The 72,089-nt window shown below is 39.9% G+C and overlaps 1 protein-coding gene and 1 non-coding gene across 2 annotated transcripts; both read left to right on the forward strand.

Moving 5' to 3' along the window:
* Positions 1–2,235: 2,235 nt before the first annotated feature.
* Positions 2,236–2,307, forward strand: TRNAG-UCC (transfer RNA glycine (anticodon UCC)). The gene has a single exon. It is a non-coding gene; the product is annotated as a tRNA-Gly (tRNA).
* A 12,136-nt stretch (positions 2,308–14,443) lies between these two features.
* On the forward strand, positions 14,444–59,975 carry LOC128687109 (epidermal retinol dehydrogenase 2). The gene is made up of 8 exons (XM_053774458.2): positions 14,444–14,584; positions 51,372–51,869; positions 53,326–53,450; positions 53,588–53,698; positions 55,079–55,240; positions 55,691–55,773; positions 55,983–56,099; positions 59,523–59,975. Exons 2-8 carry the CDS (start codon positions 51,629–51,631, stop codon positions 59,614–59,616), a joined length of 933 nt encoding a protein of 310 aa, XP_053630433.1. The 5' UTR covers positions 14,444–14,584; positions 51,372–51,628; the 3' UTR covers positions 59,617–59,975.
* Positions 59,976–72,089: the final 12,114 nt, after the last annotated feature.

The following is a 72,089-nucleotide window of genomic DNA, read 5'->3' on the forward strand; positions in this document are numbered from 1 at the left end:
AAAACAATGCAGTACCCGGTATGAGGATTATTGTTAACTTTGTCTTAGTATATAAAGTTGTAAAGTAAACCTATTATAAGTAAGTAATAAAGTTAAACCAAATAACAATAAACATCAAAAACTAATATACAGTATTAGAAAAGAAGAAATATATAGCTAAGTGTGTGGAAACCCAAAAGTATTTTGACAAGTATGCTTCAGGACAAAAGTCACTCAGTAGCCCAGATCGACCTGTCCAGTACGCGTCACTCAGTTCCTGAGGCTGCCTCTATTTCACACTGTCAGTTTATCTGTGAGCATCAGCCGAGGTAGACATAAGCTGGTATGTATGTGTACTGCCCTGTGCAGTATATAGTTAGTATTTACCCACTGTTACTGTGAATTTGTAGCTATTATTAATTTTATATATAATGTATGTGTGGTTCTTACGTTTTCAATGGTTTTGCTAGGATTAGCAGAGTATGCGAGGCTGTATACGTTCACGTTTAGCCATATATCTCAATAATAACAACATTTTGTGAAAGGGGTAACATGCTTTATGTGGCATGTTAAATTGGGTAACAAACTGAAAAAGTTTGGGAACCACTGACTTACACACTAAATACACAAATCAGTACTTACCGACATTGTAGAGGGTGATATGGTAGAGCATATAGGGAGCACTCAACGAAAAACACGAGTTTTTGCGCCGCCAAGCTAGGAGTATTTACATTCTGCTCTCTCGACCAATGGGAAGCGAGGAGACACCACACAGCTGGAGCGACTCAGGGAAGGCTTGTGATTGGTCAGAAATAGAGAATGGGAACCTAGATGTGCAGGGGGAGTAGGAGGACATGCGCAAAAACCATGCTCTCAGGACCGAGTACACTCGGTCCTGAGTGTACGTGAGTGTTAACCGACTGGTGTGGACCGCATCCTGGGGGACAAAATTAACCTAATTTGCCCGAAATGCTCTGCATAACCAGGGGCTTTCTATTTATTTTTATTTTATTTTATTTTTATTTGGACATAATACATAGTTGTACAAGGAATTATAGTACTAGTTGGGCGTACATGCCAAAAGCCCCTCGTATGCAAAGCATTATGGGCAGGCTTAAACTTAAAGTTAACAAGCAATGAACAATATTAAGTACAACTGAGTATTTGAATTATTATAATCAAGGGGAAGCGCTAAACCCGTAGGATTATACAGCGCCTGGGAGGGATGTGGAAGGCATTCAGGCTTAATTCGGGGACTGGAGCACAGATCCAATTCCCTAAATCAAGAGCCCCTCACCAACATCAAGGAACCTTCCTTGAGAGGTGAGTATTTGAAACAATGAAATTTGAACATTACGATATTGAAGCATTATAGTTTTACAAATTTGTCGCATTACAATGTACAACAAACAAGATGATCAGTTTACTATATGTTGTCTCGAACTTTTAAGATTTAAGTAATTGGGAGAATTATTGGTAATGTTAGATATTGAATGTTGATTATTTAGTCCTGGGCGAGTAAGTGGTTTTTTAGAAGTCTTAAACTGATTTTCAGGCCTGGTTACTTTAATGTGTTCTGGTAATGAATTCCAGACGTCAGCTGTGTACTGTATATCGTGTACTTGTAGAAATAAAGATTATTATATTTTCTGTGCTACCGTTCATGGGATAAGCTTGAGGTGCCCCAGCATCTCAGGTGGTACAATAACACTTCCTACTATACTGTCCAAGGTTTTACTTGGACCATACTAGACTGTACCAGGATTTAGCTCAGTAAGAGATTACAGTCCTCAACGGCTCTGGTGTCGACCTGGACATTCGCATTCATATAAGTGCTACATATTTCCTTCCTCGGTTCCTTGGGCAGTATCTAAGCTGTCTCTCAGTGTTTAAACACCAGATTTCTAGGAGCAGCCTAAGCTGGCATGGCTCTTTAAACATAGCATTGACAATCCTCTCTGGGAGATTTCAGTTTTTGATGACAAATTTTCCTCATTGTTGCGTTGATCTTAATTAGCTAGGACTTGCTATCCTCATTAATGTTCATGGTCACTGCTGAGGACACCATATCTTTCGTTGAGGGCAAGATAACATTTAATCTGTGAATCACCACAGACTCACTTCCATCTTTCTCATTATCCAGAAAGATAAGGACGTGATTAACTTGATTCTGGTTAAGTACATATATTATACACATCTACAGCGGGGTGCAATAAACACGGTTTTTATATCCATTCATACAAAGTAAACTACCCGGCGATGGTGGTATAGTGGTGAGCATAGCTGCCTTCCAAGCAGTTGACCCGGGTTCGATTCCCGGCCATCGCAATTCGAGTTTTTAAGGGGATTACCAATAGACCCTTGGTTGTCTTTTAAGAAGTTGTACAGACACCTGAAGTCAGTACCTGACCAGCCAGGCTGGGGTTCGTACGTCGGTTCACTTGCGACCAGTAGTAACAGCCTGGTTGATCGGGTTTTGATCCACCACGAGGCCTGGTCATGGACCGGGCCGCTGAAGTGTTGACCCCCGAAACACGTTCCAGGTAGTAAATTATGCGGATTTGACTTATTTAGATATTCCCCCAAGAGTCACTGAAACTTACTTCCACTAATGTATTATTTCCACTGCAAATACATGTGCAAAAGTGATCAAATTTAATAATAATAATAATAATAATAATAATAATAATAATAATAATAAGAAGAAGAAGAAGAAGAAGAAGAAGAAGAATAGTACTTTATTTCAACATGATACAATGTTTGTACAATTGTGAATGACATTTAGGTGTACATGCAGAAAATCCGTTAATATGCAGAGCATTTCGTGCGAACTTAAGATTAATAAGGCAATTTAAGATTAATAAGGCAATGACAATGTGAGTAATTTTATACAGTCTCTTAGGTTTAGTGTAAGTATAAATTTAGGAGTTACAATGAATACAAGAAAATTGAATATCCAATTAGTTCACGCTATATATTTTTTTTATCAAGTTTAATGGTTTAAGGAATTACAGGTTTGATTATAGGTGATGGGGATACTAATACATTAACATAAAGGGGAAACAATCAATGTTTTAATATCTGGGAGGATTACAAATATTGAGAATAAGATTATATCGTTTTACAAATGTTCGTGACATGTATAAAGTTGCTAGAAAACTTAAACACACCAGACGTACACGCTGGGAAGAGACGAATAAACAAAGAGGGTATAAATAAGGCGCTGAAAATACCTAACAAAGAGAAAACTCGCGACAATGGAGTCATATTTAGAAATAATAGAGGAACGTATTGGCTTGGTAACAGAATTATGAGTGGAACAGCCAAGCAGCGTCAGTGAAGTAAATAATTTAGGTAAGGAAATGAGGACTGGGTGTAATTAGTTAAATATTTTTATTATGCCGTAATTAAAAGACTGATTACAGAGGTATGTACATAATGGGTCCAGGGACTGGACCACAAAGTTTTAATATCTAAACAAGTTACAGTGGTAACGAACTATTTATATGTTTATGACTCGTTGCAATCGTTATGAGTTATTTATGCAGACATGAATTAAGTCGCAAAAATATTACCTTCTATTATATAAAATTAGTTCCAATCACGCAATAGAGCGAAAAACTAATGTGAAGGACCTGGGAGTGATAATGTCAGAGAATCTCAAAACAATGTCTCGACCACATCTGCTAGGAAAATGATAGGATGGATAATGAGAACCTTCAAAACTAGGGTGGAGCTTTGCTGTACACTAACAGCCCTTTTCAATGAAGAGAGGTAAAACTGTAGACCTAGAGAATATACAGAAGAGTCCCTTGACCTGTTCTCCTCGAAGCGCAGGCAAGAAAGATACATGATAATATACAATGGAAAATCTTAAGAGGGACTAGTCCCAGATCTGCACACGGGAATCACGTCACTCCCTACGAAATCAAAAGACTCGGTAGGCGATGCAACATTTTTCCCAATGAAAAGCAGGGGTGCCATGAGTACGCTAAGAGACAACACAGTAAGTCAGGGGGCCCAAGATTGCTCAATTGCCTCCCAATATACACAACGGGGATTACCAATAAACCCCTGGCTGTCTTCAAGAGGAAGCTGGATAGGCACCTAATATTAGGCAGTTCCTGACCAGCCGGGCTGTGGCTCGTACATCGGTTCATATGCGGCCAGCACTAACAGCCTGGTTGATCAGGCCCTGATCCACCGCAAGGCCTGGTCATGGATCTGTCAGTAGTGTTACTGTATACTTGTGTAGTATACTTAGATAATTTCAGCTACTTTATAGATAGGCTCCCTTGCTAGCTATGACGTCACGAGATCCTCACACGTAAGTGGTAAGCCTGGGGCCCAGCTCTATCACGGAGTTCCACACTACGCATAGATTAGATTCGACAGGCAGGCCTAGGCTATCCTCAAGAATCTTAATTATACTCCTCCAAGACATCCAACGTGTGTATTTCTTACTCCAACATCTCCTGACGAACCCCCACGACATCTGGCCGCGGGAGCGTTGGCCCCCTAAACACCCTCCAGGTAATATATTTTAGCAAGGTATGCTTCTAGAAAAGTTTAGTAGTTATGCGATATTTATAGTGGACAAAGTCAGGATATTTTTCCAGAATGGATGGTAATATACCACTGTGGATAAAATACTTTGACATTTTTGAATGAGTTTTCCCTAAATTCATTAATTTTATCGCCTGGTCTGCACTCTACATCTGGAGGTGGAGACTAAACCTCCCACATATCCAACGGTTTCACTCGTGTAGTGTCGTCCACCAGTCCCTGGACACAGTACGTGTCTTGGTAATATTTTGACTACTGTCCACAGGATGGATATGTGGTACATAAAACTGTTAAACCTAACTTAACTAGATAAATAAGACACGTGCATCAGTTAGTTACCTTCATCTCGAAACTGTTCGCCTACACAGCAGGCTTCATCAGCTGAATACAGGGAGGGCAAATATGGAGGCAGGAGATGCAATGAAGATGATGTGATTAACTACCATTAGGACCCCAAAACAGTAATTATTATATTTTTGGAGAAGCGCTAAGCTCACAGGGGTCATACAGTGCCGGGGGGGGGGGGGTGAGAGGTTAATGGTTCGCCTTGTGCACCTAATAAGCTAGAGCATATACAGTGTGGAAAATTACATTTACCTGGATGAATCTCATTACATACATACAAGTAAATGGTAACGAAGATAATTATTATTTATCAAAATTACAGAGACAAGTAGGAATTTTTAGGACACCTAGGTCGATACCTACCATCTATCTCTCCACAAGTTGCTCTAGACTTATATTAATTGCAATTGAAATGTACATACACACCAGTACTTCTGGTAAAATTATTATAATTTTTGTGGACTGTATATTAAAATTAATAAATGATTACATATACACATTTATATAACAGAAAGAGAATTTATAATCATAACACTCACCAATTAGTCTGGAGATTACTGTGTATCATACTCAAAAACCCCCCTGTAATCAAATTTATGATGATAATACTGGCCAGAATTACAAACATAATTTAGATTGCTTATCTGAGGTTCCTGGAGCTGTCCTGTACATCGATTTAATGCTCAAATTATGCAGAAATGCACATCCAACAATTTCGGCTCCTATTTGAGAGGTGTAAGCCCAATATAACCTCTAGAGCAATGAAAATTATACACCTTATTTTCACTAACGTTTTCTTGGCTCATTTAAAACATGGCGACTCTCCCTGCTCGACCGCACAGGCACCGAGCTTCCCATTTTTTATAATATAATTTTTATTAAATACAATATATTTTATTAATTTACATATAAATACACTATTTTCGGAAAATATACTATATATTTTCCACATACAGCATATACCCAGAGCAGTGTATACCTTACGGTACATACATATACATTTAGATTATTATTATTATTATTATTATTATTATTATTATAAAAAAGAAGCGCTAAACCACAAGGGCTATACAGCGCTGCAGGGCAGGAAGGAAGCGAGGGTATCAGGTGGCAAAAAGGAGATGGATGAGTAATAGGCTACGGAGAACAGCGGGGCAGTGGATGGTGCAAGGGTAGAGGGCAACAAGAGATTGAGGTAGAAAGGGCTGAGACGAGCGCAAAAGGTATCATCATCAGAGTTTGTGGAGTAAATCAGTCGTTGTCAAGAAGTCAATGAGAGAGTCAGGATTAAAGGAGGGTCCATCAGCAAGAAGGGAAGGTAAAGAGAGAGTAATAGAGCGGAGACCACGTTGGAGGTAAATTCTGTGTGCTCGTTGATAGAGTGGGCAGTCTAATAGAATGTGGCTAATCGATACTGGAACTTGACACTGCTCACAGAGAGGAACAGGGTGCCTCTCCATGAGATACCCATGAGTAAGATGAGTGTAGCCAATGCCAAGGCGGGAGAGAGTAGTCTCCCAACCTCGGCACTGATGACAAGAAGACGGCCAGTAATCTTGCAATCTCATTTTTTAAGCACCAGTTTTACAGGCTAAGAGCTATTATCTTACCTCAGATCATTTCAAAGCCCAACCCTATCATAGTTCTACGTTTCCACCCATGCTGGGGATTGAACCACGGGCACTCAGTTTGTAAGTTGATCCTATTGCTAACCGAGTCACGGGGCAGCTATTATATTATTGTTAGTAATTAATTTGATCTTTTCTTTTAATTATAACTATTAGATACATCACATTGTTTACCTGGAGAGGGTTTCAGGGGTCAACGCCCCCGCGGCTCGGTCTGAGACCATGCCTAATGGTGGATCAGGGTCTGGTCAACCAGGCTGTTACTGCTGGCCGCACACAAGCTGATGTATGAACCCCAGCCCGGTTGGTCAGGTACTGACTTTAAGTGCCTGTCCAGTGCCTTCTTAAAGACAGTCAGAGGTCTACTGGTAATCCCCCTTATGTATGCTGGGAGGCAGTTGAACAGTCTTGGGCCCTGGACACTTATTGTGTTGTCTCTCAATGTACTCGTGGCACCCCTGCTTTTCATCGGGGGAATGTTTCATCTCTTGCCGAGTCTTTGACTTTCATAGGCAGTGATTTCTGTGTGCAGGTTTGGTACCAATCCCTCCAGATGTATATTATCATGTATCTCTTTCGCCTGCGTTCCAAGAAATACAGATCAAGTCTCAGTATTAGTACCAGTTCCTAGTAACCAGTTACCAGTAACCAGTGTACCAGTAGAAGACTCACTACCAACCGTCTCTGCGTGAATCACTGACTGTATTCATATTGCTGCTGACCATAGCAGGATTTCAAACACCCCCTCACATAGGCACTGTGGGTCAGTTAGTCTTACGATAGAGAGCAGAGAGGCAGGACGGCGGTTGGCGCCTTCACACACCTTCCGTTATATTATACGTACTACCAGCCTACGTGAGTATTTTTACCCTATCCACGTTTTCGAAACCCACATGACAAATCTTTAGCAAGTCTGATAAGACTTTCCTCTGAAGGAGGACCTTCAACTAGAGCATTAGCACGAGAACGAATGGCAGTAAACCATGCTTCAAGACTATGTACATGGCCATTGAATAAAGGTAACGCATCAAGGGAATCACGAGTATAACTATAGTATCTCAGTGTCTGGGTCGGTCTGTCAGTCGCTAAGGAACTGTGAGGACTGATGACAGCAGCAGCAGTAGCCTGAGAGGTCTGAGTGTCGACATTCACTAAAGTATCACTTGACAGTATGTGAGACATAATGGCAAAGAAGTTGCACGAGAACAAATAAGGCAAAAAATTAATGAACAATAAAAATGATACAAAAGGCTAAAATTGAAATAAAAGAGATGCAACTATTTCTGCAGAAGTAATAAAAAAATGTCTAAGATACACTGCAAGAGGAAGGACAAATCAATGTAAAGGACTGCTGGCCAAGATAAAAATTACATTGAAATTTACAAGTAAAAATATTACTGGAGACTGAATTAAAAGCAAAATGAGCTGTCTTTACTCTTGCTAATAAAGGAATTAACTAATAAAATTTTAAATCAATATAAAAAGTATAAAATAAAATGACTAAATTGTATGCAACGAGAGATAACTGGAAAATTTAAATATTTTCTAAGAATGCATAAACAAAATTAAAATATAATGCAAAGACAACATGACAAAAAAATAATAAAATGAAAAACAAGATGCAAACAATAATGAACTGAGAATAATAATGCATAAAAATATCAATAAAAGAAAATAATTCACTGCAGAACAAGTGCAACAAAATGAGGTGTAGAAATAATCACTGCAGCAATAAAAGTTACACTGGGAAAATGTAGGTTAAATAATAAAAATAAAAATATGAAGAAAAACCGATTGAACACTTTAACTCTTAATTGTAAATTAGACAAAACAATTTACTCAGAGTAAAGAAAACACTTTACGTTAAAAAGAAAATTACACTAAGAGTGAATTTGTTCAAAGAAATATGAACAATATGAATAAAAATAAAACAAGAAACAAAACTGGAAGTGTAACACTTACAAGTGGTGGGGCACACAACACTTACAAGTGGCGGGGCACACAACACTTATTCACGTATTCATTATTTTAGTATATTCTTACAACAAAATCTTGCTGTGACTGATACGACAAAAATTTGCTGGCAAAAATAATGGTACACAAGTCTGCGAAAAAATTAGAGGAATGAGACACTGCTGGCATACGAAAAAAAAGGTACACATAGAAATAAATGGATAATTTGGTATACTGGGGTGAATATCACTGCATGAACTACAATGACAAATACTGGAGAATACAATGCTGAAAGAATACAAAAAAAAATGAATGAATTACTTCACACAGAGTGACTGACTGGTACACTACACAATAATACTTACTACAGACAGAGAGTAGCATAAAAAAACACAGATGAAAAAATATGAGATGAGCGATAACACTGAAAAATATTGCAAAAATAACGAGTCAAAGAAACAGAGTCTACACTGAAAACACAAGGCTTAGAGTACACAAGAAATTCACTATAAATGTCTCACACACGCAAATGTCTTTAAATGCAGAAAAATGTCTCTAAACATAAAATTATCACTGGAGTCTGGAGTAGTAGATGGAGTAACTGGTGATGAGGGGAAGGTTGTCGAAGGTTGTCCTGCGCAGTGATGACTGACGCCTCCTACACTCACTGTTGTCGGAAGAAATGCGCTTTCTAGGTGAACTCACATAACTGGCTTTATCGTTGGCGCTCAGCTACAATCTCTTGACCAATTATGTGAGCCAAAACAGTATTAGGACCCGGTACAAGGGTGAAAACAGCCACAGGTAGGTGAGTGAAGAGTGTGTGGCGGGTGGGTGAAGGGAGCGTGACTCTCGCTGGCGCTCTGGTGCACACTCCACTCACTACCCACGAAGGTGGCTTGATAAGCCACTCTATGCCACAGGGATGGTGAAGACCACTCTTAGCATCATCCAAGCACAAGCGATATATGAGACAATACTTCAGAGGAACTTGCGTGGCTTACTTCTCTCTCTCAGCTGGGTTAGAAGCTGGGTTGGCTGACTGGCTTAACCCACGAGAATGGCTGACTGGAAGACGTGTAACGATGCACACAGCATGAAGGAGCAGGTGGATGACAAGAGACAGGCTGGATGATAGGCTGACTGGCATTCACTTCCACAGTCTGGCTTACTGACTGGCTTAATTGCAAAATCCGGGTCAACCCCTTGGAGATTGAAGCAATTAGCACACAAACTAAGCCAGGAAGCTTGAAAAACGGCTGTAACAGGCATGCAGGCTGGAGTACACAGGGTGGTGGTGAGTGAGGGTAAGCGGCTAGCTACGGTTCACCTTTGACCTGCCGGCTCCCCACAAACAGTCTTCTAACATCTTGAAATACCCTTAAATCCACGCTCCCACCGCTGCCACCATTTGTCATGTGGGTTTCGAAAACGTGGATAGGGTAAAAATACTCACGTAGGCTGGTAGTACGTATAATATAACTGGAAGGTGTGTGAAGGCGCCAACCGCCGTCCTGCCTCTCTGCTCTCTATCGTAAGACTAACTGACCCACAGTGCCTATGTGAGGGGGTGTTTGAAATCCTTCTATGGTCAGCAGCAATATGAATACAGTCAGTGATTCACGCAGAGACGGTTGGTAGTGAGTCATCTACTGGTACACTGGTTACTGGTAACTGGTTACTAGGAACTGGAACTACTACTGAGACAAGGACCTTCAACTGTTCCCAGAAATTTAGGTGCCTTATCGTACTTATGTGTGCCGTGAAAGTTCTTTGTACACTCTCCAGGTCTACACTGTCACCAACCTTGAAGGGGGCCGTTAGTGTACAGCAGTATTCCAGCCTAGAGAGCACAAGCGATTTGAAGAGAATCATCATGGGCTTGACGTCCCTAGTTTTGAAGGTTCTCATTATCCATCCTATCATTTTCCTAGCAGATGAGGTAGATACATTGTTGTGGGCTTTGAAGGCGAGGTCCTCTGACATTATCACTCCCAGGTCCTTCACATTACTTTTCCTCTCTATTGTATAGTTAGAATTTGTCGTAGACACTGATATATTTTTAATTTCCTCAAGTTTCCCATATCTGAGTAGTTGAAATTTCTCCTCATTGAACTTCATATTGTTTTGAGTGGCCCATTTGATGATTTGGTTGATGTCCGCTTGGAGTCTCGCGGTGTCTTCGATGGAGGTCACTGCCATGGTGATCCGGGTGTCATCCGCAAAGGAAGGCATGGAGCTGTAGTGTACATCTCTATCTACATCAGAAATGAGGATGAGGAATAGAATGGGAGGGAGCACTGTGCCTTGCAGAACAGAGATTTTCACTGTAGCCTCCTCAGACTTTACTCTGTTCACTACTACTCTTTGTGTTCTATTTGTCAGGAAATTATAGATTCATCTACCAGCTTTTCCTGGTATTCCTTTAGCACGCATTTTGTGTGCTATTACACCATGGTCACATTTGTCGAAAGCTTTTGCAAAGTCTGTGTATACCACATCTGTATTTTGTTTATCCTCTACAGCATCCAGGACCTTGTCAGTGACCCAGTAGCTGGGACAGGCAGGAGCGACCTGCTCTAAACCCGTGTTGCCCTGGGTTATGTAATTGATGGGTATCTAGGTGGTTGGCGATCTTGCTTCTTAGAACCCTCTCAAAGATTTTAATGATATGGGATGTTAGTGCGGATATATTTTAAATACGTCTTGTAGGACTATAGTTTCTTACACATTGGCACTGCCTAATTTATCCCTCAGGATTTCATCCACCATTGCTGAATATCGAGGTACCTATTTACTGCTAGGTGAGCAGGGCACTTGATGGTCGTTGATGAAGCAAGTGGTTACAATCTCAAGATTTCAGATATCTTATCATTACAAATGAACTCGTGTCATTTTGCCTGCCTGCTTTTTTTTTTTACTCTTCCTACAAGGGTTTCGTATATAACTTGAGAACACCTCATCCAATCAGCTCATAATTTGCAACGCTGGTATACTGTCACTAGAGGAGGAGTCGTGCAATATTGACACTTGCAGGCATCCCCTGATAAATAGTATATAGAACAATCCTGATTTTGGTTCCCACGCACTTCATGTTGTGAGAACGATGACATACTGTAAGTTTAGGTTTTGTAGGTATAAATTTACCACTATTAGCACAGTCAAAGAAATCTGAAATCTAATTCTCTGCGACAGTTGGAAAATTTTGGATTTTTCTAAATTCAGCATGTGTAATCTTGAATAATACAATAATTGTGTAATAAAATATGATGCTGATTTGACCCTTTCGAGAAATTTCGAGTGAGGGGGGTGTAGAACAGCTGCTGAATGATGCTGGGGGGGAGGGAGAAGCCGTTTGTAATTTGTGGCCACTGGTTGTCATGGAAAATTCAGCTAATAATCCAGTGTCTTCTTGGCCAAATTGTTTTTTTTTTCGTCCTAAATTTGTAATAGGAGCCCGTGTTAATGTTCCCTGAAGAATTGGGACAGGAAATTTGCGGGACCTCAAGAATTACGTGTGGATGGCAGAAAATAAGGGATATGACCATCATTCACAGGGAAGTGTGCCATTAGTTCTTTCATTTAGATCTCTAACTGGCCAGTGTAGGGTCTAGGTGTCAGGCAGGTGGTGGTGTGATCCATCTATAGTAATTAAATGGTAAGTGGTAATACGAATTTCTTTTGTGTACTCAGGAAGCCTAATCATATACAGTTCACAACTTTAATTTACCAGAGTAGCTGGTGTTAATATTGTAATTATTAATTTAATGTTAGGTTTAGCTTTTTCTGTAAGAGTGGTAAAGAAGTGGGCATCGAGGGAGTTACAGTTCGGCTACCTACTGTGACTTAAGTCCAGGTAAACTCCAGGTAAACTTATCTCACTCAGATTACTTTCACGTAATAATTCAGGTAATACCCTGTAAACCTTATGCAGGTAATTTGCTCATATAATAATAATAATAATAATAATAATAATAATAATAATAATAATAATAATAATAATAATAATAATAATAATTAAAATAACCTAAGATTCTAGGGTGTTGCCCTTCTTTCCACACATTGTATATCATGTGATTAAGATCTCCATACAAGCTGAAATGCTAAATGCACTTATAGACTAGAAATAGTCTAACAGTAAGATCTTGTAGTCTATTGATCTCATTATATAAACAAAGAAAGCCTAGGGGTTATGCTTCATACATTTTATTATTACCACTGCCTATAATAATAATAATAATACATACATACATACATACCGTGTATAAATTTAAACCAACAGCCTGTAAAAAAATTGGTAAATTTTAACACCCATTTCGCAAGTTATAAGAAATTTGTCCAAAATTGTGTTCCGTCAGAGACTCTTGGATGTCAGTCACTATTGCCGGACTCGGGCTGGGCCGGAGGATGCTCACCACTGAACGAGTCATAATCTGATAAGACACGTATAATGATAATAACATATGATACAACTTACACAGACCTAGCTGACATCAATTAAGCAGAGCATTTAGGGCAAATTAGGTTAATTTTGTCCCCAGGATACGACCTACACCAGTCCCAGATAGGTGAACAGGGACAGCAGGTGTCTTAAGGAAACACGCCCCCAGTGTTTCCACTCGTACCGGGGATGGAGAAACGGATCAGGAGTATAAGTAAGTTTATTCAGGTATATACAACTACAGTTACATAGATTATCATACATAGCAGCATGTGTGTAGAGAACCTAGGATAGCCCAAAAAAGTCAGACAGTGACTTATTTTCATTGGGGTCCTAAGTTTATTATTTAGGCCTCATACATAATTTTGAAAATCTCACAAATATTTTTTTAGTAAATTATGTGTAATTTAACTTAGGATAACCCAGTAAAGTCAAAGAATGTGACTATTTCTATAGTTCTGTCTCCTGACGATTAGAGATTTTTTTAGAGATTTTGCCACCAAAGTGGCTAGTTTATTGTGCACCCCATATCCATCCTGTGGACGGTAGCGCGAGAGCATATGGATACACAAAAGGCCTAGGAACTAGGCCCCAAAGGGTTAACAGGAATACATATGGATTTATATCTACATATCTATAGTTCACTTATCTGTTACAAGCAAATTTAGGAAATTTGCTTAGTATATCTGGTATCTTATTTTCATTAATAAGATATCTTGACATGTCACATAGGTTATTATACTGTCTATCTCTGTATTCCTCAATAAGTGGACAATTAAGCACATAGTGTTCAAGAGAGTGACCATATGCCTGATCACATAATTTACATTTAGTTTGATCATCATCTGTGTGTCTCCCAAACTGCCAGAAGTACTTGTAACCAAGCCTAAGCCTGGCCACTACAACATCAGTCAGTCTGTTCACATTGCAAGTTGCTCCATAAACATACTTATCTACGTTCATGTTATCATAGTGGGTTATAGATCTACTCAGGCTTCTAACTGCATTCCTATAACAATCATTTTCATTATTTACTTCTCTCCTAATATTATTCCTAATGCTAGACACAGTTATACCAAAGTTATATTCTACATTCTCCTTCTCGATACTCTTCTTGGCTAACATATCAACTTTATCATGAAGGAGTAATCCAATGTGTGATGGGATCCATAGCAATTGTACATTAATTCCTTTGTCCCTAATTTTTGAGTATCTATACCTGGCTTCCCCAATGAGCATGTTGTTGGAGTCATTATATGACGAGTGAACCACTACTTTGTATTTTAAAGAGTCGTTTAGACTGAAACTCAAAAGTACATTATATAATGGAAGTTACCCACGTACAGGCTGGGGTCAAGGACAGTAATGCCAAATGAGGTGTTGCTAGGCACTGGGAAAGTGTGGATAAATAAAGAACTTCCACCATCATCTTCAGTGAGGTACCTTTAGCCAAGAGCTATGCTGTATCCCCTCACTTACCCATCTAGTTTTAAATCAAGCCCAAATGTAGTGATGCCGCCTTGCGGTATGGCACTGTTGCATGTGGTGGGCATGATGGAGTGTGTGTTGGGGTGGGGGTAGAGGGAGGCTGCAGGCAGTAACAGTACAAAGCCTCAGTGTGTGAAAAGCTTCCCTACGCCCACCGTCACCGCTCGTCTCCCCTCAACCTCAGGTCAGTATTTCCAACACTACACTACTCCAGCAATATTCCCAGATACCTGTCTTAATATATCTCGTTATTATGCCCAGTGATAGAAGTGTGACATCAGAACCTCGTTTTAAGGCTTATTTGCTACCCCTTTCTCCTACCCTACCTTAGTCTCTGGGACTTACTTCACAGCGAGTCTCCGTCAGTATGTTCTTGTTTTATTCTCCACTCTTGTATCGAGCGGAGCAAAAGTTGAGAATTAACAAGGAATGAAATTGGTTAATGGGGTTTAAAGCCTCTCGACTATACGAGGGTCACTGAGGCTACGTCATTTATTCACCACAAGCCAAGAATACTGTTATCCTTAATAGCTCCTGGAAATAACTCAGTTTACCTTATTCCTAGTATATCTCCTTATTACTGTTAAAATAATAAGGTATTACAAGGACCCCAATGGAAATGTCACTTTGACTTTCTTGGGTTATCCTAGGTAATCTACACACATGCTGCTATGTATGAAAATTTATGTAACTTTATTTATGTGTACATGTACCCGAATAAACTTACTAAAATAGTGATTAAAGTCAATTCAGTGCGTATATGCTGCGACATACACATACAGGTTTATATATTCTCTTACGTGAGTAAAGTATTTTGCTTTTTGGGATTATCCTAGTTTAAAATATTTATACGTTATCAATACAGTATGTCTGTAACAATTAGATGTATTTCTGACGGTGCTCGTTCCAAGGCATCCCCTTCATTGCATAATCCTGGTCCTCTGTGCCTCAGTGCTCGCTATTGTAATAGCGCAGAGTGTGGCATAAGTTTGTTATGTAGTTAAATATTGGTACTGAAGATTTGAAGCGAATCAGAGGAGGTATACTCAAGTCATCATATGGATATTAATATCCCAGTTCCTTCGATAAAAATGGCATATTAGAACATACACAGCCCAACTCTAATTCAAACCTTCAATTAACACCAATATTTGTCAGGAAACAGGACAGGTATTTCCTGACACGGGTCTTAGTCATATGATGACCCGCAGCTGGAGCTTTTGGTCATCTGACCGAGGCCTTCCGCTGGCTTACCGGTCCATCTCTTTAAAAATAATGGTTATGATTATAACCATTACAAGTACTTATATTCTCAACTGAAGAGCCATTCTCGCCATTTTTTTATATATATTTTTAGTTTTTTCATATATATTATTTTTCAAATTTTCTGCAGTCCTACACGAAAAGATATTTAGATTTTTATTTTGTAAGACAGTCCAATTTGACAAAGTTGCTTACAGATTATTAAATTAGCAACCACACCAATTACAGAATTCTTCTAATTAAGATATACTAACATTTAGGGTTTGAAGCCGATCAGAAGCATCATTTAGTTATTACGTGGGAGGCAAATTGTGATGAATGGTTTGAAAAACCGACAAGTTGAAGATTGAGACACTTATGCAGCATATGGAAATCTTTATTCAGGAAACGTTTCGCCACACAGTGGCTTCATCAGTCCAATACAAAGAGGAAGGCGTAAGGAGAGGAGGAGTATGAGGTAATCAGTCCCTCAGCCTGGAGTCGATGTGTTCAGTCCATCAATCTTGTAGAATTTACAGCATAGGGCCGTAGACGTGGCTTATATACTGTAGTGAGGTGACTTGAAGCAGACGGAGGCGGGATCATAGTGGTACCATCCACTAGTCGAAGTAGGTCTTTGTCCAAAGGTTGGACAAGTGTTGAAGAATTCTTTGTAAGAAGATCCCATGATGCTGCAGTGTCTGACAGTTGTGATGAATGGTTTGAAAAACCGACAAGTAGAAGATTGAGACACTTATGCAGCAAATTGAAATTTAAGCAGCTCAAAATGAGCACTAAGCTGTTTTTTTTTTTTTTTTTTTTAATAAGGCCCATTGGGTACACTGCAAATTTCCAAGCGGGCGTTAACCAAGTCTTCAAATTGGCCTCAGAAAGCATTATGAAGTTCATTAAAGACAAATTTCAATTACACCGCTATGAAAATTCGAGGAAATAAAAACTGGATTGGAGTATAAAGCAAATCCCAATCACACAATAGAGAGAAAATCTAATGTGAATGACCTGGGATTGTCAGAGAATCTCACTTTCCAAGATCACAACAATGTCTCTACCTTAGCTAGGAGAAATGGCAGGATGAATAATGAGAACCTTCAAAACTAGGGATGCCAAGCCAATGATGATTCAGATCTCTTGTTCTCTCTAGACCGGAATATTGCTGTGACGAATGATTTTGAAAACCGACAAGTTGAATTGAGACACTTATGCAACATATGGGAATCTTTATTGAAGAAATGTTTCGCCACACAGTGGCTTCATCAGTCCAATACAAAGCAGAAAGGTGTAAGGAGAGGAGGAGTTTGAAGTAATCAGTCCCTCAGCCTGGAGTCGATGTGTTCAGTCCATCAGTCTTGTAGAATGTGCAGCATAGGGCCGTAGACGTGGCTTATGTACTGTAGTCAGGTGAGGCGAAGCAGGAGGAGGCGGGGTCATATTTTACACACAAAATGATTAAACCTGCACCTACACACCTGAATTTCACTCTCCGTCGTCACGGAATTAGGAGGTTAGGTTAGGTAATGTTCGTCAGGAAACAGGACAAGTGTTTCTTGACGCTGCTCTTAGATGATGAATCGCCGTTGGAGCTTTTGGTTTTCTGACCGAGGCCTTCCGCTGGCTTTCCGGTTTACCCCTTTAATTAAAAAATATAGTCAGTAATAACGATGCTATAGTAGTAATTAGGAGGTACCTTTCTTGAACATGTGAAGCTATGCCACTGAGGATTTTTGAAGTTCTTGTAGATATTGTAAGATGTCGGGAATAGGTTCAACTACTATGGTCATAGAGCATGTACAGATGCCAGTTACTCCAAGAATTTGGCCCTAGTTACCCTCTACAAGCGTTGAAAAATTGAAGCCGATCCGGTGAATCTTAGGTTAGGTTAGGTCAGGTTTCTCAGGAAACAGGACAAATTCCAACGAGTCTTGAGTTATGAGCGAAAGGAAAACGAGTAGTTTAAATGCTGAAAATAAAAAGAACAAGGAAAAATTCTGACAACCACTAAGTCCACCTTCGGGGATACCTACCTGGAGTCTACCTGGAGGGCATTACGGGGATCAACGCCCCCGCGGCCCGGTCCACGACCTGGCCTCCCGGTGGATCAGGACCTGATCAACGAGGCTGTTACTGCTGGCCGCACGCAATCCAACGTATGAACCACAGCCCTGCTGATCCGGCACCGTCTTTAGGTATCTGTCCAGCTCCCTCTTGAAGACAACCAGGGCTTTTCCCGTAATGCCCCTTATTGCTGGTAGAAGGCTGTTGAACAGTCTTGGGCCCCGGACACTTATTGTTTTCTCTTAGTGTACCAGTGACGCCCCTACTTTTCACTGGGGGTATGTTGCATCGCCTGCCAAGTCTTTTGCTTTCGTATGGAGTGATTGCTGTGTGCATATTAGGGACCAGTCCCTCCAGAATCTTCCAGGTGTAGATTATGATATATCTCTCTCGCCTGCGCTCTAGTGAGTACAAGTCAAGTGCTTCCAGGCACTCCCAGTAGTTAAGGTGTTTGATGGAACTTATACGTGCAGTAAAGGTTCTCTGTACATTCTCTAGCTCTGCAATTTCACCTGCCTTGAATGGGGATGTTAATGTACAGCAGTATTCCAGCCTAGAAAGAATAAGTGATTTAAAAAGGATCATCATTGGCATGGCATCTCTTGTCTTGAATGTTCTCAGTATCCATCCTATCAGTTTCCTAGAAGATGTGATAGTGGCATTGTTGTAGTCCTTGAAGGTGAGGTCTTCGGACATTACCACACCCAGGTCCTTCACATTACTTTTCCGCTCTATTGTGTGACTGGAGTTTGTAGTATACTCTGTCCTAGTTATTATTTCCTCCAGTTTTCCATAACGGAGTAGTTGGAATTTGTCTTCATTGAACATCATATTGTTCTCTGTTGCCCATTGGAAAACTTGGTTTATATCTCAATGGATGACACTCTCATGCAGATCCTAGTATCGTCTGCAAAAGATGATACAGTGCCTAATTAATACAAACTGTGCAGAAACCTTTTAAGTATGTGAAACAGTTTTTAAATATAATCCGATTAAAGCTTCCTTTAATATGAACTCTGAAGATGCATTTTAAGATAAATGAAAATAAGAAGGACGCCAATGGTATTTAAGTCCTTTGCGAATTGTATGAATAAACTAAGTTAAGTTATAAAATATCAAATTAATTTTAAATTGTAATTTAATGTTTTTCACTAAATACTTAATTTAATTTTTTTTGTTACAATATTATGTAATTTTTAATATTTAATGCGTGACACATTTATATGCATATGTCCAATATATTTTTATTATGTTTCACCGCTCATAGGATATACCCAGAGAGATGTATTTCTCTCGGTGTATATATATTGAGAGTTTAATCCTGTTTTAAGGAATAAAGTATTTATGTCTGGTGGTGAGGTTACCAAACAGTCCTGGTGATGCTCGTACAGTCGCTAGGCTTTAAATCTCATTAACCAACCAAGCATTACACCGCCCGATGTAACTCCCAAAATCGCATTAGTACTATTAATTACCATTTATTATTATTATTATTATTATTATTATTATTATTGTTGTTGTTGTATTTAAGGGAAGCATTAAGCTCGTGGGGATCACACATTATTATTTATTATTATTATAATCAAGGGGGAAGCGCTAAACCCGGAGGATTATACAGCGCCTGGGGGGGGGATGTGGAGGCATTCAGGCTTATTTCGGGGAACTGGAGCACAGATCCAATTCCCTAAATCAAGAGCCCCTCACCAACATCAAGGAACCTTCCTTGAGGGGTGGGGATCACACAACACCTGAGAAATTGGAAGCAATTAGGTTCAATTCCAGGAAGAGAAAAAGTCCGATTCCTTGGATCAAGATCCCACATCATAAGATCAAATTTGAGTTTATCATTGACTCATTTCCTGCTCGAGCCGCTTCAAGATGTTCTTCACTTCCGCTCACTGACTGTATAACACAAGAATTTGCTTTTTTCTAAATATAATAATAAAAAACTTCCTTCTGCTGAGAGACCTGTCGGTATTTCCTCAGTCATTCGTTTATTCTCTGTAGTCTCACTTCCCACATCCTGCAACTGGGAGTATAGATGCCTATTGCCAATAATTTTTAAAGTGGTGGACCAGTAAGCCAGTGGAAGGCCTCGGTCAGGTGACCAAAGCTCCAGCTGCGGGTCATCATGAGAGAAAGACCCGCGTCAGGAAACACTTGTCCAGTTTCTGACAAACCTTATACCTACCGCTCATAGGATGTATACCCTGAGAGATGTATTTCTCTCAGCGTATACATACTGAGAGTTTAATTCCTATTTTAAGAAATAAAGTATTCTTGTATGGTGGAGAAGAGGTTACCATACAGCCTTAGTGACCCTCGTACTGGAAATACAAATGCGTATTGTCGATAATGTTGAAGAAGATACTGGTACAAAACAAGCTTTTATCGTGACAATATTTCTGTGTAGAACTTTAGCAACTCATTGACTTAATAAAGCTCTACATAAAGGGACACATTGTCATAATAAAACTTGGTGTACACTTAGGTGTTTTTCTCATTCATCTGTGAAGATTTATACTGAGATGTATCAAGACACCAATGTCAGTAGATGCCTCTTACAAGTTCACGTTACAGTCTTGTATATTCTTTAGCACAGTTTATTTTTAACAGGAAGGTGGAGGTGTACTGGTGTATATTCACGGGGAAGCACTAAACCGTAGGGGCCATACAGCGACTGAGAAATGGGAGGTAAACAGGTTTTATCCAAGGAAGGAGATGATAACTAATTTGTTGGGTGAAGAGCCCTTCACCGGTATCAGGGCTGTTCCAAGAAGAATTTTTTTTTTCTTGAAGGCATTTTATCTTCTAATCCGAGGCTTTGGCTGCATCTTTCATTCTCTCTCTCTCGCTCTGTTTACAGCGTTACATAGTCTAAATACAGGTTTGCTATGCATATAGAATCTTTCTACCATACTTACTGACAAGTCTTGCTTCTCAAATGTTATATTCATGGGGAAAACTAAACCTGTAGGGGCCATACAGCGCCTGGGGAATGACAAGCTATCAGGCCTTATCCAAGATATTGGAGGACAGGTTATTCCTTGGATCAAGAGTCCTCCCTTGAGAAGTTACGGCCTTTTATACTCTTCTCTTCAATCAAGTCACTAGAGATTAGCTGCACTCTGATGGGATGATTCTGATCACCCGGAGGGTACATAGATAAGATCAAATTACTACAAGAATCTGTTTCTTGAAGAATGGTGGTTAGTAAGTTTATTTAGGCACACGTACACTTAAGTACAATTATCATGCATAGTGTAAATTACCTAGGATAACCCCCCCCCCACAAAAAAAAGTCAGTTGTGGTTGTGGTGACTGGTGGTGGTAGGTGTTCGGTAGTGACGGTTATCACCATGAGTAAGCTTTACCATAAACACAGAACTCTGGCACTTGCCGACCTTGACGAAAAAATATTAAGTACCTGTCAGACTTCCATGTTTCTACAAAGTATACTTTTGCTAGTAGCGACATGCAAGTCTGCGTAGCCATCACAGTCTGACTAATTTGGCACTTGTAAAAGGTAATGGCTCATTAGGTTAGGTAAGGTTTGTCAGGAAACAGGACAAATGTTTCCTGATACGGGTCTTAGTCATATGATTACCCGCAACTGGAGCTTTTGGTCATCCGACCGAGGCCTTCCGCTGGCTAAACGGTTCACACCTTTAAAAAATACAGTTATGATTGTAACCATAGGAGAGATTGCTCTAATGGCTCATAGGTTAGGTTAGGTAAGGTTCGTCAGGAAACAGGATAAGTGTTTCTTGGCGCGGGTTTTAGTAAGACGATGACCCGCCATTGGAGCTTTTGGTCATCTGATCGAGGCCTTTCACTGGCTTACCGGCCCACCCCTTTAAAAAATATGGTTGATGGCTCATTTTCTTCTCAAGAGACTAATTTTCAAAACTGAAAGCATCAGTTGCATGAGGTTCCATAATAGACGGTTCGACTGACAGGCAAAAGAACCTGAATTCAATCTCGGGTCTGGGTGAGACCTAAGTCACCTATCATCTACTACTCCTGTTTACCAACAAACAAATAGGTCGGCTGTTGTGGCTAACATCCTAGGAAAGGACCTCAGAACCCAACGGAAATAAGCCACATAACTTGGCTTTCTTCTGTTATCAGGGGTTAGGGGGTTGATAATCTGAATGAGGTTCTTATAAATGCACGATAAGCTACATTTAGCCTAATAATAGATATATCATAAGTGGAGCCTTATCTCGCGCTGAAGATAAAATTCTAGACCTTGACGCGAGGGAACAATTAATCTGTATAAACAGCACCAGTAACTGTAATTATGCTTCAGGCTTCACTGATGCTCATGGCATGGTTGCTGAATAATATTTAGATCGTTATAAGAAATTATTTATTATTATTAAATATTCGCCGGTATTCTCCCGGCCCGGGCCTTTTCCAAGTGGTGGCCCGGCCTTGGCTCCCTCTTTAGGGAGTGTCTGAGACCTAAGTCTCCCATGGGAGGAGGCACAAGTACCTCCTCATCTTTGGGACCAACTGTCCCCAGGCCTAGCCACAAGCTAGGCCTCTCTGGTCTGCCATCCCCGCCACAAGGGGGCAAATGGGAATGACAGTCTTATGAGCTAAAGGCTCGGGCTCAGGCACCTACCCTACCCTAGAAGGGTTAGGCATGGCGTCGATCGTTATAAGAAAGTTTGAGTATAAACTTTTTCGACAAAAGTATATTTTATTATTTTTGCAGGTTTAGTTTATACTATATATATATATATATATATATATATATATATATATATATATATATATATATATATATATATATATATATATATATATATATATATATATATATATATATATATATATATATATATATATATATATATATATATATATATATATATATATATATATATATATATATATGTGTCGTGCCGAATTTGTAAAACTGGTCAATTAGCAAGAACTCATTTAAAATTAAGTCCTTTCTGAAATTTTCTCTTACACGTTCAAAGATATATTTTTTTCATTAATGATGATGTAAAAATTTATAATTTTGCACCAAAAGGAACTTAGAAAACTTACCTAACCTTATTATAACAAGAACAATTTATTTTAGCCTAACCTAACTAAATATATTTTAGATTTGTTTACAATAATTTAATACTAAACAAACACAGTGAAATATATTTTTTTTCGTTAGGTTCAGAATGATTTTGGCGAAATTATTGCATACACAAATTTTCACTTGTCCTATATGGCAAGATGAGCGTTGCTATTTAAGCCAAGATCGCAAGTTCTGCCTATTCGACACGACATATATATATATATATATATATATATATATATATATATATATATATATATATATATAATATGCTAAAAATAACATTGTTATTTTGTCAATGGTTAGGGAGCTAGTAATTTTGTGTTCGAGTGTTAATTTTTTTTTTTTTATATTTTATTAATAAAATCCATACAACAAATATAAATCAAAATGAGAAAGCGTTACCAGGACTGCTATCCAACAAACAATATTACATACACACATCAGTATTCTGTGTAAAAGCAAAACCCCTTCCCAATTCCTAGGATACAGACCAAGACGTATAATATCAACAAAACATAATGGAGCTACCCTGCAAAACAAAGCTATACCGTGGTTACACACAAAAAAAATATCCACGATATGTAAAAATCTGTGTCTGCATAATACACTGGAAATAATCGTACTGCTTACAATAATGCATGGCATAAACAATAGAATTACAACTGACGTAATACACAGAAACTTTTACTATGGTTATCCTACGCAGTCGTCCATCAACCCCCCCTCCCCCCCCGGCAGGATCCCACTTCACCCCACCAATTTATTCCCTACTACCAAATGTGCTTTCTACCGATCCATACCTTGTAACAAAAGTGGAATAGTCAATATCATCAGTAAGATATCGAGAGGCATGTAATATACAGTACTTGGCACAATAATGGACCACTCAAGAAGACCGCATCATATAAATTATAGCACAACATAGGAAAGAAGTGTTTTTTGAAACAAACATATTAAGACTATTACCCACTTAAAACTTCTTCCAATAATTAAAACACAAATCTTCCAGCACACACTTTACGACTCGCAGGTCGCATTACATACATTGCTGTGATTCTTATGTACTTAGTAAAACCAGTACTAACAGGTGCACACAGAATACATCTCAAAAACAATTGCATTACAAAACTCCAAATAATTCACGCTATATGCAACTAACACCAACCTGGGAAATTAGAAATTTTTGTAAAACATAAACATTAAACACGGCGTAGCCTCTGTTGGTGACTTAGTGGTTTAGCATGACTCAGCATAAGAAAACCATACCGTGGTTCTGAGTACCACTCCACCCCCCTTTCTCAGACTATGATACTCAATCACGCCAGCAAGACACTATACCCCAGACCACACAAGGTTCCCTTCCTTCACCCTACATTACACCCAGATTCACCATACACACCAAATAAAACATACAGTCCAGACGCCAAAAAAACTAACTCTTTTCTCCCCCCCCCCGGGAGACCAACCCCTAGGCTCCACCAAGGGATTATACCTACCCCCACCTCATTACTCCCGTAACGTTTCCATCGTTAGATTCCTATACCCCAACGAAAAAGCTCCCTCCCAGCATTGCCCATATACCTCTCTATTCCTACATTTCGTCCTATAAACATGACACATCAGCGCCTTGACACGCATCGCACCCCTAAGCCCCTGCATACCCCATGACACATAAATAGTCAAGTACCAAATATGACACAGAACTTCGTACAGCATCCGAGCAATCTCCCATTTCAAGACTCAAAATTCTAAGCATCAACAAACCCCCCCCTCCCACTCGTCAGAGAACACCCTTGAACCAATCCCTAACCTTATGTAAACTGTCACAAAAGTATACGACATGAAACGCCGTTTCCGGCCACCCACACCATGCACAGGTCTGATCCTGGGTCATTCCCATAATGTACAATTGTGCCTTGGACGCCAAAATCCCGTGGAGGAATCGGTAACCAGTTTCCCTAACCCGTGGTTGTAAGCGCAATTTCTTGAACCCCTGCCATATAGTCTTCCAATGATATCCTGGGAAAACCTCAGCACCGATGACTTCTGCCGATGTTATACCTATATTATCTTGTTTACCTGCCTTAACTCTCACAGGGTTTTGCACCATCAATAAGTGCCGTAACATTGCTTCGCACCTTGTGAGGTCCTTCCCCACCCACCATCGTCGAACCTCCCTCATCACTGCATCAACTCAAGCTCCCCTGACCCCACCCCTTGTTAGGAATTCCTGTCGTACATATATGCCCATTAGACGACTGTGTAGTGGTATTAGCCCCAAACCTCCCCGAGTTACGTGCGTCATAACTATGTCTTTCCCTAACCAATGCCTACGGTAACCCCATATGAAATCCAAAGCCTTCCTCTGTAACCGCAACACATCGTCCATCATCAATGGATAGACCGCTGAAACAAACCATAATTTACTATACACCAGTACATTGACAACTATTACTCTTTGGTGTAATGTTACATCACCTGGTCTCCATCCCGCCATCCTACGAATTGCAGCTGTAACTACAATGGATGAATTAAATGCACGCGCCGCCTGTTCGTCATTGCAAAAATGCACACCACAGATCTTTATCCACTCAACGGTTCTCCACCCATACTCCGTACCTAACGTCCCGCCCACCCAGGACCCCACCTCCAAAAGTTTGGATTTTTCTCTATTAATGCGCATGGAAGACGCATCGCTAAAAAACCTTATAACCTTATTTATGAACGCTAAACCATTCCTACTATGCACCAAGATGGTGGTATCGTCCACATAACCTAAAATTTCTACTGCTTCTTCCTGTGCACAATCCTCCCCCCCTACCCCACCCATTACCAATCTATAAAAGGGGTCCTGCAAACAGGCAAACAAAAGCTGCGAGAGGGGACACCCCTGCCGCAGCCCCCACCCCATGCCTATCGCGGACCCCACCCTCCCATTGACCTGGACTCGTACCTGTGCCTCCGTATATAACATACGTACCCACGCTATTTCTTCCCCGAAACCCTGCTTCAATAATATAGCTAATAATGTTTCCCTATCCACATTGTCAAAAGCCTTTTCCCAATCCAATCCTACGACTCCGCCTCCACTACAATCTTTCACGAAACTTTTGAGGCGTCGATGACCATTTCTCATAGATCGGCCAGGAATCCCGTATTGCCTTCCCATATTACCTTGTCCAAAACTCGTTTCATCCGGTTTGCCAAAATACGCGCAAAAATCTTATAATCCGCCCCCATCAATATGATGGGCCTATATGCCTCCAAAGATTCACAGACCTCAGCCTTTGGTACCAATACTACAACACCCAGCCCCGCTTCACCGCCCATGCTACCTCTAGTTTTCATTGAATTGTAAAGTCGAACCAACATGTGTTTTAACAGTTCCCAATGAACTACATAAAAATCACCTGGTATCCCATCCCAACCAGGTGATTTCCTCAGTGCCTGTCCCTGAACAGCCTTGGAAACCTCCTTCTCCGATATACAGCCCTCCATGTCCTCTCGATCCACGTCTCTCAAATTTGCCACTATGCCACGCAGTAAAGCTTCCCTCGCCTCTCGATTCCCCTCTCTACCCTTCCATTTTCTCTCAAACCATTGGTCTGCATAGGTCCCTATGCTCTCAGTAGTAACTAGCCTTTGTCCTTTATGATAACCACCCAAGTCATCACCGACCACTACTGACAAAACTGTCGTCGCCATACGTCGCATTCTGAAACTACCCAGAACCCGAACAGAGGGTTTATCCCCCCAAAGCACCTCCTCAATCCCCAGCTCGCACCCTCAAAGCCTGAAATTTATCATTCTGAATTTCCCGTAATTGACTATGTAGACACTCTATTTCCGCTAGGTCATACCTCCCGCCTGTACCATAACAATCCCGCAGCTGTCCCTCTAAATACTTTTGCTTCCCATATCTATAACACGCCTCCTCCTTCCCTAACCGTCTATAAAAACCCTGTATTGCATGTTTCGCCTTTGAATGCCACCACTCTACAACATCCTCTATCCCATTCCCGTTATTCCAGAAGTCAACCCACCATAACCTGAAAGCTTCCACAGCATCGACTCCTTGCAACAAGCTGACATTTAATTTCCAATAACTAGTAAATACACGGATAGCGCCCTCCCACTCGAGTGTTACCAGAACACTACGGTGATCTGAGAAACCCAGATCAACACAATCGACCCTGCCACTACGGATTAAGTTGGTGATATAAACCCTGTCCAACCGTGCAGCGTAACCCCTTCTACAAAACGTATGTTCCACATTCCACCCGTCGCTACCCACAACATCCACTACACCAATCGCCTGCAATACCTCACATAAAACCCTTAAATTACACCCCCCACCACGCGGTTCGACATCTTTTTCCCGGATCACACAATTCCAATCACCTGCCATGACAGAAACTAAGGGTAGACTTCTGAGAAAATAAACCAAAACATCACGTACAAAATCCTCTTTTACTCGTCGATTTGTTGTCGCTGGCATATATACTCCCACGAAACCCACCTGAATGTTCCCCCACGAACCCACCACACGCACAACCCGGCCCCCTCCGCCCCACTCCCATGCTACAAGCTTAAAAGGGCTGGTCTCCCTTATGCCTATCACAACCCCACCTTTGAGATTATCCGAATTTCCCGCATAGCACTTATACCCTTGCACACGTAATTCACTACCACACCGAAAATTGTGTTCCTGTATAAAAAAAACGTCAACATTCATACGTCTGAGCGATACCTCTACCCAACGTCTCTTGACCTCTGCTCTGAGGCCATTGACATTCATTGTTATACACTTGAACTCTCTGGTTAAGTTTTCTCATTTCGTTTTCCCATCACCTTTATACCTGACTTGGACTTGCCACTGCTGCACCTGCCTGTTTTCCCCACACTCCCACTTAACTTCTCTAAGGGGGGTCCCTTAACTCCCTTGGCTACATCAGCCCACACCATTTTACCAGACCTTTGACCCGGTGTTAAGACATTGTCCTCCACATGTGTACTGGGCCTCTTACGTGACACTCCCTCATAGTCCATAAGCCCATCGCTGTCTGTTCTATGTACCTCGACATCCGTCACCACCACAGATGTAAAAGTCGTGCGCCTTTCCTCACTGCCCACACGTCCCGCTAGACCATGGTCAACCACAGGCGACACCGCTAATGTAGGCGGTAAACCCTCTGTCGCCGGGCTATCGAGGATCCTCTGTAAGTCTTCAAAACTGGGAAATATCAATGGCATTTGTGCCTCCTCTTCCACCGGAGGTGACGCACTGTCCACGCACCCAATCGCCTCGATCTCCGACGCTGGTGGTAGCGTCGAGACGATCCCCTCTGCAGCATCCACTGCTTCACTCCACTTTACATCCTCTGGTAAAACCTGCAGCACGTCGTCCACCATTGTGGGCTTCTGATGGCCCAGCTCATCCTCCTCCATCGTATCTTTGGATGCAGTGTCTGTCAGGTCCGACTGTTGTTTCCCTCGTCGGTGCTCACAAGACGCCGCCATATGACCCGTTGCACCACACAGGCAGCACGTCTGAACCTGGCCCGGGTAGGTTACGCAGACCTGCGTCTGAAAATCCTCCAACATGACAAACGAGAGAATTGGATGTCTCAATGTTATTTTCATAGAAAAAGAACCTGCGAGCATACCAGCATAAAAACCCTGGGACCAACGCCCAATTTGGACAGCTTGTACGGTGCCATAGCGCCCAAAAGTCCGACGGATGTCCACCTCGTCTGCCTCAAATGGGATATTACGTAGACGAACCCACGTATAACTTGCCAATACATCACGCAGGCGCACCTCCAGATTAGCGTTGATGACAATCCGTTTTTCTTGAAAGGCATCCACAACACTCACATACGCAGCAGACGACACAAATTTCACAAAAATTCTCGCGTTGCCGTTCAAAGAAATCCCATATAAATCCTCACGTGGGATTCCATATGTATCTCTTATCACAAGAGGCAGAATGACGTCAGCGGTGTCCTGGTATATTGCACCTTTCAACAATTCCACACAGACAGTGTTGACTCTTTTTCTGCGCTCCGCCATCTTGAGAAAACAAAACTTCTCAATATAGACACCAGAGGGCACCAGCCGCACGCTCTGCGTCCGCCCTCACCAACAGCTGGGTGAGAACTGCTGAGTGTTAATTATATAAAATTTTGTAGGTTAGGATTTAAGGAATTTAGCAGATTGCCGGATGTCACCAGATCATCACAGCTATTTATTATTATTATTATTATTATGAGGAAGTGCTAACCCATAACCATCATACAGCGCCTAGGGAATGGGAGGCATTCAGATTCGATCCATTGAACAAAAGGACAAATCCAATTCCCTAGCTCAAGAGCTCCTCACCAGCATCAAGTAATTCCCTTGATGGGTTACCCTCCATCCTAGAGTCTAGGCATCCTAGGCGGGATGCACTAACTTGAACTCCTGGCGACTGTAACTTCATCACTGGTGACTGTGGTCACTAGTAGTTCATATCTTGAAGGGTCACTATTAGTTCATTTCTTGCATGGGTTCTCATGTTTTCTCCTTTTTTTTTATGACCTGTGGCAGAAGTACTATGGTGCCAGCTAGAATGTCATTATCCAGGGACCAGGTGATATACTTGCTGAACAGTCCCTTTGTAACTTCCGTAATTAATGCATAGGTATAAAATATGAGGGACAAATTCTTGAGCACATCATTTCTTAAATTTAAAGCATGAGTAAAGTTGTTTATTCAACTTTATGGACCGTGAGGCTAGCACTATATGTACATGTCCGGGTTGCTGCTTCACACATTGCTGTACCCCCAAAATCCAGTTGAATTGGTGTCAGCATGGTAGTTGCATAGCGGCCCAATATTCTGCCTTGACAACAAGATAGCAGAGGGAGTTGCCAACACAGTGGGTCTGACTGCTACAGTAATTACCATTATCTTCACAATGACGCAGCGATACCTTTGCTGTGGACTGGTGTGAAATAATTACTTCGTGGTACTTCAGGATATGTGTAAGACAATAAGTTAGAAACTCAGCACCTATAAACACGCGGCATGGGGCAGAGACTGCCTGGACCTTCCCGTGGAGCCGGCTCCATGGGAAAGTCCAGGCCGTCCGCTTCCTTGTGGGTATTCATAGGTTCTAATCTATAGCCTTACACATACAATAAAACTGACAGTGACCTGGATTATCTTAAGTTCATTACATTTCCCTGAGGTACGTTTATTGTCTTCTCTGAGGATGAGGGTCCCCAGTCCAGCTATAGAGGTGGTACTTCCCTATATTTTTCATGCACTTGCCAGGGAGGTATACCATCTTTTAGGGGTGAAGGAGAACAGGATGTGAGTGTGGGGGAGGTGCGTGAGGCATTACGTAGAATGAAAGTGGGTAAAGCAGCTGGAACTGATGGGATCATGACAGAAATGGTAAAAGCAGGGGGAAGGGGGTATAGTGTTGGAATGGTTGGTATTTTTGTTTAATAAATGTATGAAAGAGGGGAAGGTACCTAGGGATTGGCGGAGAGCATGTATAGTCCCTTTGTATAAAGGGAAGGGGGACAAAAGAGATTGTAAAAATTATAGAGGAATAAGTGTACTGAGTATACCAGGAAAAGTGTATGGTAGGGTTATAATTGAAAGAATTAGAGGTAAGATAGAATGTAGGATTGCGGATGAGCAAGGAGGTTTTAGAGTGGGTAGGGGATGTGTAGATCAAGTGTTTACATTGAAGCATATATGTGAGCAGTATTTAGACAAAGGTAGGGAAGTTTTTATTGCATTTATGGATTTAGAAAAGGCATATGATAGAGTGGATAGGGAAGCAATGTGGCAGATGTTGCAAGTACGTATATGGAATAGGTGGTAAGTTACTAAATGCTGTAAAGAGTTTTTATGAGGATAGTGAGGCTCAGGTTATGGTGTGTAGAAGAGAGGGAGGCTACTTCCCGGTAAAAGTAGTTCTTAGATGTGTAATGTCACCATGGTTGTTTAATATATTTATAGATGGGGTTGTAAAAGAAGTAAATGCTAGGGTGTTCGGGAGAGGGGTGGGATTAAATTATGGGGAATCAAATACAAAATGGGAATTGACACAGTTGCTTTTTGCTGATGATACTGTGCTTATGGGAGATTCTATAGAAAAATTGCAAAGGTTAGTGGATGAGTTTGGGAGTGTGTGTAAAGGTAGAAAGTTGAAAGTGAACATAGAAAAGAGTAAGGTGATGAGGGTAACAAATGATTTAGATGAAGAAATATTAGATATCAAATTGGGGAGGAGGAGTATGAAAGAAGTGAATGTTTTCAGATACTTGGGAGTTCACGTGTCGGCGGATGGATTTATGAAGGATGAGGTTAATCATAGAACTGATGAGGGAAAAAAGGTGAATGGTGCATTGAGGTATATGAGGAGACTAAAAACGTTATCTATGGAGGCAAAGAAGGGAATCTAAGAAATTATAGTTGTACCAGCACTCTTATGTGGGTGTGAAGCTTGGGTTGTGAATGCAGCAGCGAGGAGGCGGTTGGAAGTCTTGTCTAAGGGCAATGTGTGGTGTAAATATTATGCAGAAAATTCGGAGTGTGGAAATTAGGAGAAGGTGTGGAGTTAATAAAAGTATTAGTCAGAGGGCTGAAGAGGGGTTGTTGAGGTGGTTTGGTCATTTAGAGAGAATGGATCAATGTAGAATGACATGGAGAGCATTTAAATCTGTAGGGGAAGGAAGCCGGGGTAGGGGTCGTCCTCGAAAAGGTTGGAAGGAAGGGGTAAGGGAGGTTTTGTGGGCGAGGGGCTTAGACTTCCAGCAGGCGTGCGTGAGCGTGTTTGATAGGAGTGAATGGAGACGAATGGTATTTGGGACCTGACGATCTGTTGGAGTGTGAGCAGGGTAATATTTAGTGAAGCGATTCAGGGAAACCGGTTATTTTTATATAGCCGGACTTGAGTCCTGGAAATGATAAGTACAATGCCTGCACTTTAAAGGAGGGGTTCGGGATATTGGCAGTTTGGAGGGATATGTTGTGTATCTTTATACGTATATACTTCTAAACTGTTGTGTTTTGAGCACATCTGCAAAAACCTTATGTGTGATTACGTGTGAGTGAGGTGAATTAGGTCAATTAGCAAGAACTCATTTAAAATTAAGTCCTTTCTAAAATTTTCTCTTATACGTTTAAAGATATATTTTTTTCATTAATGTTGAATGATGAAAGTATTTTCTTTTTGGGGATTTTCTTTCTTTTTGGGTCACCCTGCCTCGGTGGGAGACGGCCGACTTGTTAAAAAAATATGTATGTATGTATATATATATATATATATATATATATATATATATATATATATATATATATATATATATATATATATATATATATATATATATATATACATACATACATACATACATACATACATACATACATATATATATATATATATATATATATATATATATATATATATATATATATATATATATATATATGTATATATATATATGTCGTGCCGAATATGTAAAACTGGTCAATTAGAAAGAACTCATTTAAAATTAAGTCTTTTCTAAAATTTTCTCTTATACGTTTAAAGATATATTTTTGTCATTAATGTTAATGTAAAAATTTTTAATTTTGCACCAAAAGATTCTTAGAAAACTTACCTAACCTTATTATAACAAGAACAATTTATTTTAGCCTAACCCAACTAAATATATTTTAGATTTGTTTACAATAATTTAATGCTAAACAAACACAGTGAAATATATTTTTTTCGTTAGGTTCAGAATGATTTTGGGGAAATTATTGCATACACAAATTTTGACTTGTCCTATATGGCAAGATGAGCGTTGCTATTTAAGCTAAGATCGCAAGTTTTACACATTCGGCACGACATATATATATATATATATATATATATATATATATATATATATATATATATATATATATATATATATATATATATATATATATATATATATGTGTGTGTGTGTGTGTGTGTGTGTGTGTGTGTGTGTGTGTGTGTGTGTGTGTGTGTGTGTCGTGCCGAATATGTAAAACTGGTCAATTAGAAAGAACTCATTTAAAATTAAGTCCTTTCTAAAATTTTCTCTTATACGTTTAAAGATATATTTTTTTCATTAATGCTGATGTAAAAATTTATAATCTTGCACCAAAAGGAACTTAGAAAACTTACCTAACCTTATTATAACAAGAACAATTTATTTTAGCCTAACCCAACTAAATATATTTTAGATTTGTTTACAATAATTTAATACTAAACAAACACAGTTAAATATATTTTTTTCGTTGTGTTCAGAATGATTTTGGCGAAATTTATGCATACACAAATTTTGACTTGTCCTATATGGCAAGATGAGCATTGCTTTTTAAGCCAAGATCGCAAGTTCTGCCTATTCGGCACGACATATATATATATATATATATATATATATATATATATATATATATATATATATATATATATATATATATATATATATATATATATATATATATATATATATATATATATATATATATATATATATATATATATATATATATATATATATATATATGCAAAACAGCCACTGTGAAAGAATTGAGAAATTCCCAGCGCTTTCGTGACTACTCACATTATCAAGGAACTATGAAAGTAAAGCATCCAAGGAAGGTATATAAGGGGTCTGGCCAGCACCTCACTATCAGATCCCACAACAGTAAAACACCTTATGCGCGCCGGCCCAACTGGACAGGTCCTTCACACAACCCACCAACAAACTATTCTACCCAAGAAAATTTTAAAAATTATTATTTATCCAGTGTATTATTAAATTCTTCCCAAATTCTATTAATAATAAATGGATCTAATTTATATAAACCAAAGGAAATATTCATATTATTATCAAAACTGCTTTTTATGAAACAAGATTCAATTATATTCCTGTCGACCATGGACTTGCTTGATACTACTTTCTCAACTTTTTGAAAATCAATTGGATGGTTAAAATCTCTTACATGAATAACTAGAGCATTGGAATCTTGTCCAGTTCTAATGCTATATTTATGTTGTTTTAATCTTAGTTCGAGATTTTTACCAGTTTGACCGTAATAAACTTTATCGCAAATTTCACAAGGAATCTTATAGACACATCCATCAGCATTTTGGGGGGAATTCTTTATCAAAAGTTTTTTTTTACTGTATCAAGATTTTTGAATACACCTTTAATATTAAAAGTCTTAAGAAGAGAAGGCATATCAACCAAGTTTTCATGGTACCTGGAGTTTACCTGGAGAGGTAAGGGAGAACCAACATATTTCTAGTTGAATGAGGCTGGTTGTCCCTTTTTGGATTGTAAAAAGTATTTCTAGCAACTTTAAAAGATTTATCAATTACATTTCTTGGGTATTTTAAATCATTACCTATTTCATAAATTTTGGATATTTCCTCATCTATGAACTCAGGACTACAAATTCGTAAAGCTCTCAAAAACATTGATGAGAAAACAGACAGTTTGACTCTATCTTGATGCGAAGAATAATAGTGGACATAGGAACAGTTATTTGTAGGTTTTCTGTAAATTTTAAATTTGAATTCATTATTACCCTTAATAATTAAAACATCTAGAAAAGGCAATGAGTTATTTTCTTCAAACTCAACAGTAAAGTTAAATGATTTTAACATGGTTAGTTTTGATGTTACTTCCTTGTTTACGAAAGTTCCTGTTGATGATTTATTAAGTTTCTTATCTGAAGACCTCGTTAACTATGATTTACCATTGCCAGTTCCTACTATCATTAAACTTATTAAACTTTGCATTGTAGATGCAAAATTTGTATTTAATGATAAGTTTTACACTCAGAAGTTTGGTATGGCAATGGGAAATCCTCTTTCACCTGTTCTTAGTAACCTATACATGGAATTTTTTGAAACAAGGTTGCTTAACACAATCCTCCCTAATAGAGCTAAATGGTTCAGATATGTTGATGATATTTTGTGTCTTATGCCCAAAAATGTAGATGTACACCATTTCCTTGGAAAACTAAATAGCTTAGCCCATTCTATAAACTTTACTGTTGAGTTTGAAGAAAATAACTCATTGCCTTTTCTAGATGTTTTAATTATTAAGGGTAATAATGAATTCAAATTTAAAATTTACATTATTATTATTATAATCAAGGGGGAAGCGCTAAACCCGGAGGATTATACAGCGCCTGGGGGGGGATGTGGAAGGCATTCAGGCTTAATTCGGGGAACTGGAGCACAGGTTCAATTCCCTAAATCAAGAGCCCCTCACCAACATCAAGGAACCTTCCTTGCGGGGTTAAAATTTACAGAAAACCCACAAATAACTGTTCCTATGTCCACTATTATTCTTCGCATCAAGATAGAGTCAAACTGTTGTTTTCTCATCAATGTTTTTGAGAGCTTTACGAATTTGTAGTCCTGATTTCATAGATGAGGAAATATCCAAAATTTATGAAACAGGTAATGATTTAAAATACCCAAGAAATGTAATTGATAAATCTTTTAAAGTTGCTAGAAATACTTTTTACAATCCAAAAAGGGACAACCAGCCTCATTCAACTAGAAATATGTTGGTTCTCCCTTACCATGAAAACTTGGTTGATATGCCTTCTCTTCTTAAGACTTTTAATATTAAAGTTGTATTAAAAAATCTTGATACAGTAAAAAAAAAACTTTTGATAAAGAATTCCCCCCAAAATGCTGATGGATGTGTCTATAAGATTCCTTGTGAAATTTGCGATAAAGTTTATTACGGTCAAACTGGTAAAAATCTCGAACTAAGATTAAAACAACATAAATATAGCATTAGAACTGGACAAGATTCCAATGCTCTATTTATTCATGTAAGAGATTTTAACCATCCAATTGATTTTCAAAAAGTTGAGAAAGTAGTATCAAGCAAGTCCATGGTCAACAGGAATATAATTGAATCTTGTTTCATAAAAAGCAGTTTTGACAATAATATGAATATTTCCTTTGGTCTATATAAATTAGATCCATTTATTATTAATAGAATTTGGGAAGAATTTAATAATACACTGGATAAATAATAATTTTTAAAATTTTCTTGGGTAGAATAGTTTGTTGGTGGATTGTGCGAAGGACCTGTCCAGTTGGGCCGGCGCGCGTAAGGTGTTTTACTGTTGTGGGATCTGATAGTGAGGTGTTGGCCAGACCCCTTATATACCTTCCTTGGATGCTTTACTTTCATAGTTCCTTGATAATGTGAGTAGTCACGAAAGCGCTTGGAATTTCTCTATTCTTTCACAGTGGTTGTTTTGCATATTCTGAAATCACCTGTTTACTGTGATCTTATTGCATATATATATATATATATATATATATATATATATATATATATATATATATATATATATATATATATATATATATATATATATATATATATATATATATATATATATATATATATATATATATATATATATATATATATATATATATATATATATATATATATTATATATATATATATATATATATATATGTCGTGCCTAATAGGTAAAACTGGTCAGTTAGCAAGAACTCATTTCAAATTAAGTCCTTTCTAAAAATTTCTCTTATACGTTTAAAGATATATTTTTTCATTAATGTTAATGTAAAATATTTTAATTTTGCACCAAAAGAATCTTAGAAAACTTATCTAACCTTATTATAAGAAGCGCAATTTATTTTAGCCTAATCCTACTTAATATATTTTAAATACTTTTACAGGAATTTAATACTGAACAAACACAATGAAATATATTTTTTTTCGTTAGGTTTAGAGTGATTTTTGAGAAATTATTGCATACGCAAATTTTCGCTTGTCCTATACGGCAAGATGTGCGTTGCTATTTAAGCCAAGATCGCAAGTTCTGCCTCTTCGGCACTACATATATATATATATATATATATATATATATATAAAAATATATATATATATATATATATATATATATATATATATATATATATATATATATATGTCGTGCCGAATATGTAAAACTGGTCAATTAGCAAGAACTCATTTAAAATTAAGTCCGTTCTGAAATATTCTCTTATACGTTTAAAGATATATTTTTTTTTCATTAATGATAATGTAATTTTTTGTTTAATTTTGCTCCAAAAGAATCTTAGAAAACTTACCTAACCTTATTATAACGAGAACAATTTATTTTAGCCTAACCCAACTAAATATATTTTAAATACGTTTACAATAATTTAGTACTAGACAAACACAATCAAATGTATTTTTTCGTTAGGTTCAGAATGATTTTGGAGAAATTATTGCATACACAAATTTTCACTTGTCTTACATGGCAAGATGAACGTTGCTATTTAAGCCAAGATGGCAAGTTCTGCCTATTCGGCACGACATTATATATATATATATATATATATATATATATATATATATATATATATATATATATATATATATATATATATATATATAGCTATCTATATATATATATATATATATATATATACACACACATATATAAATTTCCAGATATTCACTAATAAGACTCAGCTTTGTAGTGACTCTTATTGTGGAGTTCACCTTCACCATCTTATCTTCCTCTCAATGATAATTGTCATTTAAAGTGCTCGTCACTGGCTTGCACATCTCCCTGTCCGCTCCCCCACTGATTATATTATAGTTATTAGTCATAAGAAGAGCTAAACCCATAAGGGTCACAGAGTGCCTGCAGAGAGGAGTGTATTCAGGGTTGATTAAAGAAAAGGGAGTGTAGCTCTAGTTTTTTTGGATCAAGAGCTCTTCACTGACAAGAAGGTAATCCCCGTAAAGGGTTACCCAGTAAGCAGATCCGTCCAGTTGTATGTCTGTGTTGCTTTATGTAAATACTGCAAGAAATACTGCATCCTTGTGGAAGCGCTAAACTTGCAGGGGTAATACAAATGAGGAGTGGGAGACTAGCATGCTTTAACTCCTTGGATTAAAAGTTCTTCATCGGCATCAAGGCACTCCCTTAAAAGGTATCAAAAATGTACAGTCTGTCCAGTACGATCTCCATCACTTAATGCGCCAGAGGCATTGCCAGCCTGTGGTGCATAGAAAACCCAATGTAACAAATAAATCATTAGCATTTCGAGACTTTGCAAATTCCGCATTTAATGACTAATGCCTACCCAAACAAGGTATGAGTTTACCATACATGCATCAAATGGTAATAGTATATAAAAAGGAAACTAATTTGGTCCAACAACTAAAAAAAAATCCAAAATTCAGTTACAATCCCTAGAGTATACTATAAAAAACTGGAGAGAAAATTTCACATTTCTTTACTTATTTTTACTAAAAAAGAAAATATGAATATGTACGAGTCACTAAATGACCATATACATAAAATAATGTAATTGGTCAAAAAATAAACGAACCAAATTAAATCCAAAATACAATGGGATTTTGACGAACTTGCAGTGTTTGACATGAAAAACTTTGTAGACTTCCCTACTCACATCTCTGGTTCTTCCCTTGACTCAGTAGTGAGTGATGTATCTGAAGGCATAGTTGTCTGCAAACCCCTTGGTTATGTTGGATCATCTGACCATAAAGTTGTCTTTACGATACAAGATTCCTACAGATAAAGAATCATCACACACAACTTGGCTATGGGAAAGAGGAAACTAGCCGGTCCTTTGCTTGGAGCTTGCCGCCTCCGATTGGAATGCTCTTCTCTAAGGTGACGTTGATAACCAAGTGAATTCCTTCGTTAAACATGTCCTTAATCTCAAACACAAATGCATCCTTCACCGGCAGTATGTGACGAAACCTTCAGATCAGCCTTGGTTACCCTTTCGTTGTCGAGAGTTCGCTACTGCTAAGTACAAGGCTTGGAGAAGGTATAAGAGGCATCCCATTATCTGTAATACGAACCTGCACAGACAAGCCTGTTGGCAAATATAAGAAGTCCAAAACTGGGCCATCTGTAGACGGGAGGCTAACACAAAAATAATACTGGCATCAGGTAGGGTGAGCTCTAAAACCTGGTGACCCTTGGTCAAGGACCGACAAGATTATTCATATAATGAAATTATTCCACTTCTAAATCGGCAGGATGGGACTGCCTTTACTAGCAGTCAGGAGAAAGCTGAGCACTTTGCTACCGAGATGCAAGTTTCTGATTCAGCACAGGAACTTCCTTTGCTATCCGCAAGAACTCTCAAAGTTGTCAGAGTTGACAGTAAGGCAGGAAGAAATGTATCTTCTCTTAAATCCCTGGACCAAGAAAAGGCTGTGAGCCCAGATAAGGTGAGCCTAAGATTGCTGGGTAGATGTGCAGACCAGCTAGCATAACCTCTAAGTCGCATATAACAGCACTCCTTAGCACAGTGAAAATGGCCTTCTCTGTAAAAAGAGGCAAATGTTGTCCCTGTTCACAAAAAGAAGAGCAGAATGGAAATCAGCAACTACATACTAGTGTCACTCCTGCCAGTCACTGGCAAGATTCTTGAAACAATAATCTCACGGTAGACGACGGCGTTTCTCGACTGCCACTCTGTGACCGTCAGTATCTGTTGCTGATCTGCTGTTAAATTAGTAGCTGGTGCTTAAGACCGAGTATGGCACCAGGGACTCTTGGCAACACTGCAAGCACTGATTGTCTCTGGCCTCTGCACTATGTCTCCTTGGCGATTACCTTCAAGGTACATTTTCTAAGAGTAGTTCTTAATGGGAAAAAGTCATCATGATACTCAATCGGTGCTAGTGCTCCACAGAGAAGTGTAATTGGGCCATTGTTATAGATTGTGTACTTTAGTGACCTTCAACTCTTCCCAGAGTCCCATGCATATACAAACGACTGGACTCCGGCATTTACTTATCTAAAAGAGGACATGCCAGCTTCTCTCAGTTGCATCATCACCAGCTTACAACTGTATCAAGCCAAAGAAAACGATGGCAGGTTGCATTTGCTTCAGAGAAAACAAATGATTATGGTCTCCCGGCACTATGATGGTAATGCTGTAGCAGTGGTAAAAATGAATGCGAGAATGTTGGAACCCGGGAATGAGTTGATATCCTTGGGGTAAAATTTGATTCGAAACTAAGAGAACCACGTAGCTTATCTTGCAAACAAAGAAGTCAGTAATTTAACAGCGCTTAGACGTATCTTGTATAATCTCGACAGTATATTTGTGCCTCCATACGAGGCACAAGTATACTTACACCTTGAGTATGCTCCACTTTCTTGGACTACCTGTCCCCTGTCTCGTCTACGACTTCTTGCCAAAATAGAGCTAGACGACTCATCTCTCGTCTAGCCCCAGCCTGGACAAGTCTGTCATTTCAGAAGAGCCTTCAATGCCCGGAGAGATGTGGGTGGCATTACTGTTATGTACAAGGCCAATGGTGTTGAGAATTTGGCCTTACCTGCTGTGTTTATTATATATATATATAATGAACACTTAGCTGATAAATGACAGCAAATCGTCTACACAGCCGCCCCTGCAGACGAGGTCTAGAAGCTGTCGAAACCATCACAACAGTGGGCTGTCAAGAGATACAATTTGTAAGTATAAATTACCCCTAGGGGGTGTTATGTCAGCATATTTCATTCGATGATGGCTGACGAAATACTTACTTGTTTGGACTCAAAAGTCCACACCTTACTGCCGATTATAGGTTGATTACAAACTCCTTGTGACTCAAGAATTGCGCAATCCCCCGATCTACAAGAAATTCGTAACATACCTTGCTCTTTGTAACGTGAGCTATGGTGTTCTCAACACCTTTGACAGGTATCGGTGACTTGATAGAAGCTGAAGTGTCTTTGGATGTCCACGTCTTCCATTGTCTAGGAAACGCACACTGGTACACTATGTTCCACAAGATTTGTCTTTATTGTTCACAATGTATCACAAGAGAAGCTGATCACACTTCTCTTAAGAGTTTATTGTGTTTTGTGAGACACTTTATTCACACTAACGCACAGATCAGTGTCCTTTGCTGGTTATCCTGGCGTCAGTGTCTCGTAGTAGAGTCAAAGTTAGTCTCCCAGACGCTACAGCGCTCCATGCAGTCACTGCCCCCAGCACAAAAAAAAAAAACACTGACCTAGTACCTTGCATCCTTGTCACCTCCTCGATGAAGCAAAGCAGAATGTTTGTTTCTTGCTGTCTTAAGCGTAGACAACAATGTACACTATTTTTACTATGGTAATAAAGTGGGAGCAGGATTTTCCTTAATTGTCCTGCTAAGTAAGAGATGTACTGTCTCTTATAAAAATACACGTTGTAACACCCCTGCAAGGAGCAGAGGTCACTTGATTACGTGGCATAGCATCTGTGATCAATTACTCACTCTAGCAGTAAACAAGACGCTCGCCCCTTCTGAGTGGCCCCTCAGGGCTAAAAGGGGCTGAAGGGGCTGAAGGGGGCTGATACCCCCCTCCTGGAGAAAATTTCTCCACACTGGGGGGCGGCGGAGGTTCGCTGCAGGTGAACTATTCATCACTTAACATTAATTTAATTTTCTCACTCGCCACCACTGCTGCTTGTCTTTTCTGAACAGCTTTAGTCTGTGTGGTGTCTGGAGAATCACTAATTTTGTTTCCAACACTGTGTAATTCTAACGGCACTAGTTTATTTATTGTCCGCTTATTCACTACACCTTTGCTCAAAACATCAACTGTCCTGATGATTCCATTTGCATCAGGATATATGGTCACAATTTTTCCAAGTGGCCATTGGGACCTCGGACCATCATTGTCAATAATCACTATGTCACCAGGTCTTAAGGACTTATGATTTTCAGGAACACCAGCTCCATAGAAGTGTTCTCTCAATGAGGTGAGATAGTCTTCTCGCCAAATTTTCTCCCAACATTCAATCACTTTTTTAAGGTGTTTGAATTTACGTCTGAGTTGCTCAGGTTCGAAATAAGTAGGATCCTCTATGATTTCTTTATCATTCATGGGAGGAACAGGTTCGAGCCTTCTGCCATGGAGTAAATGAGATGGGCTTAACACTTCTAAATTGTCCAGATCATCGGTAACATAAGTTAGAGGTCTGTTGTTGACTCTATTTTCTATTTCAGTCACAACTGTACGGAATTCTTCTAAGTCTATTCTCTGACGATGAAGAGTCTTCCTTAAACAACGTTTTACAATGCCGATCATTCTTTCATAAAATCCGCCGTGCCATGGAGATTTAGGAGAAATGTATCTCCAACGACATCTGCGTTGATTCAGCATCTGTTGTACTTCTGGTTGATCAAAGATCTTGCTTATATAAGCAGCACCAGCAACAAAGTTCGTTGCATTATCTGAAATCATCAGTCTGGGACATGCCCTTCTGGCTGCAAACCTTCTGAATAATTTGATAAAAGTTTCAGCAGACATGTCAGTGGCTACTTCTAGATGTACTGCTCTAGTTGTAGCACAAGTGAACAAACAGATGTACACCTTGATGGGAACTTTGTCAACTGTTTTGGTTAAAATTATTGGTCCAGTATAATCTACACCTGTCACCTCAAATGGAGTGATATGACAAACTCTTTCAGAGGGATATGGAGGTGGACCTGGATACTGACATACTCGCATATCGTAGTGACGACAAGTAATACAGTCCTTTATTTGTTTTTTCACACTTTGTCGACCTTGAGGTATCCAGTAGGATTGTCGTATATGACAAAGTGTGTCAGCTACCCCACCATGTAACACGTTACTGTGGGCGTTTTGCACAATCAGTTTTGTTAGCCAATGATTCTTGGGGATCAATATTGGATGTATGGCTTCTTTAGGTAGTGAAGAATTATGAATTCTTCCTCGACATCTTATAATCTTTTCTGAGTCGAGATAAAGTCCTAAAGAATTAATCATAACAGGTTTCTTTGGGGATTTATCTTGTGTTTCTAGAAATTTATATTCTGTAGAGAAAACATCTTTCTGTATTAGTTTCATCCAGTATTTAATGGGTTCAAGACATTCATAATCAGGTTTTGTTCCTTTAATGAATTTAAAGACAAGAGCTGTAACTCTTAAGAGTTTACCCAAAGATGAGTATTTAGATCCATCAATGACTATATCTGTTGTGTCTGCAGTATTTACACAACTTATTTCTGCTGTGTTCAAGCAGACTGTTTCTTCTGGCATAATGTGAGCTTTTTGCTGAGGCCAGTTATTTTCATCAGAGAGCCAGTTCGGTCCGTGGAGCCATAATTTATTATCCACAAATTTCTTGAGTGGGACACCACGTGACAACATGTCAGCTGGATTCTCTTGGGTAGAGACGTGGAGAAAGAGATAATCTCTCTGCATCTCTTTTATTTCTGCTACTCTGTTCTGTACATAGACCAACTTACTCTTATTATTTCTTAACCACTGGAGAACTGCCTCATTATCACTCCAGATCACGGTTTTCTCAATAGTGAGATGATCAAGTACTTTGTTGAGATAGACAGCTAATTTTGTACCTACATAGAGTGCTGTCAGTTCCAATTGTGGTACTGTTCTGACCTTCAAGGGTGCTACCCTGGCCTTTGAAGTAATTAGTGTACTTCCTTCAGCATTACTCATGTAAGCTACAGCGCCATAACCTCTGGTTGACGCATCACAGAACACATGTAATGTGTAATTGTTTCCCTCTTGACCTATTTGTCTGGGAAATTTAATTTGATGAAGTTGTTTAAACTCCTTGGATATTTCATCCCATGCTTGACTCATTTTTAGAGGCAAGTTCTCATCCCATCCAATTTTGAGTTTCCATGCATCTTGCATAAGCATTTTACCCTTTATGGTATGAACATTAAAATGGTATAAAATACCGACAGATTGTTAGGTAAGACACATATGCAACAGTTAGGTATCTTTATTTCGAAACGTTTCGCCTACACAGTAGGCTTCTTCAGTCGAGTACAGAAAAGTTGATAGAAGCAGAAGATACTTGAAGACGATGTAATCAGTCCATCACCCTTAAAGTTTTGAGGTGGTCAGTCCCTCAGTCTGGAGAAGAGCATTGTTCAGTTGTCTGAAACAATATGAAGTTGAAGTGACAGGATGGAGCCTTTATATAGTGCCAGGAGGTGAGACGTAGGTTGCTTTGGGAGGGCAGGTCCCTCTCAAACCCAGCCGTTCTCACTAGTAGAGGTCGAAGTTGATGGTCTGTACCAAGATACCCTTGTGTTGCAGTGTCTGACAGAATGAACATTAAAATGGTATAAAATACCGACAGATTGTTAGGTAAGACACATATGCAACAGTTAGGTATCTTTATTTCGAAACGTTTCGCCTACACAGTAGGCTTCTTCAGTCGAGTACAGAAAAGTTGATAGAAGCAGAAGATACTTGAAGACGATGTAATCAGTCCATCACCCTTAAAGTTTTGAGGTGGTCAGTCCCTCAGTCTGGAGAAGAGCATTGTTCAGTTGTCTGAAACAATATGAAGTTGAAGTGACAGGATGGAGCCTTTATATAGTGCCAGGAGGTGAGACGTAGGTTGCTTTGGGAGGGCAGGTCCCTATCAAACCCAGCCGTTCTCACTAGTAGAGGTCGAAGTTGATGGTCTGTACCAAGATACCCTTGTGTTGCAGTGTCTGACAGAATGAACATTAAAATGGTATAAAATACCGACAGATTGTTAGGTAAGACACATATGCAACAGTTAGGTATCTTTATTTCGAAACGTTTCGCCTACACTGTAGGCTTCTTCAGTCGAGTACAGAAAAGTTGATAGAAGCAGAAGATACTTGAAGACGATGTAATCAGTCCATCACCCTTAAAGTTTTGAGGTGGTCAGTCCCTCAGTCTGGAGAAGAGCATTGTTCAGTTGTCTGAAACAATATGAAGTAGAAGTGACAGGATGGAGCCTTTATATAGTGCCAGGAGGTGAGACATAGGTTGCTTTGGGAGGGCAGGTCCCTCTCAAACCCAGCCGTTCTCACTAGTAGAGGTCGAAGTTGATGGTCTGTACCAAGATACCCTTGTGTTGCAGTGTCTGACAGAATGAACATTAAAATGGTATAAAATACCGACAGATTGTTAGGTAAGACACATATGCAACAGTTAGGTATCTTTATTTCGAAACGTTTCGCCTACACAGTAGGCTTCTTCAGTCGAGTACAGAAAAGTTGATAGAAGCAGAAGATACTTGAAGACGATGTAATCAGTCCATCACCCTTAAAGTTTTGAGGTGGTCAGTCCCTCAGTCTGGAGAAGAGCATTGTTCAGTTGTCTGAAACAATATGAAGTTGAAGTGACAGGATGGAGCCTTTATATAGTGCCAGGAGGTGAGACGTAGGTTGCTTTGGGAGGGCAGGTCCCTCTCAAACCCAGCCGTTCTCACTAGTAGAGGTCGAAGTTGATGGTCTGTACCAAGATATAAAGGCTCCATCCTGTCACTTCAACTTCATATTGTTTCAGACAACTGAACAATGCTCTTCTCCAGACTGAGGGACTGACCACCTCAAAACTTTAAGGGTGATGGACTGATTACATCGTCTTCAAGTATCTTCTGCTTCTATCAACTTTTCTGTACTCGACTGAAGAAGCCTACTGTGTAGGCGAAACGTTTCGAAATAAAGATACCTAACTGTTGCATATGTGTCTTACCTAACACACCCTTTATGGTAATTGGTGAGACGAGTCCTAGAGGATCAAAACATTGTGATACCTCTGACAGTAAACTACGTTTAGTGAGTGTACTGCATGATTTATTGTTTATCCTTTTGAGACTCAAAGTATCTTCCTGTGTGTTCCAATTAAGTCCCAGCATATTGTTGCAATCAGGAATTTCAGTTTCAGGGAAATCTTCTTTGATAAGTTCCCTTAATTGCTTTGAATTTGTATTCCACATCCTTAGAGGCATGTTTGCTTCTTTCATCTCCTTGTTAGCTTCTCTGTATAAGGATTTCAAATCCTCCTCTTTATTCACAGTACCTTGAAGATTGTCCACATAGAAACTTTTCTTTAAGACTTCTTTGAAGGGACTTTCAGATTTCTTCAAATGTGTATTTGGAGTAGCTTCTAGTAAGAATGGAGAGGATGTTGCACCAAATAATACTGATTTGAAACGATAAGTTTTCACAGGACTTTGAGGATCATGTGGATTTTCAGGCCACAAGAATCGAGTACAATCTCTATCTATTTCTTGTAGTCCTACTCTTAAGAAAGCTTTGGAAATATCAGCCGTGTAGGCATATGGGTTTGTGCGAAATTTCATAAGCACGTCTCCAAGCTTCTCAGTTAGTGAGGGTCCGGTCATCAGACAGTCATTAAGACTTGCTACATCTTTATTTGCACGTGCGCTGCAATTATATACAACACGTAGTGGAGTGGTTTCAGAATCTTTTCTGACTCCATGGTGCGGGAGATAATGAGCGTTTGTCTTCAACTTATCTTCGACTATTTCCTCAATGAATTTATTGTCCAACTGTTCTTGTATGATATTATCATAGACAGTCAGTAGCTCTGGATTCTTCCTGAGCTCATGTATTTGTGCTTTCATCTGTCCGAAAGCCATACGATAATTGCTAGGCAGATGTGGTGGATTTAATTTCCATGGTAACCTAACCCAATACTGTCCATCTTTATATTTGACAGTGTCCAAATATTGGTTATAAGTCTGAGACTCTTGTGGGCTTGGTTTATTTACATCAATACCTATCGCATCTAAATCCCACAACTTATCAACTGGTTCATTCATTTCTTCCAGTAATGATAATTTTTGCTGTGGTACATGATCAGCGGTTATTCTCGTAACTAGTACATTTTCCACTGAATCAATATCAGCTTCTTTCCCACTTTGAGAGGGAGTGGGACCACATATCATGTGGCCTCCTGCTGTTTTCAGCAAGTGAACATCATGTTTACTTACTATATTTTGCACAAAACAGTGATAATAATCACTTCCAATGATTAAATCAATTGGACTAATTGTGTCCGTCTGTATGTCAGGACAGGCTAACTTGACCTTAGCTGCTTTCAGTGCTGCAACTGTTTCTTTTAATCCCTGGATCTGCACAGACTTAGGCAAATCATCTACTACCACAGCTTCTACTGTCTTTTTCCTGTTTCCTAGACCAACAGTGATTTTGGCTAGGTCATATGTCTGTTTACCAGAATTATGGAAAAAACCAGCTATATCTAACTGTATTTTGGCATAGGGTTGTTTATTCAGTTTCTGCAACACTGTTCTTCTTATGAAGGACCTTTGTGAGCCTTGATCAAATAGTGTTAGCACATTGGTTTTGTGTAATTTATTAGATAACTCAACTCGAGCTATCGGGAGAGCAGTTGCTTTAAACTTATCTCTCACATTTAATGCTGTTGCTTGTTGACTTCCTGATTCTGTGGAAGTCTGCTGCTGTTCAGCAAAAGTATTTGGGCATAATGCTGTATGATGCATACCCTTGCATTTAAAACACTTCTTCAGTGAGCATTTTCCTCCCTTGTGTTCACCTAAACACTTGATGCATCTTTTCAGCTGATGAACACGTTGTTTACGTGCCTCCATTGATGTGTATTGAATACAATACTGTGTCCAATGTGTTCCATCACAAAGTACACATTTTGGAGTACGTTTATGTATGACAGTCTGTTTACTGTCTGTTGTATTCACAGCTTGATAAATGCCTATATGGGATTTCCCATTATGTGGTTTAATGGGAGTAGGTATACTCTTTTTATACTGAGTTGAAGGTTTGTTATCCACTGGATTTGTGGATGTTTCATCTTGTCTCGTTGCTTGCATGCATGAAACTATTGTTTGTAAACCATTGCTAATTTCTTCACAAGTGAAATAGCGTTTATTGAACATAATATTTAATCGTTCAATAGTTTGTGGTGACAACTTATCTTGTACAATACCACTGATAAACCAATCACATTGTCTTAGGTCATATTTAGCACCTAGAGATATGAGACTATTGTCTAATGTAATTCTAAATGCCTGTAAGTCTGAAAAACAATGTTTGGGTGGCTTCAAGCTTGATATTAAGACTGCATGTCTAACTCTAGCCTTGTCAGCATCGAAGTAATTGTCTGCTAAGACACGTAAGGCTAGTTGATAATTGCCTTTAACCACCGGAAATGACTTAATCAGTTCATAGGGTTCTCCCTTCACAAGACATTTAAGGTAATTGAACTTAGCAATCTCATCTATGTCAGTTCGTGAATTTACTATGGATTGAAAACCACTAATGAATTCTTCATAATTATGACCTTGGAAAATAGGTAATGACAATGTAGGTAAGCTTGGTAATGGGACACTTGTTGTTGTTACAGGTGTAACAGGTGTTTGACCACTAGTTACAGTAGGTCTCTGTGACAGAGTTTTACGGCAGATAGCCTGTACTCCTGTCCACCTTAATTGTTGATCACTAAAAGTATCCAAAACATTTTTAATTTCATCTTCAGATGGATCTGATTCAAGAAATTTATTTTCATAATGTGTATAGTCTGAATTAATTATTTCCATACGTTGTGTAAATAATTCAAACTTGACCTCAAGATCATCAAAATCTATGTTTGTATCTTGAGTTAATCCTATACAGACTGAAATTAGATTTTCTAATTGTGTAATCTTAGTCTGTAAAGACTGAAACTGAGTTTTCAAACAAGCCATTTTAATGGTATACTGAAAATTCTAGCACCACACTTAGAGTGTTTATAAAACACTGTACTGCTATAGACAGCTGAGTTTTTGTTATGCTTAAGTCAGCAATAATTGAGTCAGACACTACTGACCCACTAAGCTTAACCTCAGGGTCAATTACCATGAAGGGTACACCGTACATGTGGCTGGTGTTTATGGCTTGTGTGCTGTGTCAGCCTGACCATGATGATTAATCGTAAATAACGATGTTATACACTTCATTCACTATACACTATAAATGTCACTGTATAACTGTAATCACACGTGAATATTACTTACACATATATAAATTTCACTGTTAATATATATTTGAAAGCTTACACTTTATATATAAGTTCCTTTAATATAACAGGTAGATCTATAAGAAACAAACTTTAACACAATCTTGTCTCTTAATTTCTGTCTATAAACATTATAAACACTATGTATATATACTCTCAGACAAACAACATCACTGGGTTGTCTTAATCAGCGATTTCGCCAGATTGGAGCAGTTGATGGAGGGTGCAGGATACCATCCCCCGTCTTCTTGTTGGGTGAGTCACCCAGCTCCCGTTTTCGTTGGGTGAACGCTGGGTGAGCGCCCGTTTTCTTTTGGCTGCCCATTCTCTGTGATTGAGTCTGGAGGGACTCATTTATACTGATTTATATTGAAAAACACTAGTTTTACAGCTTTTTTCGAAGGACCTTGGCTCATAGGTTATTTGTACACTGTAGTACAACATATTTGGACCACAGTGTGGTCTTTATCCGGTTCGAGCACGACCAAAACTCTGTTGAGAATTTGGCCTAACCTGCTGTGTTTATTATATATATATATATATAATGAACACTTAGCTGATAAATGACAGCAAATCGTCTACACAGCCGCCCCTGCAGACGAGGTCTAGAAGCTGTCGAAACCATCACAACAGTGGGCTGTCAAGAGATACAATTTGTAAGTATAAATTACCCCTAGGGGGTGTTATGTCAGCATATTTCATTCGATGATGGCTGACGAAATACTTACTTGTTTGGACTCAAAAGTCCACACCTTACTGCCGATTATAGGTTGATTACAAACTCCTTGTGACTCAAGAATTGCGCAATCCCCCGATCTACAAGAAATTCGTAACATACCTTGCTCTTTGTAACGTGAGCTATGGTGTTCTCAACACCTTTGACAGGTATCGGTGACTTGATAGAAGCTGAAGTGTCTTTGGATGTCCACGTCTTCCATTGTCTAGGAAACGCACACTGGTACACTATGTTCCACAAGATTTGTCTTTATTGTTCACAATGTATCACAAGAGAAGCTGATCACACTTCTCTTAAGAGTTTATTGTGTTTTGTGAGACACTTTATTCACACTAACGCACAGATCAGTGTCCTTTGCTGGTTATCCTGGCGTCAGTGTCTCGTAGTAGAGTCAAAGTTAGTCTCCCAGACGCTACAGTGCTCCATGCAGTCACTGCCCCCAGCACAAAAAAAAAACGCTGACCTAGTACCTTGCATCCTTGTCACCTCCTCGATGAAGCAAAGCAGAATGTTTGTTTCTTGCTGTCTTAAGCGTAGACAACAATGTACACTATTTTTACTATGGTAATAAAGTGGGAGCAGGATTTTCCTTAATTGTCCTGCTAAGTAAGAGATGTACTGTCTCTTATAAAAATACACGTTGTAACACCCCTGCAAGGAGCAGAGGTCACTTGATTACGTGGCATAGCATCTGTGATCAATTACTCACTCTAGCAGTAAACAAGACGCTCGCCCCTTCTGAGTGGCCCCTCAGGGCTAAAAGGGGCTGAAGGGGCTGAAGGGGGCTGATACCCCCCTCCTGGAGAAAATTTCTCCACAAATGGCGTCAAGGTACCACGGCTTCTACACAACAAGACGGGCAGCAGATAGTAACTACATCCTGCTGTGCCCTTCCTAAGAACATCACTTCATCTCAGATCATTCATTCCTAGAATGACTCAAGTCTGGAACATGTTCGTACAGCATAATGACATCAATGAAATAATCAGTTGACCAAATGAAATCGCTGACTCCATAGATGACTCCAACTTAATCATATTACCTATTTGTATGTCTCATAACAAAGTTTTTCATCTGAGCTGAGGTAGGTAACAGCTTTAGCTTGTAAATAATGGTAGGAACTCGTAAGCTAACTAAGTAAAACCATTGTGTAAATAAAAAAAAATACAATCTTATCTCCTTCCTCCACCAGATCACTAATCTCTCTATCCGCACTAAAGTGCACACTCTCTGAACATGTGGATACACATTTGCCTACTGCTCTTTACCCCCTCCCTCCCTCCCTCATCCTCCCTCCCTTCCCCTCCCTCCCTTCCCCTCCCTCCCTTCCCCTCCCTCCCTCTCTTCCTCCACCTTGTAGTCAACTCGCTTCAACTTCGTCTCTCCCGGTGTTTGTTTTTTTTTACTCTGTAGTGGAGGACACTAATTAAAAAAAAAAAAAAGGATTTCTTTCAGAATGTGCTCACTGGATTTTGCACTACCAAATCCATGTTACATTTGTTTATTCTTTCTTAACGTCAATATACACCAATTTTAAGTGATACTTAAAGACGTATTGCTTAAAAATCAAGTGATGTTATCGGGAGTTACTGGTAGAAATATAGTATCCGCATATAGCAAACTTGCACACAGTGAAACTGCATAAAGCAAAGGAGACCAGTGTATGCAAACTTGTTTTGTAAAATGACTTAAACCCGAATAAAAATTTTTGTAGTATTCCTTATCCTGTAGCGCACAGAAGCTACGTTGTCATGGCAACAGCCAATCTTTTATTACCAGTTTACGATCTTAATTTCATTTACACGTACTATGTATTTTACAACTTGTTACTGATGTTAGTAAATCCTAATGTAATTTATATAAAAATACGTCCTAAAACATCTTCAACTTTTGCAGTGTGGCGACCAGCAGCAGCCACATGACGGCCAACACATATGTTCATGTGCCAAACACCAGTTGGTAGTTCGTTGATGTTCGTAAGTGTTCATATGTCGAGCACCAGCTGGTAGACTATTGATCAACGTAAGTGTTCAGGCACCAAACACCAGCTGGAAGATCCTTGATAAAGACGTTTTCAGGCGCCCATCACCAGCTAGTGAATAACACAAGAGTTCAGGCGCCTAGCACCGGTCAGAAGAACGAAGATTGACACAATGGCTGACGGCAAAGAAATAGGGTTAATGATACTGCGACTGTTGGTAGGGCTGCTATACACGGTGTACTGCATGCTGGAGGCCTTGGTGCTCACCCTCATCCCTCGCAGGTACCGCAGGAAAAACATCAAAGGCAATATCGCCCTGGTGACGGGCGGAGGCTCTGGCATCGGCCGCCTCATGTGTCGTCAACTTGCAGCTAAGGGCGCCATCGTTGTTACCTGGGATGTTAATGAGGCAGGTAAGACTGAGGTCATTGCTTTTTGTAAATTTATAACACTCATATACTAAGGTGTAATACAGAGGTATCTGAACTGCACTCTACACTGTAAGGTAAAGGCAATGTCGAATTACTAGGCGCAACTTCTAAGGAATATGAGCATTTATAAACGACGGAGAATAAATTAAGAGCGACGTCGACATTTTAAACACCATATTTTGACGTTCTCTGAAATATTACATTCAAGGGGAAACGATAAATCCATATGGGTCAAACAATGCCTGGGGAATGTAAGGCAATTAGGTTTGATTCGAGGATGGGCAGAGTAAGTCCAATGCTTCGGATTACTTCAACATCAAGGGACCTACCTCCCTCGAAGGGTTCTGTACATTATTTTTGATTAGTTTAGGGTAAAGGAGCATAATAAAAATCAACCCATTTTAGCAAAACGTTAAAAAAAATAATAGGAAATGTATTAACTCAGTGCAACAGCGACAAGGTAAATATCGAAGATACTTTATGCACTAATTATTAATTTATTTCAGTCATGGGAAACGCTAAATCCGTAGGGGTCATACAGTGCCTGGTGTATTGTAGTGAACATTCAAAAATCGATACTGTCTTTAAGTGATGAACATAGCTTTTTGCTCGTTCTATAAATCTTTTATAAACGCACATCTTATGAGGATGGGTTGCTACCAGGTACCTATTTCCAGGCAGTCAGCCACAGGTGACTTGTAAGTTCACCCATTCCCAGAGCAGTGATATACTTAACCATTGTTGACAGCTCTTCCTCCTAAAGGAATGCTGGTTTTATGGTGCAATTAAAACCCGTTGAGCAAAACAATGTTGTCATTATGCCACAATGTTGCCTTTCTTTATATAGATCCAAAAACAGTTTCTTCGTGTTTACCAGCCTTTGTTACATCAAGAAAATATTATTTCCGATTATCTGTTTTTAGCATTTTTATGTTATTAGAACAGTTAAATTTCCTTTCCAGACAACCAAACAATAACGCAGAAAAGTCTGCTAAGATCCACAAAGTAGAAAAACCAAAGTTGTGTTTTAAGATGAGAGAGTACTGAGAGAAGAAGAAGAAGAAGAGGAAGAAAAGAGGAGGAGGATTTTGTTCGGATTATTAACTCAGATGATTGGTAACTTAAGATAACCCAGTCAAGTCAGGTTACCATTGATGGCTGTCTTATTTCCACAAGGGTCCTTTAATCCTCTTCCCCAAGTTGCTACCCACACTAGTCGCCTAACACCCAGATATGTACTTACTACCAGGTAAACTGAGGCGGCAGGAGTAAAGAAGTATGCCTAACTTTTCTACTCGTGCGGGAATCGAACTTTGGCTTCTCATTGTGCGAGCTGAGGCGGCTACTGAGCGGTGGTGGTAGCGGTAAATATGTGCAAACAAGTATTTTTACTGGTATGTAATGGCCTAAATGTATACATAACTTTTCCTTTCCATAGGCAACTTGGAGACTGTGCGACAAGTGGTGGAAAAGGGGGGACAATGTCGCGCCTACACTGTGGACCTTTGCAACAGACATGCTATTTACTCGACTGCTACTAGGGTCAAGGAGGAGGTGGGCAAGGTAAGTGGAGGACACCTCTGTCCTAATGTTGTGTTCAGTGTTCATTTTAAGAGTGTGAAGTGAGGGGAGGAGGGGATGAAATATTATTTAGCAACATTAGTGCAGTTCTCATGGGCACCAACACCACTTTTCACCAGGTCGACATCCTAATCAACAATGCAGGAGTTGTCACCGGAAAGAATCTCCTTGACTGTCCCGATGAAAGTATTATCCGGACTTTTGACGTGAACATACTGAGTCACTTTTGGGTGAGTAGAAGTTGTGACTGTGTCTACCTAAAGTTAATGATGTCACTAGTTTAACATCTTTATTATGCACCCCATATCCATCCTGTGGATGGAAATGGGGTACATAATGGGTCCAGGGACTGGGCCGCAAAGTTTTGATAGCTGAACAAGTTACAAAGGTAATGAACTATTTACATGTTTATATCTGGTCACAATCAGAATGAGTTATTTATGCAAGCATTAATTACGTCACACACGCACACACACAGAGTGGTAATGTTTTATTTACAGTGAGCAAAGTCAGGGTATTTTTCCAGAATGGTTTATAATATCCCACTTTGAGAGGAATATATTGATTGTGGGTAAACGGAAACAGTGAGATTCTGTAGAAAAATATTTTGCTGCAATTAATCAGGAGGGCTAGTAAGTCAGGATATCCTAGTAAAGTCAGGATGTCATCAAGTACAGTTTTATTTTCATTGGTTTCCTTTAATCTTCTACCCCTGGAAGCCACCCACAGGAGCTGAGTCTCGACTCCTGCAACCACAATTAGGTGAGTACTTAGGTACCTACTTACTGTTAAGTGAATATGGGCAGCAGGAAACATGCCCAGCGTACCCACTTGCGCCAGGGATCGAACCTCAGTCCTCTCAGTGTGAATGCTGAGGCATTACCAACGAAGCATGTGACATACTGTTGTGTTTTTAGTGAAGGTGGATATTCAGTGATGGAGTGATGGAATCCTGCTTCCATACACCAATAAACTTCATATAATTAACAGTTATCGTCTTCACAAGCGCACTACAAATTGTATTAATATGTTCATACAGTCACGTTAATGTGCCATCAATATTCCCACTGCTCCCCCACTTACTATATCCACCCTACTACCTCTCTTTCTACCTCTCAAATACCACTGTTCTCTACTGCTACCCACCACTATTTCCATTGGTACCCCTATATACCACTATGCTCATCACTTCCTGTCTTGACTTTTTTAACACTATTCTCCCCTCTACCTCTCTACTATTCCTACTAACCACATGATTTACCTAGCTAGAAAATCGATCTTTAGCAATACCAGCTGGATCTTTGTCCTGAGATTGCCTCATTTTTTTCTGTCTATAAGCATCAGTACAGAATTACAGTAGACTACACTACAAAAACAATAACCTGTAGCTCCATGGTTGAGTATTCAGTATACAACTTAAAAGACCAGGATTAGATTTCTCTTACTCTTATTCACTTAACAGTAAATAGCAATCTGGGTATTAGTACTGTCGTGGGTCGCATCCTGATGGAAGCCTTAATGGAAATACTATATCAGTTTGTGAGATTGTTGAGTTATGCCATGTTAGAAACCCTACAACCTGTCAATAATTAACTTGTGCTTGTGGTCAGACAACCAAGGCCTTCCTAGGAGACATGATATCTCGTGGCAAAGGTCACATCGTCACCATTGCCTCAGCCGCCGGCAAGTTTCCCTGCAATCGCCTCGTTGACTACTGCTCCTCCAAGTATGCTGCTGTCGGCTTCGATGATACCCTCAGACTGGAACTGATGGTTAGTTATGCCTCACTAGTAGTCTTATGGCTGAAGGACAAATATATTTTCTTCGGAGGTGAGACACTTTAATGTCCTGGAATTTTCATGACATTTTCTAATTTCTATGCTTCAGTGATCCCTTTAGGGAGACTTCTTGATACCGGTGAGGAGTTCTTGATCCAGACATTTGATCTTACCCCTACCCTTCCTTGAACTGAACCTGAATTCCTCCCATTGCCTCAAGTGCTGTATGACCCCTATGAGTTTAGCGCTTCCCATAACTGTAATATGTTCCAATTATTATATAGTATTTTGTTCCTCTCATTCATAACTTTATTGGCAAACAAGTGCTTTCTTTAAACTCTTTGCACCTATATTTCATATATCTGTATAACAGTTATGATCCATAATGTAGAGTTTCATAATCCATTACTAGTGATTTATAGTCTTTAAAACTGATTTATACAGGCTGAGGGTCACACTGGTATCAAGACGACAGTGGTGTGCCCAGTCTTCATAACTACGGGCATGTTTGAAGGATTCCAGAGCAAGTAAGTGCCCAGTTAGATTATGTCATTGTTTAGGTTGTTGAAACAATGAAAAAGCCAATACCAGGTTCTTTACCATATGACACACACATGGAATTTCCTCAAGTTTTAGTGTACAGTAATTCAGGTGCCCACACTTCAGCAGTATTTACATATATGTATAAAGAATCACATAGAGAAGAATGCAAAAGGGAAATGTTTTGTGTCTCCAGGTATTTCCCAATTTTGAAACCTGAGTATGTAGCGGAGGAGGTGGTTGATGCCATGCTGCTCAACACCCCAGTGCTCATGCTGCCATACACCTTAAAGATAAATCTCCTCCTCAATCTGTGAGTATTCTTCCTTTTATGGCTCTCTTGCCCTTATTGTATTTTTGTCTTCTTTGTGACATAAGTAATATTCAATAATTTGCGTAGGGTATCTTTAACCTTGGAGTGGTTGGTATTTTTGTTTAATAAATGTATGAAAGAGGGGAAGGTACCTAGGGATTGGCAGAGAGCATGTATAGTCCCTTTATATAAAGGGAAGGGGGACAAAAGAGATTGTAAAAATTATAGAGGAATAAGTTGACTGAGTATACCAAGAAAAGTGTACGGTAGGGTTATAATTGAAAGAATTAGAGGTAGGACAGAATGTAGGATTGTGGATGAGCAAGGTGGTTTAAGAGTGGGTAGGGGATGTGTAGATCAAGTGTTTACATTGAAGCATATATGTGAACAGTATCTTGATAAAGGTAGGGAAGTTTTTATTGAATTTATGGATTTAGAAAAGGCATATGATAGAGTGGATAGGGAAGCAATGTGGCAGATGTTGCAAGTATATGGAATAGGTTTTAAGTTACTAAATGCTGTAAAGAGTTTTTATGAGGATAGTGAGGCTCAGGTTAGGGTGTGTAGAAGAGAGAGGCTACTTCCCAGTAAAAGTAGGTCTTAGACAGGGATGTGTAATGTCACCATAGTTGTTTAATATATATTTATAGATGGGGTTGTAAAAGAAGTAAATGCTAGGGTGTTCGGGAGAGGGGTGGAATTAAATTATGGGGAATTAAATACAAAATGGGAAGTGACACAGTTGCTTTTTTGCTGATGATACTGTGCTTATGGGAGATTCTAAAGAAAAATTGCAAAGGTTAGTGGACGAGTTTGGGAGTATGTGTAAAGGTAGAAAGTTGAAAGTGAACATAGAAAAGAGTAAGGTGATGAGGGTATCAAATGATTTAGATAAAGAAAAATTGGATATCAAATTGGGGAGGAGGAGTATGGAAGAAGTGAATGTTTTCAGATACTTGGGAGTTGACGTGTTGGCGGATGGATGTATGAAGGATGAGGCTAATCATAAAATTGATGAGGGAAAAAAGGTGAATGGTGCATTGAGGTATATGTGGAGACAAAAAATGTTATCTATGGAGGCAAAGAAGGGAATGTATGAAAGTATAGTAGTACCAACACTCTTATATGGGTGTGAAGCTTGGGTTGTGAATGCAGCAGTGAGGAGGCGGTTGGAGGCAGTGGAGATGTCCTGTCTAAGGAAAATGTGCGGTGTAAATATAAAGAAAATTCGGAGTGTGGAAATTAGGTGTGGAGTTAATAAAAGTATTAGTCAGAGGGCTGAAGAGGGGTTGTTGAGGTGGTTTTGTCATTTAGAGAGAATGGATCAAAGTAGAATGACATGGAGAGCATATAAATCTGTAGGGAAAGGAAGGCGGGGTAGGGGTCGTCCTCGAAAAGGTTGGAAGGGAGGTTTTGTGGGCGAGAGGGGCTTGGACTTCCAGCAGGCGTGCATGAGCGTGTTTGATAGGAGTGAATGGAGACGAATGGTACTTGGGACCTGACGATCTGTTGGAGTGTGAGCAGGGTAATATTTAGTGAAGGGATTCAGGGAAACTGGTTATTTTTATATAGGCGGACTTGAGTCCTGGAAATGGGAAGTACAATGCCTGCACTTTAAAGGAGGGGTTCGGGATATTGGCAGTTTGAAGGGATATATTGTGTATCTTTATACGTATATGCTTCTAAGCTGTTGTGTTCTGAGCACATCTGCGAAAACAGTGATTATGTGTGAGTGAGGTGAAAGAGTTGAATGATGATGAAAGTATTTTCTTTATGGGGATTTTCTTTCTTTTTGGGTCACCCTGCCTCGGTGGGAGACGGCCGACTTGTTAAAAAAAAAATCTTTAACCTTCTGATTTTCAGTTAGTTTAACCAGAACAAGTGAAATATGATGTCCATGCCAGGGAACTTTTCTTTTTGTTTCTATAAGTTGCCTAGGCTTCAAATGGTACATTTCCTCTGGCCTTCTAACTCCTCTTTCCATTCTCATCATTTTGCATTTACATGGATTAGATTCCAGTAGCCACTTATCAGATCATTCCTGTAGTTAGTTCAAGTCTTTCACATTGTGTGGAAAAAATACTAGTAACTTTTTAAAAAGACACCAGTTTCTGTCACTTGTTGATGATATTAAGAAATCTTTCTTTTTAACTTTGTTGTATTCTTTTATGACTTTTTATGTGATTGTCATATTTCTTTCTCTTTTTGTATCTGCCAACAAGGTGTAAGAAGAGTCGCCTATACATCTTGTGCTGTCAGGGAATCAAGCCTAGGTCCCGTTGATTATTATTATTATTTTTATTATAATTATTATTATTATTATATTTAGGAGGGGAGCACTAAACCCATAACCCGTAGGAGTCATGCAGCACCTTGTGAATGGTAGGCAGTCAGGTTCAATCCAGTGAAAGAGGAGAACAGAACCCATTCCTTCGATCAAGTGCTAAAAACTAGCTTGAAGGAACGTACCTTGAGAGGTTCATTGGTTACGAGTCGTGTGCTCTGCTCCTCAACGACAACTCTAGTTTTTGCAGTTTTTGTCTACACTGATTATTCCTCAGTTCTCTTACCAATCTGGTAGTGTACCTTTGTATTCCTCAGTTCTCTTTCCAATCTGGCAGTGTACCTTTGTATTCCTCAGTTCTCTTTCCAATCTGGTAGTGTACCTTTGTATTCCTCAGTTCTCTTTCCAATCTGGTAGTGTACCTTTGTATTCCTCAGTTCTCTTTCCAATCTGGTAGTGTACCTTTGTATTTCTCAGTTCTCTTTCCAATCTGGCAGTGTACCTTTGTATTCCTCAGTTCTCTTTCCAATCTGGCAGTGTACCTTTGTATTCCTCAGTTCTCTTTCCAATCTGGTAGTGTACCTTTGTATTCCTCAGTTCTCTTTCCAATCTGGTAGTGTACCTTTGTATTTCTCAGTTCTCTTACCAATCTGGTAGTGTACCTTTGTATTCCTCGGTTCTCTTACCAATCTGGTTCTAAAGATCCTTTATATGCTAACTAATCTTGAGTACACCAATATTACATGAGTTATGCCAAGTGTGAAGTATTAAAGCAACATTCAGAGAATAGTACACACATTACTTGTGGTCAGGGCCGGATTAAGGCTTTAGGGGCTGCAGCCCAGGGGCCTCCGCCAGCTGGAGGGCTTCCATAGTCAAGTGAAAAGTGTCCACAATTTGTTTCTGAGAAATTACTCAAAGCAAATGTTTGAATTTTAATTGTGGTTAGCCTTGTAAAAATAAATTTAATATTTCTTTACCTTTTTTTTTTTTTCCTTTTGAAAATATCACTGGGGCCCTCACAGTACCTGTAGCCCAGGGGCCTACAAAATCTTAATTCGACTCTGCTTTTGGTAATTCAGAATTTTCACCTTTGGCCAATTTAACTAAGTTTACTAATGTAATTTATTTTTCAACAGTATATTACCACAAAAGGTGCTTTTGTACCTGAGTAACGTGCTGGATATCACCCACTCGATGGACAACTTTGTAGGGAGGAGGAAGAACCAGTGAAATGGTACAGGTGGTCCTGTTCCTTCAGTTTGTAATGGATGTTAGTACAGTTATAGCCATAAATATCTACCAGAAGCAGATTAAGAAAATAGAAGACAAGTATTTACATTTGCAAATTCAGTAGATGACTGAACTACAGCAGTTTATGAAAGCCTTAAGGAGGTGCAAGATGTGTGTCACGGAAATTAATGTAAATAAACCTTAACCCATTTTTAAATGTCAACTATTATTTCACATTTTGTGATTGCTTTCTGCGTGATTTCTCAATTTACATGGACAGTTTAGGGCACACGACTTGACAGTTATTAGAAATTAAGATTTCTGCAAAAAAAAAAAAAAGATGGATTTAGGCAACAGAAGCAGTTTATCACAACTTGATAAGTTACTTTTAGATTATTATAATCAAAAAGAAGCGCTAAGCCACAAGGACTATACAGCATGTTACTTTTAGAAATCTTTTGTATCCTCGCTGACAGTGATAGCACACACCTGCTTGGCACCTGCCAGAGTGATGGGTGACACCTGCATGACTTCTCTTTACAATTACATCTGGTAATATAGTCCATATCTTTAACACCTAATTGTAGATAAAAGTATTCAGTTTCTTTGAATTGGTCAGAAATTATCTTCGTGTTTTTAAAATTGATTATCAGTAACATGTATGGGACACCTTATATGTAACATATACTGTAAAATAAAAGTTTATAATAATATACTTATGTCTGTAACTGCTGGTGCTGCTATTACATTTTGTAAATTGTCTTTTTTGTAACACTATATTAATTAGCATTACTCATTATAGGTCTACCTGAGCCATTGATGTAGTGGCTGTCAACCAGTAACTAAGTATTGAATGAACGTAAAGAAAATCTTCCAGTTAGAGTCTTTCTTTACTTTGTCATATTTAAATAGAAGCATCACGATAAGGCAAGAGAGTGAAAAACCAGACTCACTTAGGAGTCTTTAACATAAAACATTAACATTAAACACATTATAAACCCATAAGGGTATGTATGTGTAAATGTCTGTGTAGTACAATCAGATCTCTTACAGTATCATCATAACGACTATTGCTTATCGATAATAGTTTATATACTACGAGGTGGGAACTACAGTAGGTAATGTAGGAATAATCCAGCAAACATCCCAATACATTATTTCACTTGCATAATGTGTATTAATTTCAGAAAATGAGGAGTTGGTCACATGACCTGCCTCAATATTCAGCAACATCTGGTCCTCTTTGATGTCTCTGAGAATGTGTTCTTGAAGATTATGAGGATAATTAAGTATTGCATGCAGCTATCATGTTAGGATCATGAGTGGACAGACACTCATGGTGGACAGTAACAGAACAAGCTATGTACAAATAATATAAAAATGTCTTATAATAAAATCTGTGGAAAATGTAATAGAAGTGAATATTTAGTCATTATTTGACTTGATATTCAACAACATAAATACTGAAAATTAGACACATGTGCAACATCTGGGCATCTTTATTGTATACAAATTTAAGAATTTGTATTGATAAAGGCACTGGATGGCGAAACGTCTTCAATAAAGATACCCAGATGTTGCACGTGTGTAATTTTCATCTTGTCAGTACTGTATGCCATTCTGTCGTATTGTGAATATCTTCCAAGAAATATTATATTCATATTAATTTTATGGTGTTTCCTTCGCATGTAAACAGATAGTAGGAAATAAAGTAGATAGTGTCAGTGGTCTCTACAGAGTGTATTTATATAGAATTATGGAATCATTAAATGTATATTACTGAACATAAATGGCATTAAAAGAAATCACCGCAGCCAGCCAGCCAGGCAACCAGCCAGCCAGCCAGCCAGCCAGGCAACCAGCCTACCTTCGAATATTCACTTTGCATATATTTTGATCAATACATAAGAATAAAGAAGCACTGCAGTAGGCTTATTTTTCGTTGCTATCCAGGTCAAATTCAAACCCGGTCACGCCCATTCATGTACGTATTCAGCCTGTATTTAAAACTACCCAAATCTCTTGTCTCAATGACTCTATGTGTGAGTTTGTCCCACTCAACTACAACTTTATTGCCAGACCATGAATATATTTCTAAGAGTCCTATCTTGGTTAGATACTTTAAGTTCGTTATTTATATTTCCATTATTCTGGTTATTCCCATGCGTACACTTCAGTTATATACCTTTAATTCCAGAGATCCAGATTCAATGCCTTCAACTTGTCTCTTGTTAAGCGTGCACTAAGAGCAACAGTGTATATACATCTGGAGGGGTGTTTATGGTAGTATATATACACTTAGCAGAATCAAAGTGTTTTATTTATTAATTTGAGTAACTCCTCTTGTCTATCAATTCTATAACACTTTCTTCTTACCTTTTTAGGTATTCAGTATATTCTTCTTCCATTTGTAGTAAAAATTTAATGTATCATTTCATATGGCATTTCTCTCTGGGTCTGTTTTCGTGTGTTAGTTTTTGTAATTTAAAAATGACATTTGCTTATTTAGCAAACATTACATCACCTTGTTGACAATATTTATTTTTTAAATCATGGGCTAAACCCGTAGAGGTCACATAACACCTGGGGAATGGGAAGCATTCAGGTTCAGTCCAAAGGAATGGGAGGCACTGAGGTTCAATTCAAGTGAATGGGAGGCACTCAGGTTTAATCCAGAGAAGAGGAAGAATAAACTCAGTCCCTGATTCAGGAGCGTCACCGTCACCTGCTTCCAGACACCTACCTTGAGTGTTGAGAGTATATGCTTGTAGATGAGTTTACTTACCTCATGCATGATGCTCGGGCGTGGCCTTGTCTTTGTATCATGCATGATGTTCGGGCGTGGCCTAGTCCTTGTATCATGCATGATGTTCGGGCGTGGCATGCATGATGCTTGGGAGTGGCCTGTCCTTGTATCATGCATGACGTTCGGGCGTGGCCTGGTCCTTGTATCATGCATGATGCTCGGGAATGGCCTGGTCCTTGTATCATGCATGATGCTCGGGTGTGGCCTGGTCCTCGTATCATGCATGATGTTCGGGCGTGGCCTAGTCCTTGTATCATGCACGATGCTCGGGCATGGCCTAGTCCTTGTATCATGCATGATGCTCGGGTGTGGCCTGGTCCTCGTATCATGCATGATGTTCGGGCGTGGCCTAGTCCTTGTATCATGCACGATGCTCGGGCGTGGCCTAGTCCTTGTATCATGCATGATGCTCGGGGGTGACCTGGTCCTTGTATCATGCATGATGCTCGGGCGGGGCCTAGTCCTTGTATCACACACGATGCTCGGGCGGGGCCTGGTCCTTGTATCATGCATGATGCTTGGGCGGGGCCTGGTCCTTGTATCATGCATGATGCTCGGGCATGGCCTAGTCCTTGTATCATGCATGATGCTCGGGCGTGGCCTAGTCCTTGTATCATGCATGATGCTCGGGCGTGGTCTAGTCCTTGTATCATGCATGATGCTCGGGCGTGGCCTAGTCCTTGTATCATGCATGATGCTCGGGCGTGGCCTAGTCCTTGTATCATGCATGACGTTCGGGCGTGGCCTAGCCCTTGTATCATGCATGATGCTCGTGCGTGGCCTAGTCCTTGTATTATGCATGATGTTTGGGCGTGGCCTAGTCCTTATATCATGCATGATGCTCGGGCGTGGCCTAGTCCTTGTATCATACATGATGCTGGGGCGTGGCCTAGTCCTTGTATCATGCATGATGTTCGGGCGTGGCCTAGTCCTTGTATCATGCATGATGCTCAGGCGTGGCCTAGTCCTTGTATCATGCATGATGTTCGGACGTGGCCTAGCCCTTGTATCATGCATGATGCTCGGGCGTGGCCTAGTCCTTGTATCATGCATGATGCTCGGGCGTGGCCTAGTCCTTGTATCATGCATGATGCTCAGGCGTGGCCTAGTCCTTGTATCATGCATGATGTTCGGACGTGGCCTAGCCCTTGTATCATGCATGATGCTCGGGCGTGGCCTAGTCCTTGTATCATGCATGATGTTCGGGCGTGGCCTAGTCCTTGTATCATGCATGATGCTCGGGCGTGGCCTAGTCCTTGTATCATGCATGATGCTTGGGCGTGGCCTAGTCCTTGTATCATGCATGATGCTCGGGCGTGGCCTAGTCCTTGTATCATGCATGATGCTCGGGCGTGGCCTAGTCCTTGTATCATGCATGATGCTCGGGCGTGGCCTAGTCCTTGTATCATGCATGATGCTCGGGCGTGGCCTAGTCCTTGTATCATGCATGATGCTCGGGCGTGGCCTAGTCCTTGTATCATGCATGATGCTTGGGCGGGGCCTGGTCCTTGTATCATGCATGATGCTCGGGCGTGGCCTAGTCCTTGTATCATACATGATGCTTGGGTGTGGCCTCGTCCTTGTATCATGCATGATGCTCGGGCGTGGCCTAGTCCTTGTATCATGCATGATGCTTGGGCGTGGCCTCGTCCTTGTATCATGCATGATGCTCGGGCGTGGCCTAGTCCTTGTATCATGCATGATGCTCGGGCGTGGCCTAGTCCTTGTATCATGCATGATGCTCGGGCGTGGCCTGGTCCTTGTATCATGAAAAGGAGAATATGAGACAATATTTTGTTCTCTAAAATATCTATTTAGTGATTAGTTGTTATTGTATCGTTATTATTTTTATTACGATTGATAGTTTAGTTATTATTATTATTAGTATTATTATTATTGGTATAGAAAATTTTATAGGGTGATTACCTTTATGTACCTCAACATTACATGCTTACAAGTAAACTCATTGGGAGACAACCATATTGTTTACCGTAGTCACCCCGTGTAGACATGTGAGAAAACTTAACCACCCCTGGTCACGGCAAGTGGTTCCTCGAGCTCACAATCTTATCTGGAGTTTACCTGGAGAGAGTTCCGGGGGTCAACGCCCCCGCGGCCCGGTCTGTGACCAGGCCTCCTGGTGGATCAGAGCCTGATCAACCAGGCTGTTGCTGCTGGCTGCACGCAAACCAACGTACGAGCCACAGCCCGGCTGATCAGGAACTGACTTTAGGTGCTTGTCCAGTGCCAGCTTGAAGACTGCCAGGGGTCTGTTGGTAATCCCCCTTATGTGTGCTGGGAGGCAGTTGAACAGTCTCGGGCCCCTGACACTTATTGTATGGTCTCTTAACGTGCTAGTGACACCCCTGCTTTTCATTGGGGGGATGGTGCATCGTCTGCCAAGTCTTTTGCTTTCGTAGTGAGTGATTTTTGTGTGCAAGTTCGGTACTAGTCCCTCTAGGATTTTCCAGGTGTATATAATCATGTATCTCTCCCTCCTGCCTCCCAGGGAATACAGGTTTAGGAACCTCAAGCGCTCCCAGTAATTGAGATGTTTTATCTCCGTTATGCGTGCCGTGAAAGTTCTCTGTACATTTTCTAGGTCTGCAATTTCACCTGCCTTGAAAGGTGCTGTTAGTGTGCAGTAATATTCCAGCCTAGATAGAACAAGTGACCTGAAGAGTGTCATCATGGGCTTGGCCTCCCTAATTTTGAAGGTTCTCATTATCCATCTTGTCATTTTTCTAGCAGATGCGATTGATACAATGTTATGGTCCTTGAAGGTGAGATCCTCCGACATAATCACTCCCAGGTCTTTGACGTTGGTGTTTCGCTCTATTTTGTGGCCAGAATTTGTTTTGTACTCTGATGAAGATTTAATTTCCTCATGTTTACCATATCTGAGTAATTGAAATTTCTCATCGTTGAACTTCATATTGTTTTCTGCAGCCCACTGAAAGATTTGGTTGATGTCTGCTTGGAGCCTTGCAGTGTCTGCAATGGAAGACACTGTCATGCAGATTCGGGTGTCATCTGCAAAGGATGACACGGTGCTGTGGCTGACATCCTTGTCTATGTCGGATATGAGGATGAGGAACAAGATGGGAGCGAGTACTGTGCCTTGTGGAACAGAGCTTTTCACCGTAGCTGCCTCGGACTTTACTCTGTTGACGACTACTCTCTGTGTTCTGTTAGTGAGGAAATTATAGATCCATCGACCGACTTTTCCTGTTATTCCTTTAGCACGCATTTTGTGCGCTATTACGCCATGGTCACACTTGTCGAAGGCTTTTGCAAAGTCTGTATATATTACATCTGCATTCTTTTTGTCTTCTAGTGCATTTAGGACCTTGTCGTAGTGATCCAATAGTTGAGACAGACAGGAGCGACCTGTTCTAAACCCATGTTGCCCTGGGTTGTGTAACTGATGGGTTTCTAGATGGGTGGTGATCTTGCTTCTTATGACCCTTTCAAAGATTTTTATGATATGGGATGTTAGTGCTATTGGTCTGTAGTTCTTTGCTGTTGCTTTACTGCTCCCTTTGTGGAGTGGGGCTATGTCTGTTGTTTTTAGTAACTGTGGGACGACCCCCGTGTCCATGCTCCCCCTCCATAGGATGGAAAAGGCTCGTGATAGGGGCTTCTTGCAGTTCTTGATGAACACAGAGTTCCATGAGTCTGGCCCTGGGGCAGAGTGCATGGGCATGTCATTTATCGCCTGTTTGAAGTCATTTGGCGTAAGGATAACATCAGATAGGCTTTTGTTAACCAAATTCTGTGGCTCTCTCATAAAAAATTCATTTTGATCTTCGACTCTCAGTCTGGTTAGTGGCTTGCTAAAAACTGAGTCATATTGGGACTTGAGTAGCTCACTCATTTCCTTGCTGTCATCTGTGTAGGACCCATCTTGTTTAAGTAAGGGCCCAATACTGGACGTTGTTCTCGACTTTGATTTGGCATAGGAGAAGAAATACTTTGGGTTTCTTTCGATTTCATTTATGGCTTTTAGTTCTTCCTGCGATTCCTGACTCCTATAAGATTCCTTTAGCTTAAGTTCGATGTTTGCTATTTCTCTGACCAGTGTCTCCCTACGCATTTGAGATAGATTGACCTCTGTTAGCCGCTCTGTTATTCTTTTCCGTCGCCTATAAAGAGAGCGCCTGTCTCTTTCTATTTTACATCTACTCCTCCTTTTTCTTAGAGGAATAAGTCTTGTGCATACATCGAGTGCCACCAAGTTAATCTGTTCTAGGCATAAGTTAGGGTCTGTGTTGCTTAGTATATCTTCCCAGCTTATATCAGTTAGGACTTGGTTTACTTGGTTCCACTTTATGTTTTTGTTATTGAAGTTGAATTTGGTGAATGCTCCCTCGTGACTAATCTCATTTTGTCGGTCTGGGGCTCTGCGCATACATGTCTGAACCTCAATTATGTTGTGATCTGAGTATATTGTTTTTGATATGGTGACATTTCTTATCAGATCATCATTGTTAGTGAAGATGAGGTCTAGTGTATTCTCCATTCTAGTAGGCTCTATTATTTGCTGGTTTAAATTGAATTTTGTGCAGAGATTTAAAAGCTCGTGTGAGTGTGAGTTTTCATCAGAGCTGCCTCCTGGTGTTATTACTGCAACAATATTATTTGCTATATTCCTCCATTTTAGGTGCCTTAAGTTGAAATCCCCCAGGAGCAAGATGTTGGGTGCAGGAGCTGGAAGATTTTCCAGACAGTGGTCAATTTTTAACAGCTGTTCCTGGAATTGCTGGGATGTTGCATCCGGAGGCTTGTAGACTACCACAATGACTAGGTTTTGGTTCTCGACCTTTACTGCTAAAACTTCCACTACATCATTTGAGGCGTTATGCAGTTCTGTGCAAACAAGTGACTCTGCAATGTACAGGCCAACCCCCCCCCCCCTTTTGCCTGTTCACTCTGTCACATCTGTATAGATTGTAACCTGGGATCCATATTTCGTTGTCCAAGTGATCCTTTATGTGGGTCTCAGTGAAAGCCGCAAACATTGCCTTTGCCTCTGCAAGCAGTCCATGGATGAAAGGTATTTTGTTGTTTGTTGCTGGCTTTAGAGCCTGTATATTTGCAAAGAAGAATGTCATCGGGCTGGTGGTATTGTTGGTACTGGGGGGGGGGGGAGTTTTTTCCGGCATTAGTATCTGTATCTGTTGGTTTGGAGTGGAGGCCATCGACTGTGGTTCCACTCCAGGAATGACTGGATTTGGTGTACAATTTCTGCCATTTCCTGCCAGTTTTTTTTCCTTCCTGGCACTAAAAAAACCTCTCCCTCTTGAGTGGCTGTGGCTACCCAGGTTTTCCCATGGCCTGGATGTTTTGTATCTTTTTGTCCCCTTTAGATGGTGTGCCTGGCAATTTAAGTTATAGCACAGTCTTTCCTGTACTGAAGAGGTACACATTTCAGGGTGAAAAAGCTTACAGGAAGGGAGTTTGCATTTTCCTGTTGTCATATGGGCATGGCATTTTCTAGGGTGGTCATAGTTGCACGTCCCGTCTGTTTTTCCAGATTTCCCATGCCTGCAGATACCAAGTGCATAGTATGTGCACAGGCTTGGTTTCCGTTTGCCTTGGGTTTCTGTGACTGTATTTCCTGTTGGTGCATGTTTCCCTGTCTTATTCCTATCCTCCCTAGCACCAACAATGGAGCTCCCACCAGTTGTTTTTGGTAATATATCCTCACTATTGCTAGTGGAGTCCTCTTGTTTGCTATTTCCTGCGGTATTTCTAGTTTGCAATATTGGTTTTATCTTATCTTTGACTACACTTGTTTCCCTACTACGGCTCCTGTCCCCTATGAGGTCATTTATATGTATTCCTGCGTATAATTCCCGACTACCTGGACAAAATCTCCAGCTTCACCATTACTGTCTCCCAGGACAGCACCTCCAGCTTCACCATTACTGTCTCCCAGGACAGCATCTCCAGCTTCACCATTACTGTCTCCCAGGACAGCACCTCCAGCTTCACCATAACTGTCTCCCAGAACATCACTATCAGCCCCACATTTACTGACTACCAGGACTTCACCTCCAGCCTTACAGTTTCTGACTACATGGCCAGCATCAAGGGCAGTACCATTCAGCCCAGACTTTTTATGTTCCCATCTGTTGTAGAAAGCTTCCAGGTTGTCTATGAAAGCAGCTTTGATGTTGTCCTCTTTTAATACCCTTGCGATTTTAGTCCACAGATTTATCTCATTTGGGCATACCCAAAAACACTTCCCTGTTTTAATACTGCTTGTAGCTAGTTCTTGGATATCTGCACAAGGGGCGTGTCACCAATTTCCACAAAAATGACAATTTATCCATGTGGAAGCCCGTTTGTTTGATTGACCACAGACTACACAGAGCTTCATAATGATTTGAATGGTTGATTTACTGTAATTCTACTAGCAACCTCTTGAATATTCTATTAATAACCTCCTTAAATGAAGCTCTAGCTATTTGTATTTCTGTTTCTAACTGTTTTTGTATATTGGACAGCTTACCGTGCACGTTCCTGATATATATTTAATGTTTGTGTTTATAAGGGCGCCTACAACCCCATCCGTTTCCAGTCTGCTTTATTGTCCAACGAAACCGTTTGAAACCAGTCAAGGGTTCGGACCAGTCAAGGGTTCGGACCAGTCAAGGGTTCAGACCAGTCAAGGGTTCGGACCAGTCGATCTGATCTGATCAGTGGGTCGCTTATTTAAAACATACTGGTTGGTGATTTGGGCTAACACATGAAGGATCCACTGGAAATTATCTACCCGAGTAATATGTGATTTGATTGATACAAAAGTATAACTTGCGTGTTGAAGAAACCGGTGATTTCTGGCAGCTCCTACAATGATGAACGATCGACCTCAACCCTTGTTTATCAATCGCTGTATCTAGCTTTTCTATTTTTTTTCCGTCTCCACCACAATAAATGCTATATTATCACTATAGTTGACTGGTGGAAATTTTGGAGGAAGGACGCTTTTTCTGTAGTAATATTTGCTTCTGGTTGTGTATATTGCGACCGCTGGTAACTACAGGTTATATGAAATTCAGAGTATACGTCTGGTATTTCAAGAAAAAAGAAACTAATGAAAGTCACTCCACTCCACTAAGTACCATTATAATACTGGTTAGTTGCTACTACAACACTATATTCTGCTATTCACTGGTATCACTAGATTATATGCGAGTACACTAGCAAGCCAGGAAGATTATTAAAAACAGCTGACCTGTGGTAAGTTTCTGGCGACTTCTGGCACCAGCCTCTATAGGCTTATCACTTCATTTACAAATTCACCTGTTTTCAAATGACACTTTAGCCTTTATCAACAATATACTAGGGAGCCACTGTAGTATACACTATACACTATGTATACTCAATGTTATCAGGGAGACTTTCTTTCCTCTGACACGAAAAGTTCAATTATTATTATTTTTTTCACACGGGACACAGGCCTATGATTCCCCTCTGGCAGTAAACTATGCTAGGTAGTGCACACTAATTCTCCTTTTTTGACTCAGTATATAATGTTTTCCGCCCAAGATTGGTTCCAGGCGCTAGAGGGATGTATCGTATAGGATTGATGACACAAATTAAAGTTCTAGCACGTAAGAGCGACCGTGAAAACACTAGAAAACCCGGAGCACAACGAGGCACGCTGACACTCTGTGGTTCCACTCCAGGTATTTTATAATATGTAAACCACACATTGTAACCAATATTTTATAATATGTAAACCTCACATTGTAATCTTTACAGAGAAATAAACATTTGAATTTGAGCAGGAGGAAACATTCTTTTAGATTTCATTCTTGCCAGGCTGTGTTACCTTTACACTCCGGGGAAGATTCAATGACCTGTGTTTAGCGAGATTTATTTCCAAACAGCTTACATGTGCTAGCTCAGGCACCTTTATGTGAGAGGGACAAACAAAAGAAAGACGTGAGGGAGACTAGAAGGTAAAGTGGATGTCAAAGGGTAATGGAAGATGAGGGACAAAACAGAATGAGAGGAAACACAGGAAGAACAGACAGGGCAGTTGATAACTGAACTTCTCTTTGGTTGAACATCAGATCAATTAGGAAGTTAGTTTAATGTTTATTATGCACCCCATACCCATCCTGTGGGTGGTAGTCAAAAGATTACAGAGGTACATAATGGGTCCAGGGACTGGACCCCAAAGTTATGATACCTAAACTAGGTACAAAGATAATGAACTCCAGGTAGATCTGATCACAATCATGGCAAGTTACAAAGGTAATGAATCAGCCTCACTCCTATACATGGTTGCAGTCATGAACAAATTACAAAGTAATGAGCCACTGATACGTCCACACCCAGTCATAATTGTAATGAGTTATAAATACAAATATTAAGTGGATCATACACCCACACGAGCGCTCGCACACTCATACACACACGAGGGCGCATGTTCAGACACATGCACATGAGCGTACACACATATGCACACACACACACACACAATCAGGATAAAACAAAAATGGGTTGCCAGAGAGCAACAAGAAAAACCAAGGGACAGGAGGAGGGAACTGCAAAGGAAGATTGGGCAGCAGAGCTCACAAAAAGGGAACATGAATGGGAAAAGAAACTAGAAGAACTTAGCATGAGAATGGAAGAGAGGATAGACATGGAAAGCAGGAAGTGGGAGGTGCAAGTCAAAGCAGCAGAGGCCAGGATACAGAGTTTGGAAGAGGAACTGAAAAATCTGAAACATCCTAAAGAACTAAAGAACATTTTGCGATTGACAACAGAGACTGCTACCTCAGTCACAAATAAGGGGACTGTAGAGAAAGAAGGAGCAAAACTGCATGTAGAAGCTCAATCAGTGGAGACTGTAGTAAATGAAAGAGCTAAGCTATGTGTGGAGGCCCTAACAGACCACAGCAGAGCCCAGGGAAAGCCGAGAATGGAAAATGACAGGCCACTGAGCCCAAGTACATTAGCTAGTGAAACTGAAGAAAGGAAAGCTGAAATGGAGGCAATCAAATTGAATGAGGGGATACACAGGGATATGCAGTGGGAGAATGAAAGGGTGAGGTCAGTCTTTGTGTATGGGCTCCAGAAAGTTGAAGGGGAAACATATGAAGCAAGAAAACAAGGGGGAAAAAAAGCAATTGAACGCATCATGAAAGCAATAGGAGAAGACGACATGACCCAGCTGGAAAATTTTCGGAGAATAGGGGGGTTTGTAAAAAAAAGAACCCGGCCAGTGAAAGTGACCTTCAAGGCAGAATCGACTCGGAACAGGATCCTGCAGGAGAAAGCACGATTAAGGGACATGCCGGCATACAGGAAGGTGTATCTCGACTGCGACAGAACACAAGCAGAAAGGCAGAAACTGAGAGAGATGGTACAAAGGCAAAAGGAGGAAAGAGAGGGGATGGAGAAGACAGACAGGAGATCCCAGACACAGGAAGATCAAATACAGCCTCCCTCACAACTTCCTATAGAAGCCTCCCAACCAGGTCAACCCCAGTGCAACCAAACACTCTAAACCAAAACACCCATGCCACATCCAATGCCCCCACCCACTGCATTACAAACTCCACCCCCACAGCAACCACCCATAGTTCCTTATCAGGTCTCCCACTTCCCCAACCCCAATACACCTCCCAGACCACAATCTTAGAAA

Source organism: Cherax quadricarinatus, chromosome 1, assembly GCF_038502225.1.
Source record: "Cherax quadricarinatus isolate ZL_2023a chromosome 1, ASM3850222v1, whole genome shotgun sequence".
Taxonomy (NCBI): Eukaryota; Metazoa; Arthropoda; class Malacostraca; order Decapoda; family Parastacidae; genus Cherax; species Cherax quadricarinatus.

Excerpts from the sequence above, each read along its gene's own strand:
- LOC128687109 (XM_053774458.2), top strand. The coding sequence starts at position 51,629 with ATGGCTGACGGCAAAGAAATAGGGTTAATGATACTGCGACTGTTGGTA. Across the intron at positions 53,451-53,587 it reads TCAAGGAGGAGGTGGGCAAG|GTCGACATCCTAATCAACAA; the intron begins GTAAGTGGAGGA and ends ACTTTTCACCAG. Across the intron at positions 55,241-55,690 it reads CCCTCAGACTGGAACTGATG|GCTGAGGGTCACACTGGTAT; the intron begins GTTAGTTATGCC and ends TGATTTATACAG.